Here is a 72,089-nt window from a genome sequence, read left to right as displayed (position 1 = left end):
AAACCCAATCGAGAAACTGAAAGGTCACCTCGATCGAGTAGTTTGTGCCACGGATCCTCAATCGATAGAATTCTATCGCAGCATGACAAGTACTGGGGTAGGAATGGCTTCTTATGACTGTCGTTACATCATTGACTCTATTCCTGTACGTCTCGTGCTGCAGAAGGTGTTTATTAGGTATTTTAACACGTGGTCAGATTACTGTGACTGGACAGTGTAATAATAATAAATTTCGCGTATTTCAGTGCCCTCGTTTAAGTCTTTCAATTGGACGGCACTTTGAAGACATGCTTATCATTAACGTACTCCAGTTGTCCAACCGGGGAAAGGGAATCGGCAGTTTAACGTGGAATCCGCACCACATGTTGTTTCTACCGACTCCTCATATCATTGAGAGGTGAAGTCTGTATTAAAAGCAGACAGAAAAATTTATTTGTTCATCTGGGATTCGATCCCGAGATTCTCGATTTGCAGGCACGCGCTGTGCCGGTAGATCACCAGGTCCAACAGTTACGAGACGGTAATCGAACAGTATTGGCAGAGTATTTCGTCATATTTTGCATCAAGTAAATGTGCTGTGGTGCAAGCCAAAGTACATTCACGCTAAGGGCATCAGTTCCGATCCCAGAAAAATGTGCAGCCAGAGCAGTATTGTAAGTAAAAATCAAACTCTTCCATTTTTCTTACCGAATTGCTATACATCTAGAAAACAAACCAAAATTGTGAAAAAATTTCATACAAGATTACTGACAAATTTTTATGAGTAAAAATAAACGGGTATGGTAATTACATGGAGGTGAATGAAAAGTAGTGGCAGTTTGGCTATAATTCATGTCAGTCTTCATTGACTAAAATTCACTTTATCACATTTCCGTCTCGCGTCTCGATCACTTTCCACACCCACATGAAAGATGTCATACACTGTCAGTGCATCCATCTGTGATGATGTCTCGCTAGGACCGCCATATGGTGTCTTATCATTTGCTGTAAGACGTGCCACGAAATACTTCGTTCATTTGGGTGATCAGGCCATAATTGGGGGGACTCTACCGGATGAATACGGTGGATGTCCCAGTATGTCCCGCTGCCACGTATGCGGTGCTCCTGCACAGGGCTCGTCGTTTGGCGTCGTGTAAGTTGGTAGAATGCAGCGCTGGAAGGAAAGATTGTTGCGCGCTCCGACCACGTGCCCTTCCAGTCTGGACCCAAGCACGTTTTTCGTGTTTCCCAAACATACTATTAAGGCACTCGAGCTAGCCTCTCCAACTCTGAGAGAGTACACACTGCAACTGACTCAAACACGACTTGTGCTGCTGACTTTACTACTTCAGCCCACCATCTGTCAGCAACAGAAAGTGTGCGTACCGAATGACTCACATCCGTCATGTTATGGCATTGTGCTACCACTTTTTATCCAACACATGCAAAGACGCATGTGTGACTACTTGTTGTCTCCCATCTTGGTAGTGGCCTAATTATTGGGAGGTTTTGAAGTGCATTATCTATACCTGGTGTATCAAAAACAATCATCCGACCTGGGCCGTCTATATTTCTGGAACTAAGAAACATATACAATGAATACAATGAATTTTGTCCTTTGATGTACGAAAACTAAAAAAGTTATTTTCATCCTTTTCATTGGTGTTCAATATGCATCGTTGAGATGCACTGAACATGTCAATGCGGTGTTCAAATTGTACCAACACTGCAGCAAGCATGTCTGGAGTTACAATTTCCACAGGTGCTGTTACGCGATGTCTCAGTTCATTTATTGCTGTTGGCAATGTAGGTACATAAAGAGTCTCTTACAAAACCATACATATATAATCACATATAGTCGGGTGCGGTGACCTTGGAGTCTAGTAGTCTAAGGGTGAGTGATTTAGTCCAGTGTGAACGATCCATCGTTCAGCAATCGTTTGATTTAGAAATTCCCACACTTCCAGATGCCACTGTCGCGGTGCCCCATCGCATTGGAAAATGAAGTCGTTCGAATCAAACTGTGGGAAGAGAAAGTTTTCAGGCATATCGAGATATATGCTTACTGTAACAGTGTTTCCGGCAAAGAAATATGAATCATACACATTTTCCCTCTAAACTGTACAAAATACATTAAATTTAGGAGAGTCTATTTTATGTTGTACACCTTCATGTGGTTGTCCCGTACCTCATATTGTCACATTATGACAGTTCACCTCTCTGTGTAAATGGAGTGTTGCCTCGTCACTAAACACTAACTGTGGGAGAAAACGGCCATCCTCCACCTTGACAAGAGTGAAATTATGGAACTTCACACGATGTTATCGCCCTCACGAACAGCTCGCATTAGCTGAATTTAACATTATTTGATGCATAAACGTCGACACAGAGACGCCAGACGGACATCGGGGACGTGCTGAGCTGTCGAGCTGCACGGCGAACGGTTTTCTGCGGACCCCTCGTGAAACTGTGGCGGATGCGTTTGACGTCTGTGTCAGGCATTCGGGGACGGCCCGGCGATTCGCCTTTCCGCAAACTTTCTCTTTTTCTTAATCGTTGATGCCATCATCTAATGCTCTGTGCTGTAGGAGGATCATCATCGTACCTTGTACGAAAGTCACGTCGAACACTTATTACTGCCCACACTGCGCAAAATGCAGAACACAAAACGCTTCCTGTCGCCGCGACACCATTTTTACTAGGACTGAAATGGTCGGACAGTGCTGCTGCCAAGCGGTAACCATGTAAAGCCGTAGGGTTTGCTCTTTCCAGCAGTACGCTATTCACGCACATATGTCGAATAACATAATAGTTACTTTTTTTAAAAAAATCGGTTGATCCTTTTTGATACACCCTGCATATTTACACTCTAAACAGTACCACCAATAAATTATCCCAGTATGAAGGAAATCGTTAGATGTGATGTACGTGTAAAGGCAAACAAATGATAACAATTGCTATTAAATTGGGTGACTCATTCAGGAGAAAGTCATAACGCGTTGGTCCACCTCTGGCCCTTAAGGAAGCAGCTATTCGACTTGATCTTCATTGATAAAGTTGGTGGATGTCCTCCTGACGGATGTCGTACCATATTCAGTTCAATTGATTTGTTACATCGTCAAAATCTCGACCTGGTTGCAAGGAGAATCTCATATAGCTCCAAAATTGGGGAGAGAGGTGGAGATCTTGTTGGCCAGTGTATTGTCACGTACGTACATACAGATGAAACTCTCAACATGTGTGATGCATAAAATATCGTCTACATTGAAAGCGTTCCCAGCAGAGGTTAACCCCTCGTAATGGCAAAAGGTGGTCATACCGCATATTGAAGTCCACTACCAGGTGTCTGGATACTTTTGATCAGATAGTGTATTTCAGAATGTTAGCAGTGGCCAGAATTTGGGACATTCGGCTTTGAGCTTAAAGCTGGTGCGAGGCGGTTCAAGATACCTCTAAAAATAGTCACATCTGGCAGCATTAGAGTGAAAAGTCCATCAAAGAAGCCGTGTTGCGCTCTCTACCTACAGTTGTTCTCGTGGGCGTCAGAGCCCCCGTACGCAAGACGCCCCCTGGGTTTTATACTGCGGACACGGTAGTCGCGCCTGATGAGCTCTCAGAAATTATGAAATGTATTCGAAATTTCTATTATGGTGGAACAACAACTGTACAATATACCGGAAACATGCACGATGTTCCAAAATTCCCGTTACAAACTCCTAGTGTAGATGGGGAATGAGTACACAATACTCGTATTCTGAATTGGAACCCATCTCCTGTAACGCACCGTTTCCTCGCTACAGCCGTCGGAAAACATGTTAGTAACGCGACCACTTGTACAAGTAAGTCATTAGCTGTGACCCAGTACATCGATAGTTCCACAATTCCACTCATTGAAAGGAAACTTGATAAGTTTTTAGAAACACTCTTCTTTACAATACGGCCTTTTGAAACTTAGGTGCGCTGCGTCTCTTTGTAGCACTGCAGTCACCCGTGCTGACGGTGAACGCACCATTATCTCAAAGTCGTTGCGCAGTTGTGGCGAAAAGCGTATGCCGTGAAGTTGGACGCTGCTGAGAACGAGCTTGATAAAGGCGACGAACTTCGCCATACAGTAGGATCATATCGGTGTATTCGGCAAAAGTGCACTCCGCAATATTTCTCTAATACTGAGAGACACTTGAGTGACGCACGAACCTTGTCAGAGTGGCAGGGCTGACGGTGAATGACATCCGACGTAAGCATCTTCCCCCACCCCTTCCGCCATCCCACGATGGCTACCCTGTTGCCTACCCACGTAGCAAACATGTATTCAAACGGCTGTAGCACGGAAAGTATACGTTTCCGTACGGGGGTTCAAATTAAAAATATTGTCGCTTAGTTCCCTCTAAAAGTGCTAGAATTTCGGAAAACTCTGTATCTGTCCAGTAAACTGTACAGCTGGTGTCGTACCACATTCGAAATATCCGATTATATTTCAGGATTTGGGTGTTATGGCATTTTGCAGAAACATTACAAAATTTGGCTGTATATTGTTATCATTAAAGTGAACTACCGTTTCTGTCTCCATACCATAAATCATAAGTACCATTTATATCGTTTCAAGCACTATTCAGCTGCTAGGTTTTAGGAAAAAATAATTGTATCATTCTCAAAATATCGGACAGAAGCGATATAGTTCCTACAAAGAACGCTAGCGAAGATGAACAAGTGCTCATGGTTCCTGATGTATGCATGTAACAGCCTATGTGTACTGCACATTGTTTTCTTCTCTCGTTCCGTACCACCACACCTGAAAGTTTCCTGTCCTACATCTTAGCAACAACGATAACGGTACATATTGAGGTAACAGAAAGGTTCTCTGTTATAATTTTCCGATACAAGGACATAATCTCAAATTTATGCATTTTTCCATCTGCATCATCTTAGAAAGGTTGTAACATCTTCGTGGGATCCCTCTATTTTTGTAGGCACCGGTATCTATAACTTTGACGCTCTGTAGCGTCGCTGGATGACGTTTTCAGAAGTAGATACCTATGTAAAACTTCATCAGTTACGTCCCCTGAACAGCCCTGAGTAGTGTGAAGCATGATTTGTGAAACACCCTGTATAAAGAATGAATAACATCAGGGAATGGACTAGAATCCTGTCTCACTCACTTGTCACGTATTTCCTTTCTTTCATGTCCTTCAACTCGTACAGCTGCTGTCTCGTTTCTGGTGGAGTTCTAAGTAATGCTTCGCTCGCTATATTTTATTCCTGGTTGCATCTTAAATTCAAACTGTATATTCTGGTCAACATCGTCAAAAGTTTTTTCTGTATCGAAAGATGTTATAAATATGGGTGCTGTACCCTCCAAATTGATTTTCCTCTAAATCAGCTTCTGTAAGGTGCTCCATTCCTCTGCAAATAGTTTGTATCAGTATTTTCAGCTAGGAGTTATCATAGTGGTGGTTTGAAAATATTCGCACTGACCACGAGTTGCCTTATTTGGTATTGGTGCTATTACGCTTCTCGTTTAGTGTGAGGATTTAGCGGGTATTTCAGCCGGCGTACTCGTTCAGGAATGAAGCAGCAAATCCCGGCAGAGTGAGTCCACTGGTAGCGAAGCCCTGCGCTACAGACAACTGACTGTGTGAGGGACCAGTAGCGACACCTAGCAGCGATGTGGTGAAAAGGAAATAGTATTGCTAAAAGTTTTATCCACGATTTTTAGCATTTAGAATGGAGATATGGCACGGAATTTAATAGAAAAAGAAAACAGCTATAGTAGCAGTCTCTCTCTCGCAATGTAACAATAGTACAACAACAATAGACCAACTGAATCTGTAGAGGTAGTCATAAAATTTATTTTCTGACCTGCAAGATACTTTCATATAAAGCTGAGCCTGAGAGGATGTCAGCTAACTACCGTCAGAAATATAATATGAAACATGTAGACCTGTCAGTAAAATCGTCAAGAAATTCGTTTTTTAAATGTTAAATGTTATCTGTTTAATTTAACATTTAGCTCACATAAAACCAGGATAATTATCCTCTTTCATACAAAGAAAGAGAGTACCTCATTAGTGACCTGTGTCATATCATAATCTCATTTTGACTCTTGAATAATTAAAAAAAAATTTGATATAATATTTTGCATTTCTTTTGACATTGAAACAATTTATCCTGTTCCTGCACTGAGAATGTACTAAGTAAATATGTAATATATGTATCAGTATTATAGCCAAATTTATTTTTCTAATTACTGATTATTAAATACCAAAACAGCTTCCAATTTCTTGTAGTTATCTTAGCAGCATTTAGAACAAAAACGAAAATAAAACGTATTAGTTTTTTTTAGTAAGGATATTATTTCATTGTTGTAATCCTACAAATGTTCATGATACTATGCTGTTTCTTTTGACAGTGAGATATAATATGTAGAAAGTACCTGGAAAATATATGCAGATGTGGTCTGGTGAAGAAAGTGTGCGTATTAAAATTTAAAATAAGTGATTGCAGCAGCATAATGAGGTATATTTTGTAGTGTGGGAGTGAGCTCCACGTGGGATCCGAAGCACGGACCCCACGGGGGTGCCCGGCATGCGCCACATGCCAGGGCAGAGGTGGAGGCTAGTGTTCGGAAATCAGAAAATTCCAGCGCCGGCCGGGGATTGAACCCCGGCCCGGCTGGGGCGAATAGCCCCAGCCGAGGCGCTGGAACGTTCCAGACCCCCTTACCACTAGACCACCGGGGACCCCGGCCGTTTCCTGCTCCGAACTCGGTCTGGTAGTCCTGTCACACTTCCTGTTGTCGGCTGTGTTTACATCGGACGCTGAGTGGCATAGTGTAGCCGGCAACATTAGAACGCTGTGAGGGGGAAGTGTTTACCTCCGACTAGTAGCTGTCCCCCCTACCCAGGTGAAGTAGCTTTACAGTTACCAAAGACATTTGAAATCAGCCTTTGCGACTGTATGCAGTCGACGGTTGTTAATCGTTTGTTTCAACCTGTTCCCAAATGCCTCGAGAAAACCGAAGCAACTTCTTCACTAATCGAGGCGACTGTCATATCAAAACGACCCGCAGACATTCTATAATTACAAGTCAACGCCTAGCTTACACCAGATAATTCTGTCTGTTTCATCAGTTGTGTTAACAGTGCACGAAATACCACAGCATATTATTAATCCGTTGCAAATAAATTTCTGTGTGTGCAGTTCAGGTCTGGGCCGTAGAGTTTTCGTGAAAACGTCGGGATAAAATCGTAACATGTTTCATATTAATATGAAATTTAGTTAACAATATCTTTATTACAGTGGTCACACTCACAATTTTGGACTTTTCAGTGGCTGGGGTACGATATAGCCTTTGAGTACGTTATCGCGTTGCGCAATTTCTTCCTACTCTGAGGGAGCTGTCACCTTCTCTCAGCGCTGCCCTATTTAGGCTTCTGGGAGGGCTTTTCTCACGTTTTCTGTAATTTAGAGCATATTTACAAGTCCTGAGACGAACTCTTCCTATGTGTCGTAGGTTTAAACTCAATATAGATTTTCGTTTATATTCCAGCGAATATTTTTATTTTCTGTTACTCCTAGCGGCGCTCCCTAAGCTGTTCATCGCAATGACCCACAAATGAGAATCCTAGCTAACAGCTTCACCAGTTTATAATTTTACATAAAGATGATTCCTAACAATGACCCGCATATGCCAATACAGGCAATAAGTGACAACCACGTGGACTTAACCTTTGTTTGCGCACTGTCAGTCTCGTAATTAATAGTGATTCAAATCTGACGCCATTTTGTCACACAAGGAACTTCGACCACGGAGAAAGTAGACGTTTTTCACTTTAGGATATTTTCCAGGAAGTTTCCGACATTCGTAAAACAGAAACGAGTTTCGACGCTGTGGAATGCAACGAGAAGTAGCAGGTAACGAATTGTTTCGGGATTCCACCATCCAAGCTGCAATCGATCATCGAGCGGAAAGATAATGTTGCTCATAAGTATTAAAAAGCGGGAGCAAGCACACCGGGCGAGGCGAAAGTTTATAGTATTGCCTTACTCAATGCAGGGTACAAAAGGTATTTGTCGGAGATTATAGCTTAACGGAACGCTAAATCATTAACGGTTAGTCTGGGAACCGAAGTCTCAGATACAAATAAGAAGTGACACGCTAAATCCAAAGGCATAAGGTGGTTTATAAGAAATTTAGTTCACAAAATGCATCCATTCGTAACAGTTTGTTCAGTATTGAAAAATGAATGAAGCTGAATGTACGTATTTTCGAACATTTGTGTGTACCTTACATTTGAAATACTAAAGCAAATAACATGTAAGAAAACTGGAAATACGTTAGTAAAAAGAAAATAAAAATTTTATTTCGATTTTTCCTGATTTCATCTAAAGTCGAGTTAAATAGAATTAATTATTCGAACTTCGAATTGTGCAGACTCGATTGTAACGGTCCCTTGCGCTTCGAATTTTCTAGTCAGGAGTAATGTCTAAAAAGTAAAAACAAATCTTTTCGTACTACTATCCACGTTGCAGTGGATGCTGGTTTGGTTGTCCTTTTTAGTATATCAGTATGATCATAGAGTCATAATCAACGTACACAACGCTGTTACGGTATAAAAGTACTTTGGTAAAAATAAAAGTCGCGTAAGAATGCGCTTTTGCCATGCATCCCAACTCCCTAAATCCGCCATCAGGCAAAAGAAAGGGAATACTCTTTCCTTTGTTTTCACCCTTCATCGATGACAATTGATAATGACTTGGCAGCAGAGACCTGTTTAGCTTGAGTGAGTGGTTAAACGAAAGGCATGGACGAATAAAAATACAAAACAGATATATACGTAACGTCACGTAACCATGAAGAAAAGCAGACTTGGTTTATTTTACCATATAAGTTAATTCTTTTAAAACATCGTAAGTAGAATTAAGAATTTCGGTCGCTTTCAACATCTAGGAATGTTCTTTATAATAGATAAGTTTCTGATATTTACTTATAGCATTCTTGTGTCTTTTCCCCTTGCATTTGGAGTTGTCTTCTCTGACTGCAGATTTTTGAGCAGCAGTGATGTCATTATCCTACATTTATGTTGGTCTGCAGCGCTGAGGTTGATCCCTCACCTGTGGTCGAGTGAGAGATCATTCCAAAGTATGTCAGGCAGCGAAAGACTTTGCGAGGGGCCGATCGTAGGGCCTCCAGAGGAACCTTCTTGGAACGCAAATTCGTGGTGTTCACAGAAGGTGAGTTTGCTGGTGGTTCGGAACTCCAATAATAGGCGCGTAATTGGGCCCCCTTAGTAACATGGCTGCCAAGGTGTGGAAGGATGGCAGTGTGCACAAGGTGGGGGAGTCAGTCCTGATTTCTAAAGAGTGCTTCCGGATGCCATGAAGAGTACAGGGTGCACCCAACTGCAGGTGGTGGCCCCAGTCGGTGCCAATGGCTTGTGTCGCTTTGGATTGGAGGAGATTCTCTCTCCTTTTGTTTAGCGGAAATGGTAAAGACTGCCAGTCTTGCTTGCGAGATTAAAGCGGAGCTCACCATCTGCAGCATCATCGACAGAACCGACTGTGGTCCTTCGGTGCAGATCCGAGTGGAAGGTATGAATCATAGGCTCAGGCGGTTATGTGACTGTGTAGGCCTCAGAGTCCTTGACTTGTGCCATAGGGTAGTGGGTTTCTGGATTCCGCTTAATAGGTCAGGAGTCCACTACACGGGTAGTGGGGGCGGCTGGGGTGCATTTTTAGGTTAGAGGGTCTCAGGAAAACATAGAAATGGCGTCTGTCTAAAAGGGGGCAGGTAACACACAGTAAGGAGGTTGTAGAAACGATCGGTGTTGTAAATTATCGTAGCTGTGTTGGTAAAGAACCAGAGCTCCAGGCCCTAATAGAAAGCACTGAAGCTCAAACAGTTATAGGTACGGAAACCTGGCTAAAGCCGGAAATATATTAAGCCGAAATTTTTTCAAACGACCTAACAACGTTCAGAAGGGATAGATTAAACATAGTTGGTGCTGGAGTATTTATTGCTGTCAGAAGTAGTTTACCTTGTAGTGAAACTGAAGTAGATAGTTCCTGCGAAATAGTTTGGGTAGAGGCTGTACTTGTCAATCGGACTAAACTGGATCGTTTTACCGACCCCCGAGTGAGAGGATATAGTTGCTGAACAGTTCAAAGAAAACGTGAGTCTCATTTCAAAAGGTACCCCACTCACAATCATAGTCGGTGGTGATTTCAATGTATCCTCGATATGGTGGAAAATTTACACGTTTAAAGCCGGCGGCAGGCTTAAAACGTCACCTGAAATAGTACTGAATGCTTTCTAAAAAAAGTATTTTGAACTATTAGTTCGTGAGCCCACTCGAAGCATAAATGGTTACGAAAGCGTACTTGACCTCATAGCAGCAAATATTCCTGGATGAATAGGTAGTATCATGACGAATACAGGGATTAGCGACCACAAGTCAGTTGCCTGTACACTGAATAGTGTAACACCTACAACCATCAAAAAGAAACTTAAAGTACATCTGTTTAAAAAAAGCTGACAATGCTCTTAACGATTTTAAGGAAACAGCCTCCACTCCTTCCGATCTGATCATGTAAGCGTAGAAAAGATGTGGAATGATTTCAGAGAAATAGTATCGATTGCAATTGAGAGATATATATACCACATAGATTAATAAGTGATGGTACTGATCCCCCATGGACAAAACGGGTGAAATCGCTGTTGCAGAAGTAACGGAAAAAGCATGCCAAATCTAAAAGAATCCAAAATCCGGAAGACTGGCAATGTTTTGAAGAAGTTCTAAATATAGCGGTTACTACAGTGCGAGATGCTCTTGATAATTTCCGCAACAAAACTCTGTTTCGAAATCTGGCGAGAAACCCAGAGATTCTGTTCATGCATAGAGTACACCAGTGTCAAGACGCAATCAGTACCTTCACTGGGCGAAAGTAACAGTGGAGTCACTGATGACAGTGCCACTAAAGTAGAGTTAAGAAACGTGGTTTTCCGAAACTCCTTCAGCAAAGAATATGAAGCCCAGTCAACAGAAAGTGCCAAAATGAGAAGCATAGAAGTGTATATCCTCGGTGTAGCAAAGCAGCTTAAATCACTTATTAAAGGCAAGGTTTCCGTTCCAGATTGTATACCAGTCAAGTTCCTCTGAGTGTGCTGATACAATAGCTCCATGTTTAGTAATTATATACAACCGCTCACAGAAAGATCCGTACCTAAAGACTGGAAAATTGCTCAGGTCACACCAATTTCTTAAAGTACTGCCTTTTATGATGTTTAACAATACTGTTGGCAAGCGTACTTGTTATACAAATGGGCACGGCAAAGGCTTAAGGTCGTAAAAAAAATTTCAGCGTTAAACTGGAAATAGTTGTAGGAGAGTATCAGAAGTAATAACCTAATGACATCTTTAATTTCTTGTACATTAGGTTTTTGTGTTGGAGAAGATTCTCATCAGTAATTTTAATAGTCTCAAAAATGTGAATGTTAGCAAGTAAATTAACTACGTTAAAGGATACGGAATTACCATCATCAGAAATGGAAAAGTTTTTAATTTTAGCTGTTAGTTAAAGGGAATTTTTGACAGTGTAGTTTTCTGCAAAGACATAATACTCTTTAAATGGTGTACGAGATTTTTTGCCGATTTCGTAGAAGCGCCGTCTGTATAGTTAACACTGTGGACAGGAAGCGAAGGCGGCGTGCAGTCGGAGGCGATGCTGGGTTCGTAGCGGTGGGCACCAATTGTCAGCTACGACGGGGCTGCCCGGGAGGCACACTCACACTCCAGTGGCCGCACGTGTCACGGTGAATGCAGCAGTGACTCTGTCGCGGATGCGTGCACCACCTGTTCTAGTGTCTCGTGTACACGAAGGACCTCTGCGGACCGAGCTGCAACTTTCTTAGCTCGCTGGACTGTGCAGTTACTGATTTACAGGGGCTATGCTCTATGCAGCCTGCCTGGCAGAGGTATGTTGCAGGGTGGCATCAGAGCCTGACGGCTTCCGCGACTGGACAAATGAACTGGCGATAAAAAAAAAATCACAGCAACAAACGAACAAAAAATCATGTAGAGTAATGAAATTTCGGGAATACGTCGGTCTATGTAGGATATTTAAGTAATTAACATTGCAGCATCACAGGGCAACGTAAGCGCGAAATAAGCCGTTGCAAAAGTGACATGCTGATAAGTTAATAACAGATGTAACGATCAGAATATTGAATGCAAACATTGAAACGGGCATGCATTGTGTTGTAATGGTGTGCGATGTCAGTTTTGTGTCGCAAATGCCGGTGGTTTGGGGGTCAGTGAAATGCATGCTACTGGGCGCCTTGGCTCGGGGCTGTCCCTGAAGTAATCGATTATTATTTCGTTATGTCGTCGACTGCTGTTCGAATTGCTACTGCAGAAGAAATGTGATGTGCCAGAGACGTACGCCAGACACGACTGCCTTCCCTCTTGGTAGCGCCACGTGACCGGTCGGAGCCCGAGCTTTTTGCAACCGTACATTCTCGCGGTCACCGCTGCCAGGATACAGTGCTACATTTTTGCCAAGTCTCCTGCGAAATCGCTGGAGGAACATCCAGCTTCTCGTGTCCCTATTACACGACCTCGTTCAAACTCGTTAAGATGATCGTAATGGCGTCTCTGTCTCCTCAAAGGCATTCTTGGCTAAGATCAAACCACCACGTCCAATCTAGAAGGTAACTAACGCTCACAACCGCCACGGCGTGTATTTACAGCAGACCTGATCTGCACCCTCACAGTGCCCCCCCCCCCCCCTACTAACACCATTCTTATGCGACTGGCGCGAAATTTAAATCGACACTATTTTTCAATTGTAGAAACACGCCTACCAACTTTCGTTTATCTCTCACAACTGCTTGTGGTGTTGCGATTTTTTCCGTCGTAGCACATCTGCAATGTAACGTCCACTGTTCAAAGTGCCGCCAATGCGGACAAGAGGTGACCGAGACCTGTAACCAATTGCTCCCCATACCATCACGCGGGGTGATACAGCAGTATGGCGATGACGAATACACGCTTTCGTGATGCTGTAAACAGAACCTGCATTCATCCGAAAAAATGACGTTTTGCCATTCGTGCAGCCAGGTTCGTCGTTGAGTACACCATCGCAGGCGCTCTTGTCTGTGATGCAGCGTCAAGAGTAACAAAGCTCATAGTCCATGCTGCTGCAAACGTCGTCAAACTGTTCGTGCAGATGGTTGTTGTCTTGGAAACGTCCCCACCTGTTGACTCAGGGATCGAGACGTGGCTGCACGGTCCGTTACAGCCATGCGGATAAGATGTCTGTCACCTAGACTGCTAGTGATACGAGGTCGCTGGGATCCTGCACGGCATTCCGTATTACGCTCCTGAACCCACCGATTCCATATTCTGCTAACAGTCATTGGATCTCGACCAAGCAGCAGTGTCGCGCTCCGATAAACCGCAATCGCGATAGGCTAGAATCCGACATTTATCAAAGTCGGAAACGTGATGGCACGCATTTCTCCTCCTTACACGAGGCATGACAACAACGTTTCACCAGACAACGCCGGTCAACTGCTGTTTGTGTATGAGAAATCGGTTGAAAACTTTCCTCATGCCAGCACGTTGTAGGTGTCGCCAATGTTGTGTGAATGCTCTGGAAAGCTAATTATTTGCATATCACAGCATCTTCTTCCTGTCGGTTATATTTCGCGCGTGTAGCAGGTCATCTTCGTAGTATAGCAATCTTAATGGCCATTAGTGTACATAGGAGTCACTTTTTTCCAGTCACTTGGGACTTTGCGTTATGCGAGAGATTCGCGATAAATGCAATCTAAGTAAGGGGCCAATGCCGTAGAGTACTGTTGGTGAAACCGAATCGGTATTCGGTCAGGACCTGGCGACTTATTTGCTACCAAATGTTCCAGCTGCTTCTCTAGGCTAGGAATGTCCATTACCGTGGTGTCGACACGAGAGTGTAACGACTGCATGTTTCTACGATTCTGCTGCGTGAAATATTCCTTAAACATGAAATTTAAAACTTGAGCATTCCTTTTGTTGTTTTCTACTAGCACACCAGGCTGAAGCTTCGCCCCCCACTCAGCGGTTTTACGCAGGACCAGAATAGTCTCGCGATCTCTTCAAGATAATTTGTTGAGGTATGACGGCGGCAGCTTTATGCTCGAGCTTCGATCTTTCCACAGACGCACGAATCTCTACTAACCTTGAATTGTTGTTAGCGTGCTCTCTGTTGAACTGAGTGTGCAACAGTCTCTGCTTCATCATCATTTTCCGCAATGTATATTCTCCATCCTTCATTCGCTTACTAGGCACATACTTTTCCACAGCACGATTTAGGATCTGTTCAAACTTGGCTTATAATTACTCTACACCCATCATACTGGAACTAAATAATGTCCATTCACTGTTTGAAATTCTAACAACCGCTTTTCTGCTCAACTACTCTCCTAGCTTTCTTGATTGATTTAATAACTTAAGTAACCATCGTCGCTACGGCAACGTCATTATCACTAACGCCTGTCTCTGTAGTGACACCCTCGGTGAGTCCAGGCATCTTTGTAGCTACATGCTCTAAAATACTTACATCAAAAAAAGTTTAGCATCACTTCGGTTGGTTCCGGAAACTATTCCAATTTTTTGTACAGAGATCGATATAAACATCGTTTCCGCCCTTATTATTGCTCATAAAAATGGCACATGGCATGTTGTACCACCGTATAGCGAGACCTTCAGAGTCGGTTGCCCAGATTGGTGTACACACCGGAACCTGTAATACCCACTACCACGTCCTCTTGAGTTAATGCACGCCTGTATTCGTCGTGGAATACGATCCACAAGTTCATCAAGGGAGATTGTCCCATTCCTAACGGTGATTCGGCGTAGATCACTCAGTGTGGTTGGAGGGTCACGTCGGCCATAAACAGCCCTCTTCAGTCTGTCCCAGGTATGTTCGATAGGGTACATGTCTGGAGAAAAATGGTTCAAATGGCTCTGAGCACTATGCAAATTGACTTACGAGGTCATGAGTCGCCTAGAACTTAGAACTAATTAAACCTAACTAGCCTAAGGACATCACACACATCCATGCCCATGGCAGCATTCGAACCTGAGACCGTAGCTGTCGCCCGGCTCCAGACTGTAGCGCCTAGAACCGCTCTGCCACTCCGGCCGGCACATGTCTGGAGAATATGCTGGCCACACTAGTCGGGCGATGTCGTTATCCTGAAGGAAGTCAGCCACAAGATGTGCACGATGGGGCCGCGAATTGTCGTCCATGAAGACGAATGCCTCGGCCATATACTGTATACTGCCGATCTCGTTGCACTAAAAACGAAATTAAAAAATCGGTCAGAGGATGGCATTCACGTATTGCACAGCCGTTGCGGCGCCTTCCATGACCACGAGAGAGTACATCGGCCCCACATAATGCCACACCAAAACAGCAGGGAACCTCTATGTTGCTGCACTCGCTGGACAGTGTATTTAAAGCTTTCAGCCTGACTGGGTTGCCTCCAAGCACGTCTCCGACGATTGTCTGGTTGAAGGTATATATGAGACTCATCGGTGCAGAGAACGTGATGCCAATGCTGAGAGGTCCATCCGGCATGTTGTTGGGCCCATCGGTACCGCGCTGCACTGTGTCGTAGTTGCGAAGATGGACCTCGCCACGGACGTCGGGAGTGAAGACGTGCATCGTGCAGGTTACTGTGCACTGTTTGAGTCTTAACACGACGTCCTGTGGCTGCACGAAAGGCATTATTCAACATGTTGGCTTTGCTGTCGGGGTACCTCCGAGCCATAATCCGCAAGCAGCGGTCATCGATTGCCGTAGTCGCCCCCGGGCATCCTGAGCGAGACATGTCATCGACATCGCTTTCGTTTACTCCGACTCGCCTTGACAATTCACTTGTTGAGAGCCCTTCCTGGCACAAACGAACAATGCGGACCGCTGTAGGCACGGTTGAACTACAGACAACACGAGCCGTGTACCTCCTTCGTGGTGGAATGACTGGAACGGATCGGCTGTCGGACCCCGTCTGTCTAATAGGCGCTGCTCATACGCGGTTGCTCACATCTGTGGTCGGGCTTAGTGACATCTTTAAAAAGTCAAAGGGACTGTGTATCTGATACGATATCCACAGCCAACGTTTATCTTCCCGAGTTCTGGTAACCGGGGTCACGCAATTTTTTTTTATGTGTGTATTTCCATTGTATGTGCTCTCTCGAACTAGGTGCTCAAGACAGTTTTCGAAAAAACATGTTCAACAGTACTCTGCAAGGCTACTTATGTGGAAACCTTGTAATGAATCCATCGGTGTCCTTGTCTATGCTCGGAACTAATACTGCACGATTTGGGTACTTCCGCACTACTGAGCGTAGACTTTCTTTGAATAACTCTGTCTCGACGGAATCGGGAGGCCGTTAATAACATCCAACAACTACCTTCTTTTCACCTAGACCTGTTGTGCGTTACCAGATAACTTCACAGCCACACTGAAATCCGACTTGCGTAGAAACAACATTTTTGTCGCCCTCGGTAAACGCTTCCCCATCAGTGGCGTTTAACATGTCTTTTCGTTACACGTTTCACGAATCGCTAAACATTTCAGAGCTTTATACAGCTCTCGGTCCCGAGAATAATTTGTGTGTGACGAATTTCAGAGAGGGCAGTAAAGGCGAAATATTAGGGATACGCAATGTCTGTTCTTTGTGACATGTTTGAATAAACGGACAGCACGCTTTCATATAACTGATTCGCCTCTACGAGCAATGAATCATGTAGCAGCGGACCCCGGGTTCGAGTTCCAGGGTTGCATATATTTTTTCTCATTGCCGCTGATTCCGCGCAAGGTCTCAGTGCAGCTTACCTTAATAGTTCCTTCCGTTTCCTTTCTCCTCGCTTCAGTCTACATAAAAAGGAAAAATAGCCGGCGGTGAAGATGAGCCGGAAGACACAGCTGACCTGATTATACAGGTTGCACGAGAAATATTAGGCATTGACATAGGTAAGGTAGACACTGGATGGTACGTGGATTATAAGGTGCTTCGAAATCTCATCCAATAATTGTCAAATTTGTCTCACACCGAAAAAGGACGCAGATCTTCAGCCACGAGAAAAAATAGTTAGCAAGGGCAGGGCTTACAATAAGACAAGATCTTACACTCCTGGAAATTGAAATAAGAACACCGTGAATTCATTGTCCCAGGAAGGGGAAACTTTATTGACACATTCCTGGGGTCAGATACATCACATGATCACACTGACAGAACCACAGGCACATAGACACAGGCAACAGAGCATGCACAATGTCGGCACTAGTACAGTGTATATCCACCTTTCGCAGCAATGCAGGCTGCTATTCTCCCATGGAGACGATCGTAGAGATGCTGGATGTAGTCCTGTGGAACGGCTTGCCATGCCATTTCCACCTGGCGCCTCAGTTGGACCAGCGTTCGTGCTGGACGTGCAGACTGCGTGAGACGACGCTTCATCCAGTCCCAAACATGCTCAATGGGGGACAGATCCAGAGATCTTGCTGGCCAGGGTAGTTGACTTACACCTTCTAGAGCACGTTGGGTGGCACGGGATACATGAAGACGTGCATTCTCCTGTTGGAACAGCAAGTCTCCTTGCCGGTCTAGGAATGGTAGAACGATGGGTTCGATGACGGTTTGGATGTACCGTGCGCTATTCAGTGTCCCCTCGACGATCACCAGAGGTGTACGGCCAGTGTAGGGGATCGCTCCCACACCATGATGCCGGGTGTTGGCCCTGTGTGCCTCGGTCGTATGCAGTCCTGATTGTGGCGCTCACCTGCACGGCGCCAAACACGCATACGACCATCATTGGCACCAAGGCAGAAGCGACTCTCATCGCTGAAGACGACACGTCTCCATTCGTCCCTCCATTCACGCCTGTCGCGACACCACTGGAGGCGGGCTGCACGATGTTGGGGCGTGAGCGGAAGACGGCCTAACGGTGTGCGGGACCGTAGCCCAGCTTCATGGAGACGGTTGCGAATGGTCCTCGCCGATACCCCAGGAGCAACAGTGTCCCTAATTTGCTGGGAAGTGGCGGTGCGGTCCCCTACGGCACTGCGTAGGATCCTACGGTCTTGGCGTGCATCTGTGCGTCGCTGCGGTCCGGTCCCAGGTCGACGGGCACGTGCACCTTCCGCCGACCACTGGCGACAACATCGATGTACTGTGGAGACCTCACGCCCCACGTGTTGAGCAATTCGGCGGTACGTCCACCCGGCCTCCCGCATGCCCACTATACGCCCTCGCTCAAAGTCCGTCAACTGCACATACGGTTCACGTCCACGCTGTCGCGGCATGCTACCAGTGTTAAAGACTGCGATGGAGCTCCGTATCCCACGGCAAACTGACTGACACTGAGGGCGGCGGTGCACAAATGCTGCGCAGCTAGCGCCATTCGATGGCCAACACCGCGGTTGCTGGTGTGTCCACTGTGCCGTGCGTGTCATCATTGCTTGTACAGCCCTCTCGCTGTGTCCGGAGCAAGTATGGTGGGTCTGACACACCGGTGTCAATGTGTTTTTTTTTTCCATTTCCAGGAGTGTACAAAGGACCATCTAAGGATTTAAAACAACGCCACACCCCATTTCGGCCTTCAGAATGTATGTACTCTGGGCGGCAGCATAATTAAGACCGCCCCCCCCCCCCCCTGAAAAGAATGCGTTTAGAAACGTGTCAGAACTGAACAGCATCAAGAGAAACTATGCGAGCCAAAGCGAAAACCTAGCACCTCTCACCTAAATTTAATACTAATCTTTTGCAACATCTCTCCTTCTCTGAATGCTATCTTGAAATTGCATCTACTCTCCAACTATCTCTGTTTCTGTGCCTTTACCTATTGTTCTTGTAACTGTAATTCCGTAATTATCTTCCTGCTAGTGTCTTCGACTGTTACCGTTAACTGTAGTATTACCTGATCTGAAACTATTTGCCTGAAATTCTTTACATTGTATGCTATAGCATACAACTGTAGCTATTGTTATTTTCCTGGTTACCTTACTCGCTCACCTACTCGGTTTAAACTGCCGAGAGAAATATCGCAATCACTATTATTGTAGTAATTCCTAACTTGTTGGCATTCTTCGTTAATTTTATAGCGAACTGCTTTTCGTCCCCTGACACATCGTTTCTATTCTCGACGGCACCCCTTCACAACGAATACTCTCCGCTCCTCTCTACTCCGTACTGTAACTGGGTTTTCTCTGTTTGTGATGGTCATCTGTCAGGATGAGCACTACTGCAAAGGGCATTTGATTCTAAAGCATTATGTCAGGGTGAAAAACACTAAATAAATTACTTTTTCTCTCTTAACAACATTTTTGCAGGGTGGGTTCATCCTTGGCTCAGGTATGAGGTAGAATGAAACAGCAGTTTTACATAAGATAACTTTTATTGAAAGTTTTGTACAAGGGTTTCTGGCTGGGATACTGGCAACTGTGTCGTTTGCGAAGCCTTCTGCTTGCGTGAGCGGCGGCGTCTGATTACGCACGGCGGTGTGTATCTCGTGTCGCCGTTTCGCCCAGTTGACTGGAGACGCGCATCGCGAGGTGGTCCGTTTAATTATTGAGGAAGAAGTCGTGAATCGGACGGTGACGACTCGGATGTGCGCTGTCTCCTTCCCGTCCTCACGAGTCACTCGGGTACATAAAATCTGGCCTCAAATACCTTCTGTCTTCTGGCGCCGAGGCTGCTGCTTGCTATTCCATTACAGCGGCGGACTCGGTGCTTCTGTGTACGATGTAGTATCTTCCTGCATGACGGTCTTGAGCACCGACTGTACCGGAACTGAACTGAAAGCTACTCCTGTCGGGCCCACTGCGTCTCGCGTACTTATTCACTTCACTTCACTGGAGGTGAACAACATCGCTGTCGTTGCCTCTTTTGTCACGTCGAAAAGCTTCGCGAAGAATCTTCTTAACGTCGGTCATTGGCTCTCGGAATGTAGGCGAGAGCCTTTGATCACGTGTGACAATTGAGAAACACGTGAGCCGGACGGGCGATGCCCTCACGACTGAATCGACAGCTTCTGCTTACGTGGGGGAGGACGATAGCTTCTCCTGAATGTGCTGACTTCGCGGTCATTGCCTCTTCTGCTCTGCCCGTTGTTTGCCAGAGTGTAACTCTTCTAAGCTAAACGAAGTTTCTCATTAATTTTAAATTTCTACTTCACTTCACCTTGATTTCACTAATTTATTTCCCTATCTTAAGTACCACTCAACAGTATTTACGCCGATATCCGTGCACTGTTTTAGGAAAGTGTAATGCCGTCACTACACGGACGGTGTTGTGAACGTCAGTCTTGAGCGTGCCAAGTTGAAAGTGCTGCCGAACGCTCTGACTTGTGCATACAGCATGTGCGTGTCAACGTGGTACACGCGACCGCAGCGGCAGCATCTGGGTCACACATCACCCGGTTGTCCGCCCCGGTAGCTGAGTGGTCAGCGTGACAGACGGGTTCGATTCCTGGCTGGGTTGGAGATTTTCTCTGCTCAGGGACTGGGTGTCGTGTTGTCCTAATCGTCATCATTTCATCTCCAAGGACGCGCAAGTGGCGTCAAGTCGAAAGACCTGCACCAGGCGAGCGGTCGGGAGGCCCTCGTCACACGTTTCTCTCTATCACCCACTTTACAAAATGCATGGGCGTAAAATTCTTAAGCTAGCGCTATTAAAACGCGCCTTTCCTCTCTTGTCCACGTGAGAGTCACGTTGTTCTGCGTGTAGTGTCCACGGACATGTTATAAGGCAGAAAGAGAAGCTCCGTAACAAATAGCGCGATTCAAAGTCTTACTTTATATTTGTTCCTATTCAGCAGCAGAATCTTCACAACATGTGAAATAAAAAAGAATTGTTTTACACTTTCTTGTTATATCTTACTGCATGTAGTGCAATCTGTCTTGTAGATTAAACCATTCGAACAAACTCCATCCTCAGATGGAACGTACATATGTAACATCGAATATTAGAGAATATACTTTCTTTTCGGTGCAATAAAAGTATCAGATCCTAACAGAAAAAGCGAAGACTAGTAATAAAAATATTCGGATCCACTGAGGCGCAAACAAGAATCACATTACCAGCTACCTCATCATTTCGCTCTACCGACTGTGACTTTCGAATGGCCATACATTGAATCTGACCTACTGAAAGTTTTAATGGTAGATACGTTATTAACTGACACTGAAATATGACAGATTGTATCAACGACAATGCGTTTCTTATGGATCCTCACTGTGCCCGTTTACAGTCTGTCCCCACTCTGGCTACCCAGCCACGTCACGGGGCGCCTCCACAGGCTGTCTCACGACGCAGTACCGCCCTGCCGCGGCGACGCCGTCTGCATACACGGCCCGGCAGCGTTAATTTTTAGACGAGTGTTTTAGTACCGTAAAGAATACAAAAGACGATAACTTCTTCCGAAACATAACGCTATAGAGTAAATAATATTAACATATGAACGTAAGTCGGGATTTTACTACAAACATGGAACCGAATGCCTGTTCATGTGAATGTACGTTCCTCTACTTCTACCCCATAAAGCGCAATGAAACTGTAGAATTTAAGAATTATTCTCACTTTGTGTTTCTACTAAAGGATAGAAGTTTTCTTTGAAGGATTGCGTTGAAACTTAACAGGTCTTGCAACACGATGAGTGTTTAAAAAGTAACAAGAAATTTACAATTTCTTGTGTTGTACTAGTCCGATTTGCACTACATTTTTTGTCACTGCCTTCGTAAACGTACGTGAAAAGTATGTGGACAATGTTATATCCATTGGCTATTTGCTCTATTGTCAGCTGTCAAAAAGGATACATGTGTTTTGGTAGCATCAACGATTATTTGTTTTGTGTAAAAACAGATTAGAGAATCTTTCTTACATAAAGAGTATGGAATTTTAGAAAAGTTAAATATTCCTTTTGGCGAGCCTGTTACGAGTAGAACTGGAGTTTTTTGTTTCACGGCAATTTGTAGTTTCCGTAATGTCGGCACTATTTTTAGATTGATGTAAAAGCCCTCCATCGTTTGTGGAAGGATCGATTTTATGAAATTGTCTACGACGACGGGTTTCCTCCCAAAATTACTAGTTTTCCTTCGTGGCGATCCCTGTAAACCACGTGGTTTATTTTTGCGTTCCTTCCTTAGGCGTGACAGACGTTTGCATAAATCGGAGCCCTTTTCTTGGAACGGGTAACAGTTCTTTTCGTGTCACCTCCTTAACACACGCTGTAACATAGCAGACGATCGAACGCTCGTTACATCTACATCTACATCCATTCTCTGCAAGCTACCTGACGGTGTGTGGCGGAGGGTACCTTGAGTATCTCTATCAGTTGTCCCTTCTATTCCAGCCTCGTATTGTTCGTGGAAAGAAGGATTGTCGGTATGCCTCTGTGTGACCTCTAATCTCTCTGATTTTATCCTCATGTCTCTTCGCGAGACCTACGTAGGAGGGAGCAATATACTGCTTGACTCCTCGGTGAAGGTATGTTCTAGAAACTTCAACAGAAGCCCATACAGAGCTACTGAGCGTCTCCGTGCAGAGTCTTCGAGTTTATCTGTCATCTCTGTAACGCTTTCGCGATTACTAAATCGTCCTGTAACGAAGCGCGCGGCTCTCCGTTGGATCTTCTCTATCTCTTCTATCAACCCTATCTGGTGCGGATCCCACACTGCTGAGCAGTATTGAAGCAGTGGGCGAACAAGGGTACTGTAACCTACTTCCTTTGTTGTCGGATTGCATTTCCTTAGGATTCTTCCAATGAATTTCAGTCTGGCATCTGCTTTACCGACGATCAACTTCATATGATCATTCCATTTTAAATCACTCCTAATGCGTTCTCCCAGTTGCTGACCTGCTATATTGTAGCTAAATGATAAGGGATTTATCTTTCTATGTATTCGCAGCACATTACACTTGTCCACATTGAGATTCAATTCCCATTCCCTGCAACATGCGTCAATTCGTTGCAGATCCTTCTTCATTTCGGTACAATTTTCCATTGTTACAACCTCTGGATATACTACAGCGTCATCCGCAAAAAGCCTCAGTGATCTTCCGATGATATCCTCAAGGTCATTTATGTATATTGTGAATAGCAACGGTCCTATGACACTCCCCTGCGGCACACCTGAAATCACTCTTACTTCGGAAGACTTCTCTCCATTGAGAATAACATGCTGCGTTCTGTCATGTAGGAACTCTTCAATCCAATCACACAATTGGTCTGCTAGTCCGTATGCCCTTACTTTGTTCATTAAACGATTGTGGGGAACTGTATCGAAAGCCTTGCGGAAGTCAAGAAACACGGCATCTACCTGTGAACCCGTGTCTATGCCCTTCTGAGTCTCATGGACGAATAGCGAGAGCTGGGTATCACACGACCGTCTTTTCCGAAACCCGTGCTGATTCCTACAGAGTAGATTTCTAGTCTCCAGAAAAGTCATTATACTCGAACATAATACGTGTTCCAAAATTCTACAACTGATTGACGTTAGAGATATAGGTCTATAGTTCTGCACATTTGTTTGAAGTCCCTTCTTGAAAACGTGGATGACCTGTGCCCTTTTCCAATCTTTCGGAACGCTACACCGCTGCAAGAAGGGGGGCAAGTTCCTTCGCGTACTCTGTGTAAAATCGAACTGGTATCCCATAAGGTCCAGCGGCCTTTCCTCTTTTGAGCGATTTTAATTGTTTCTCTATCCCTCTGCCATCTCTTTCGACATCTACTATTTTGTCATATGTGCGACAGTGTAGAGAAGGAACTACAGTGCAGTCTTCCTCTGTGAATTAGCCATTTAGTAGTTCGGCCTTCAGTCTGTTTCAGTACCATTTTGGTCTCAGAGTGTCTGAACATTTCGTTTTGCTCCACCTACTGCTTTGACATAAGACCAAAATTTCTTAGGGTTTTCTGCCAATCAGTACATAGAGCTTTACTTTTGAATTCATTGAATGCCTCTCGCATAGCCCTCCTCACATTACATTTCGCTTCGCGTAATTTTTGTTTGTCTGCAAGGCTTTGGCTATGTTCATGTTTGCTGTGAAGTTCCCTTTGCTTCCGCAGCAGTTTTCAAACTCGGTTGTTGTACCACGGTGGCTCTTTTCCATTTCTTACGATCTTGCTTGGCACGTACTCATCTAACGCATATTGTACGATGGTTTTGAACTTTGTCCACTGATCCTCAACACTATCTGTACTTGAGACAAAACTTTTGTGTTGAGCCGTCAGGTACACTGTAATCTGCTTTTTGTCACTTTTGCTAAACAGAAAAATCTTCCTACCTTCTTTAATATTTCTACTTATGGCTGAAATCAGTGATGCAGTAACCGCTTTATGATCGCTGATTCCGTGTTCTGCGTTAACTGTTTCGGGTCTGTTTGTCGCCAGAATGTCCAATATGTTATCGCCACGAGTCGGTTCTCTGTTTAACTGCTCAAGGTAGTTTTTCAGATAAAGCACTTTAAAAAAATTTCACTGGATTCTTTGTCCCTGCCACCCGTTATAAACGTTTGAGTCTCCCAGTCTAACGGGTGATCAAAAAGTCAGTATAAATTGGAAAAAGTGATAAACCATGGAATAATGTAGATAGAGAGTTAAAAATTGAGACACATGCTTGGAATGACATGGGGATTTATTAGAAAAAACAAATTCACAAAATGTCTGACAGATCTCTTACGCGCGTCGTTTGGTGATGATCGTGTGCTGAGCCGCCACTTTCGTCACACTTGGCCTCCTAGGTCCCCAGACCTCAGTCCGTGCTATTATTGGCCTTGGGGTTACCTGAAGTCGCAAGTGTATCGTGATCGAGCGACATCTCTAGGGATGCTGAAAGACAACATCCAACGCCAATGCCTCACCACATACTCCGGACATGCTTTACAGTGCTTTTCACAACATTATTCCTCGATTACAATTACTGTTGAGGAATGATGGTGGACATATTGAGCATTTCCTGTAAAGAACATCATTTTTGCTTTGTCATGCTATTCTGATCTGATGAAGCGCCACCTGTCGGACATTTTTTGAGCTTTTGTATTATTTTTTTTTTTTTTTTTTTTTTTTTGTTCTAATCAAATCCCATGTCATTCCAAGCATGTGTGTCAATTTGTACCTCCCTATCTACATTATTCCGTGATTTATTCAGTTTTCAAATTTATACTGACTTCTTGGTCACCTGGTGTATCTGGCAAATTAAAATCTCTACCCAGAACTAGAACATGATGGGGAAATGTACTCCGCAAATAGCTCCTCTTCGTCTTCTGCAATTTTCTTGCAATGCAACGCTGTTATCCAGCACTTCCAGATACCGAAGTATGTCAGTGACTGATGCTGGCAACAAGGATCTCACGAACAGAAACGACGTATTGTACACCACTGCACGCCGATCTACGCCGCTAGACAAGTAACAGGCAACTGACTTTGGGTGCCCCTGTAGGCCAGTGGCAGGGTTCTCCCGGAAAAGGCCGCTTCCCCCACCAAAAGCGCTGCTCGCTCTTGAGTTTACAGACAGACAATACCTTGAAACCAACACCAACTGAAAGCCAGTATGGTGTATGGTGAGTCTGTACTGAAGAAAGATGGCGTGCATATGGCGTACAAGGCGTTCTTCCATCTCTTTGGTCAATGTTCGAACACACTTTCAGAATATCTGTCTTGCTTGATATTGCGCTGCACGTTTGGAAAGACTCCCCAGCGTGCGTTTTCCATGCTATGACGATATAAACTCGGCCTTCTCAAAGCTCTACGTTCGAATGAACAGTCCGGGTGCCGATGGCATAACCGACACGTGCCCTTAGCGGCAGGATGTCACCCAGAACAAGTCCGGCCCAAAGGGCCTCCCCTAAACAGCCGCCAGTTCCGCAAACTGGAAGCTGTATCAAAGTTGTTACCGTATCGTCACAGTCCAACACATGTTAGACTGTGTTGAAATTCAAGTTTTTCTGGATATTAATATAATATGAATGTGCTTGAAGGTCTCTCGGGCATGCAGCTGTAGGCAGTATCTATCTTACCCCTGGTGAGACAAGACTCTACATCCTTACATTTGTCCTCTATCCATCCCTGCTTAGCCATTTTGTACTTCCTGTCGATTTCATTTTTGAGACGTTTGTATTCCTTTTTGCCTGCTTCACTTACTGTATTTTCATATTTTCTCCTTTCTTCAGTTAGATTCAATATCTCTTCTGTTACCCAAGGATTTCTACTAGCCCTCGTCTTTTTACCTACTTGATCCTCTGCTGCCTTCACTATTTCATCTCTGAAAGCTACCCATTCTTCTTCTACTGTATTTCTTTCCCCCATTACTGTCAATTGTTCCTTTATGCTCTCACTGAAACTCTGTGCAACCTCTTGTTCTTTCTCTTTATCCAGGTCCCATCTCCTTAAATTCCCACCTGTTTGCAATTTTAATCTACTGGTCATAACCAATAGATTGTGGTCAGAGTCCACATTTGCCCCTGGAAATGTCTTACAATTTAAAACCTGGTTCCTTAATCTCTGCCTTACCATTATATAATCTATCTGATACCTTTTAGTATCTCCAGGGTTCTTCCATGTATACAACCTCCTTTCATGATTCTGAAACCAAGTGTTAGCTACGATTAAGTTGTGCTGTGTGCAAAATTCTACCAGGCAGCTTCCTCTTTCATTTCTTAACCCCAATCCATATTCACCTACTACGTTTCCTTCTCTTCCTTTTCCCACTATCGTGTTCCAGTCACGGCGTAGCGTGCCATCATCATCAGATTACTCCTGTTGACTGACGTCCAATGCCGGCGGGCGGTGTGGTATATATACCTGTCGCCTCTCCCCTCCGTATGGACTCCGCGTATGGACCGAGGGATGTGCAGGCCGCGGTGGTCTTTCAAATTTCAACGCTTTTTTCATCAAAAGTGCAACAATGCTATTTGCTATTAAAGGTTTGAAAGCTACTGGAGTATGGCCCACGGACCAGTCCGTATTCACCGATGCAGATTTCCTCCCGGAAGACAAAACTGACATCGGACTTCAGAGGCCGTCAGATAAAGAGGTTATTGTATCTGGAGCTGAACGATTGGAGTTGCCTTCACCTAGCACACCAGGTAAAAAAGACGACGCCAACAGGTTGGGTGATCAAGCTGGCAGGTTTCAGCGAATTGTAACTATGAACTGCCGCCCAAGAATGACGAAGTTATTGAGGCTAATTGTTCTAGTCCTGCAACTGCTAGATCGTACATTTATGGGTGCACTTAAGACTCACTACAGCGAGAATATTTGGCAGTGGATGCTCCATGAAAGCAAACTTGTTGGATCCTATGATATAGTGTGTTTCTTTGGCAAGGGAAGGAAATACAGTAGAAGGATGAAGTAGTGAAGGCAGCAGAGGATCAAATAGGTAAAAAGACGAGGGCTATTAGAAATCCTTGGATAACAGAAGAGATATTGAATTTAATTGATGAAAGGAGAAAATATAAAAATGCAATAAATGAAGCAGCCAACAAGGTACACAGACGTCTCAAAAATGAGATCGACAGGAAGCGCAAAATGGCTAAGCAGACACGGATGGCTAGAGGACAAATGTAAGGATGTAGAAGCTTATCTCACTAGGGGGTCTTTGGCAAAGTTCTTTTCCTCTCTTTTCTTTAATAATGACTTCTAACTCTTTTTTGTACAGCAAATCAGTTGAAACAATGGTCTTTCCCCTCATCCATTCTCGGGAATACGAACATCAGGGCAACATAAGAACCTCCTGCACTCAGCAAACAGATGACCATTACTAGAGACCCACACTCAGCAGCAGTCAGAGAACAAATTTGGCGTTTACCTCTGCTTGCAGTATCAGTCTGAACTACCCTAAGGCCTGTTTCCTCAACGTTCCATACACGATCTTCTGGATATTTATGTTTCCAGAATTCAGCTTATAGCAAGTCGTAGAATGAGTTAACTCTCTCATGCGAAAAGCGTTTTGCTCGAGCATATGATGTTCCAGTTGGCTTTCTAATTGAAAGCTTATCTTGATGATATCGAAGAAAATGGTCAAGACAAGGCCTTCCAGCAATTTCATTTCTGAAGTTTGTTGCAATTCCATTCCCAACTGCAAGTTGGTAGGCCATTTTTCTAACATCCATACTAGTAAAAGCATAGAATTTGGCCTCCATATAGTGTATGTAAACCACTAGTTCTCTTCCAAACTTTTTAGTTTCAACATCTGTCAGGTATTAGCCTCATACACATACTGGCACAGAGTTGTTTTTGGGACAGCGCAATGTTTGCTTTTTTAACTCCCATGATTTTTACTACAACAGCAGACACTGCCTCTCGCATTTTGTTTTTATCCCACACCTGCCTTTTACGGGTTCATTTAGGTGCCAGATTAGTCCTAGGCATCTGAAAACAGAAATAAAAACATTTTACGGTCTGCTTATAATATGGACCCTGAGGTCCACATTACAGTCACTTACACCTTGTAAACTAGTGTAGACAGCTTAAAAATGCAATAATACCATACTTTTAATCTACTTGAAACTGTTGCCAATACTTAGATGCAACCTACTAAGTATTAACCAATAATGGTATGTTAATACACTACTAGAGTTCAGCTAAATATTATTAAGGTATTAAGGGGGGGGGGGGGGGGTGCATATTACCACCACTTACTCTACATAGTAATGCAAAGCAGGTGAAACATTTGGATAAAGGTGTACTTGCATTCACGTTGCTTGTAACAGCAAATCTGTTTGACAGGCTCATTGTCATTGTGAAAGAAAAACTAACAAGCAAAATGAAAACATCCACCATAAGCACGAATCCAGTATTTTGATGAATAAGGACTCAACTAGAAAGGTAGGCAGAGGTTGGAAAGTACCAGCCACAAAATCACTTGAAGTTTACCTTGTGGAAGAAAATATTATCCACTGTAACTCCAAATTAGTGTGCACTGACTGTAAAGTAAGAATTTATAGATATTACTATGCATGTATTGATTATAGCATTAAGTTAAATACGTGCAAGCATATACATAATGTTTATGAAGTAGAGAGTATAGAAGAAAAACCGTTTGAAATTTCTGAATTACCAGATGTACTACTTATGAATGTTGGAGAGGAAAATTCTGAAGCCAGTTTGTTCCTGTGACACAGAGGTACTGGCAGAAATTGTTTCTTGTATTTCAGTTACTGAAGTTTAGCTGGCCAACAAAATGGTAACTTCACTGAAGGCTAGTGTAGGTGCTGTTCATGCCAGTAGTGGCGTCTCTTTCAATAGCCCACAAAGGAGTCACGAGAGAAAACTTGCAGTACAGAGGAGACTGTTTTGAGCAAAGAAAACAAATTCCTCAAGCTGCATACTCATGGCAGTTCCTGATACAGAAGAAACTGTGAACACTTCTGGATGAAGGTTTACACCACATTAGCTAGTGTGTTGATCTCACATTCAGGAACATGATGGCTTTATTCCGTGTCCTGCCATCCAGTTATAGGTTTTCCATTATTTCCCTAGATCAATCAAGGCAAATTCTGGGATGGTTCCTTTGAAAGGCCAAGGCCAATTTTCTCCCCCATCCTTGAAACAGTCAGAGCTTATGCTCTGTCTCTGACGGCCTCACTGTTGACAGAATGTCAGATGTCGATATTCCTTCCTTCTTCACTGGCCTCTGGTGCGGCAGTTCTGCTGACACGTGGGACCACCAGAAACTGCTGCGGCTTGTGCCAGCAGCCTAGAATGCTGGCATCACTGGGTCAGCCCCCTCCCAAGCCGTGCTGGGCAGTGATGACTGTGACTGAGGCTCAGCGCACTGCTGGTGATGGCCACACATTTGACAACTGTCCCAACGTGACAACAGAGTGAGTTGCAATCGTCAACTTGTAATATATATTTATTTTTGATCTAGCTAGATGGGTAACACTAGTGCAACTGTTAAACAGATTAAATATTTTCATATTCTAGCAAGGAATACACTAACATCTGATTGTTCACAATCAATTTTCCTGATAATGTAACTCATTTACCAAAAAATAAATTTGGTGAATAAATAATAATTTCAATATCAGTACAAACACATGCAGTTGGAATTAGGAATGAGTAATTATGAATTAGCAATATAACCTAACTGAAAGCCTTTCACGTTCCAATTTGCAGTATAATTTTACTTTTTAAAAAAATCCCCCTTTTTGAAAAGTTATCTGTAACCAAATAACTCATATTCCAGAATTTTCTGTTTTTAGCGGGCCATTATTTCCTAAATTTAAGCATATAATTTTGTAGTTCTAATTTACCAGGGCACAAAAGTGGCTGTTTTTATTTGGAAACAAGTAATAAACTTGTCATTAATGCTAGTAACACCCTGACACAGATGCTAAGAGAGCAGATACCAAGTCTCACTGCTTGCCTGCTGGCTGCAGATGTTGATTGATTGTCTGAATGAGGAGAGGAACGAAACAGTGACATCATTTGTCCCAAGATCCAAAGTGGCAGAGACTGTGGGAGCAGCAAACCAACAGCACAATCTATTTGATGGCGAAGCAAAACAGGCAAATGAAGATGGAACACTGGGGTGGCAGGAAGAGTAAAGAACTGGAGGGAGGAAGGGGGAGATCATAAGACACCCCAATGGTGCTATGTGTGACATGGTGCTGGAATCACTGCTAACCCACCCCAGTTCGCACTTCATACCATGAGTGCGACACAGTGGGGAAAACACCGTGGCGGCGGAGGGGGGGGGGGTGATGAAACAGCACAAAATGGAGAGGAAAACCTGACCAGCATGAAAGCAATGATGCAGGCCTTCCAAACTGACGGCCTCCAATTGTGGAAGACAATTCAGGTACTTAAATCCATGGAACAAACCACTTTTATGATGAAAACCAAGGACAGATGTAACTATGTAAGGTTGTATGCTACCATCGGTGATAATGGAGAATGGAAGAGTGTGTTTAGTGCAAAAGGCCAAATGGTAGGGGAGTCTCATAAAATGTGGGGGTTACAGATCATTATGGAGTAAGAGGCTTAGATTCAACCTTGTATGACCAATACGAAGTTCGCAGAGGATGGTAGATCCCCAGTGGGCCATGTGGCAAGAGTCCCCTTATCGCAATAAGTTTATTAGGCAGGGGGTTGGCCTCCAAGTGTCAGCTCAAGGCTGAGCAAAAAGGAATTGGACATGAGGCTGCAAACCCAGCACCAGAGAGGTCACACAAAAGGGGCACACCCTCCAGCCACAGGATCAGCAGTTCATTACCTGGGATACCCACATGAGTGGGAACCCAAAGAAAGTCAACTGAACAACCAGCATGGTCAAGATTGGTAAGGTGGTCTTAGATGTCATAGACCAAGAAGAGGGAGGGAAAACCACTGTCTGATAGCCTCAAGGGCAGTTATCGAGACTGCACATAACGTGGGTGGGAGAGGACTGTTAAACATACTAAAGAACCTGGTAAATGGCCATTAGCTATGCAGTACACATGCTACATGGGGCAGGTAAGAGATGGTGTTACTTGCCAGCAGAAGGCACATTCCTTGAAATTAGCAGATTTAGAGCCTAGAGCCATTCCATTAAAACACGCTGGCAGAACAAACAATGAAACACAGACCCCTCTGAATCTGGGATCAAGGAACTAACCAAGGAGGAGGAGGTTTTTGGAGGGAATGGGGAACAGGACAAAGAGGGAAGATAAAAATCATGGCAAAGGACTGCAAGCTGGAGCCCAACTGTTAAACTCACCTGAAGAGCGAGCAATTTCCTGCTGCTAAAGTATAAAATATAAGGGATGTGTGGGGAAAGAGAAGATGGTGATGGCATAGGAAACAGGAAGCTTAGACTGTTGTACCAAAAGGGCAGTGAGTGGGGGACAACCCCAGCCTCAACCAGGAAACAATACGGCTAGTGCAAAAGGTACTGATGATCAGATAGATACCACAATGGTGGACCTGCTCCAAGAGGATCAGTATGGAAGGAGCAACTGAGCCCTAAATTTGGCTACCATGCCCCCCTCCCCCTCCCCACACACACACACACACGCACACACAAGTAAATGTCATAAGACGACCCAAGAAATGGAAGTGGTGGACCACAATCAGAAATTGGGTCTCGAGATAGAGCTCCAGTAGGTATCGTACACAATATGGTGACAGAAATGCACCACCCACAATTTAAGAGGAGAAAACTGAAAACTGTGTGAGAAGGTCCATGCAGAAGCATACCACATGGCACCCTGGAACTGTCACTTCACAAAAGCCACCAAGTGTTAAATAACTCAGACACAGAAGTCATCCACATGCAGAGCAGGGGTGACCAACAACAGTTTGACGGAGGTCACAAGTCCTTTAATAGTGATGAGGAAAAGGATACTTCACTGAACCCTATGGAATGCCATCCTCCTCAGCAATGGAGTGTCCTCATCCCAGGACTTATGTCCCTTCTTCTCTTTCATAAGTAGAGGAGGACACACGCTAGATGCCAGAGAGGTAAGGGGGGAGAGAGGCTTCTGCTAGTTCTATAGAGAGAGACCAGGCAACCTTGGGGATGCTAGAGCTGACGGTTCCATGGCCAATGTGTACCAGCAGACTCTTGGACTGAGAGGAGGCCCTAATGGCAGCAGACACCAGAGAAGAGGCACTTCTCTGGTGGATGAAAGGAGCAACAGTTGGAGGGGAGGAAGATGTAAGTTCAGGGGAGAGGGAGAGAAGAGTGAGGCATCACTGGGATAAGGTGGGGGAAAGGATGTAACAGAGTCAATAGTAGATTTTCGTAGACACAAGGAGAAGCTGATCGTAAACCCCAATATATTGTTTCCTTCTTACAAACCAGCGACAGTTGTGACAATGAATACATGTGGTCAGTAGAACAAAGGCACACCTGGGCATCCTCATTCATTGCATACAGGATTAATACATGTGTACAAATCATAAACACCAAAAACATTTTAGCAGTGGCAGGACATACATCACAGTGCACAGTGATAAGCCACAACCTTGACCTTGTCTTGGGGGTATCCACTTCAAAGACCAGAATAAAGTGGTCATTATCAGTGTGGTTGTCCTTAGTGCCTTTCTGAATATGATGAACAAAATGAATGCCTTGCCACTCCAGACTGGCCCACGCTTCACCAGTTTGGAAGATGAGGTCTCTATGAAAAAGACACCCTGAAGCATATTCAAAGGCTAGTGAGGAGTAATGGTTTGCCAAACTTGTCTTTGATAGTTTCTACCAAAATAATGGGTTCATGGTGGGAAGGTGTCCTTGTCAGTCTTGATGCAGACCAGGTAATGGGGAAAAGATTTGACCCCAAGCAAGCGAGTCTGACCCTCCTCCCATGAGGGGATAGTTGTAAGTTGAAAAGTCGTTCCTGACTAAAGGTCCGCCAAAGACTGCCGGTTTTTTAAGTCTGATACGTTTGATACACAAAGTGTAGACCCTAATAACACCAAAACCAATCAGGGGCTCTCCCCTTGTGCACTACTCAGCCACACCAAGGGCCAGTTGCTGGGAGTTCCAATGCTTCAGAATGACAAGCCACTACTCCTAGGCATACACAGGGAGGTAGCAGCTCATGTATCAGAACTGTCATCCCTGTTTTCAGAGGACTCCATCAAAAGAGTACATAACACCCCAAGCACACGAAATGACTACTGTGCTAGCTGTACAGCACAAAAAGGGCAATGGCTTCCGGTAAAAAATGGAAGAGATGGTAAGCCCACATGCCAAAGACTTCATGTATGGTGTTGTTCCACAGCTGGCTCACACCATGGAGACTAAATTTAGAGTAGTTCAATCCACAAAGAGGGACCAAAATTTCCAAAAAGGGAATTGTAAAGCAAGAGGAATAATACTGTAAGGGATATCAACAAAAAAAAGATAGCCAGGCCAATGTAAGCAAGGGAAAGGATTGAGGACAGGGATGGATGAGCACGGGAAAGTTAATGCAATTTTGAAAAGTAGAAAGGATCCAATTGCTAGCAGCCTCATGTGCACAAAATAATTGTGACCCCCTTCCACTGGGGAATGGGGATGGAGCAGATATAGAAACATGATTCTGTGATGTTAAAGATAAACGAATCTTCATATGTGAGTATTACTGGATTTGCTCCAAGTATCCACTGGCCAACATGCAAACATGTAGTACTGAGGTCAGACTGGCCATCGTGACAGCTCTATTTCTCATGCAGTGAAGTAGACAACACTACCCAGTGCTGTTGGCACTGTTGCAGTCACATGTTGTATTGCCATGCTAGGTGACACGACAACTCACCATAGTGCACACAACTACACACTGCTTACTCTAGAGCCCTTCAAATTAATATTAAACCGACTGAGCATATACAAATTAAGAGATGACTCACAATTCAATAATGTGCATATCAGAGAATCAGTTTCATACGTAGCGTGAAATGAAATGACAGTATGGCATTTCTGGCCGGGAGATCGTATGCAGGAGAAATCGGCTGCCTACTGCAAGTCTACATCAGTTGATACTGCTTATTTTTGCATCTAAAGAAATGGTAAAATGGTGATAAGCACAACACAACACCCAAACTCTGAGAGGATAAATTCTCAAATTGGCCAGGAATTTCACCTGGAGCCCCTGCATAGCTGTTGGTCTCTCTATCTGACAGCCACAGTGATGGACAGAGCTGGCCTCCAACACACTCATTTACTGACAGTCCTGTAAGGCATTGTGTATCGGAAGAGGAAAGCAACATTGGGCATATGAATATAGGGATGACTCACAAGGCATTTCAGTATTGTGCTTACACACAATCAGTTGCATATATGGTGTGCTGTTTGGATGCTCTTGCTGCCATGGTATGCCAAAAGCTTATCCCTCACACCCAATGACAGGTCCTGTAAGCAAATAAGTAAACACTAAATCAGAATGCAGGCATTGTGTATTGAAACAGGAAAGTATAAATTCAAATATTCTCAATGTTAGACGTCTCACAAGGCATTTCAGTATAGTGCATATTACATAATTAATCTCATACCTGGTGTGCTGTGTGGAATCTCCAGCTACCTTTTTTAAGCCAAAAGCTTACCCTTCACGCCCAGTAAGTAAACAAACAGGAAGACAATATGTCCAGCGAGTGAGATCACAGGTGTTTTCTTCGTCCACTAAAAGAACTTATTTGAGAGGAAATAGTGTCAAATTTAAATTTCCTTTGTTTTGTATATTTGCTGTAGTGTCCATTCTTGTCACAAAACTGAATATTTGCGTCCCCATAGAGATTATTCTTGAAAAAAAAAATAAATAAATAAAAAAACTTTGTGTAATCTGAAGTCACGATAATTGTGACATAATGCGAAATTTTGCATTCCAAAACACAAAAAATTGCATTAAAATTTTCTTGATAGCGGAAAATTCGTTTAAGAAAGGCAGCTACTAGTTTCATCAGTGCCTATTGTTACAATAAAAGTATAATTAAAAGTTTTTTAAATTGTATTTAACTAACACATTTCATATTGTTCACTAGTTAGAGGTGATCTAGGTATAAATTTAAAACCTGACCAAACACTAAAGTAAATTCTCTAAAAGCAAAGTAATTACTAATTCACTCTCCTGTCATTGTATCTCTAAATCAGTACAAAAACAACAACAATGGCATGTAAGACCTCCATGTCATTTTTGCATACATATAGCCAATCTCGTGTCCTGGACAAATTTAAAACTTAATTATTCTTTTGAAACTGATCATGAGTGGGAAATGTGGAAGCTGTTATAGCATTGTGAGTAGAGGGATTTGTTGCTAACCTTGTAGGAAATATTTTCACTGGGGGAGGGAGAATCTTGGGAGAACAGAAGAGGCTCTCTCCTGGAACTGCAGAGTATGCAGTAGGAACATTTTGGTTGGGGTACAGGAAAGGAAAATCTGTGCCCTTGTGGCACAGTTGAAGGAAGCAAGGAAGGAACTGATAAGGATCAAGAGAGATAGGAAGGAGGAGGGTGGTTGTGAACTGGCAGCTTGTAGGAGGGTAGGAAGAAAGAGAACATGATGTGATGTTTTTGGCGTTGATGATAAAACTGTGTGTCTACCACTGCCAGAGCCTCTGGTAGAACACGGAGCAAGAAATGTGCAGCACACTTCAACTGAGGCCAAGAAGCTTAGAAATATACAAAATGTTAGGAAGAAGAAAGTGCTGCTGCTAGGTATTAGGCATGGGTGAGTTGTAGGCCCCGAGTTACAGGAATGTTTAGGGGCAACATACCAGGCCACCAGTATGTTCCAGCCAAATGCAGGGCAAAGTCATGTGATAGAGGACTTAAGGTCTTTACAAAAGAAGACCATGTAGTGATAGTGGGTGGGGCAGGAAACAGTTTGCACAGGGATAGGGCACATGACATAGGTGGTGACCTGGGCAAGATAGCTTCCCTGACTTGTGGCAGTACACTTTGTTGAGCTGTTCCGGTGTCACGATTGGCCAAACCTTGATGGAGATGTGAGGCGAATCAATTTGGGGTTAGGGAAGCCAACTTTGCTCACATGCCCGTCGGGACTATCGACAGATGGGGTTTCACTGGGTGTGGCCTATACCTAAACAGGACTGGCAAAGGAAGATTGGTACAGCTGATTCGTGAAAGTATAGGGGGTGGATCTCTGGCCACACATGGTCAAATACCTGTTGTCATCAGTATGAGAAGTAGGTCTTTTTTAGGATAAATCCAGACAACAGGTTCCCCTGCCTAAAGAGTGTCTCCAGCAGTTTGAATTAACAGGGCTTGATATCACCAAGATATTAATAATTTTGTGTTTGTATGGATCTCCCAGAGATAGTGTGGACACTGTTTTTCAAAAAATTAACAGAATTTCTATATAAAGTCTCAAGTACAAAGCTCAGCACAATTCTGTGTGGGGACATTAAAATCAACATGAATATCATAAATGAATCCAGCAGCACCTTCATAAATATACTTCAAAGTTTTGGCCTCTCCCTATTGGTCAATAGTGCAACAAGGGTTGCTACAATGACTTCATCAGTAATTGACCATGTTGCCACAAATATGGGCAGGGAAAAATGTGATGTAGCTGTAAAAGATCTCGGATTATCAGACCATCTCTGTCAAACAACAACAGTAATATGAGACATGAAATCATCCCATAAACTACAAGCCTACAAATGACATCCATTGGAAATGAAAATAAAAGATTTTTCAAAGGAACTAGCAAAAAAAAACGCTGGGATGAAGTGTATAGGGAAACCAATGTGAATAAGAATCCACATTATTTAAATTGAACTTTGAAAAGGCATTTCCAAAAGTATGCATGTCTGTATCAACGTCACACAAAAGTAGATGGATAACAGCAGGTACTAAGAAGTCCTCCCAAACAATTAAATACCTCACTTCCATGGAAAACAGTCACAATGATCCATAGGAAGGTGCTGATAGCTGCAACAAAATCGTTTAATGACACAGTAATATATAATGCAGGGAATAAAAGCAAAGCAGTCTGGGATGTTATAAAAACGGGAACGGGAACAGGGAGAGGCAAAGAAAGACAGACAGAATAACATATTCCTAAGGGAGGAGGATAAGGTAATAAATAAGCCACAACACTTATCAAAGTATGTAAATGAGCATTTTTCAAGTATTTTAGGGAAGTTACGGCAAGAATTCCCCAGAACAAATATAACCCCTGTAAAAAATGTTGCACTAAATACAATGATGTTACTTCAAATCACAGATAATGAAGCCAGTAAAACTGTTGAAAAACTAAAAAGCCAGTAGGCTTATATGAAGTATCAATGTGTGTACTAAAACAATGCATAGAGGTTGTACAAGGTCCCTTAACACACATAATAAATGAATCCTGTACACCAGGGACATTTCCACAGCAGTTAAAACAGGCAAGAGTTGTGCCTTTGTTTAAGAAAGGTAATGCAGAAAATTACAAGCTGTCACCATTCTCAAAAATAATAAAAGCAATTATGAAAAACAGATTAATGAATTACCTGAATAAATACAATCTTTTAAGTGAATCACAGCTTTGTTTGTGATGTGGCAAAAATACGGAGTCAGCTGTCGTAGAATGCACAAAAGTTGTACTTGATGCTCTTGATAAAGAAGAGTCTGTCAGAGGGTTCCTTTATGATCTTTCTAAGCCCTTTGATGCAGTCGACCACAAGATTCAATTAAATCAATTAGAAGCATTAGGAGAAAGAGTGGTAGCTAAGGACTGGTTTTGATCATACCTAGCAGATAGGGTACAAAGAATAGTGATAACACATACTTCAAATAGAGCTTAACATTTAGTAAAACACTTACCCGAACAAATGTAAGCACATTACACACATCCATGCCCGAGGCAGGATTTCAACCTGCGACCGTAGCAGTCGTGCGGTTCTGGACTGAACTGCTCGGCCACCACGGCCGGCGAAAAATACATTAATATGGGGTTTCCGCAAGGTATCAAATGAGGACCAATAGTATTCCTAATGTACATCAATGACTTTCCCAGTAGTGTTACTCATGGTGAAAAAATTCTTTTCACTGATGACAGCAATATTATAGTCAGTGAGAAAACAAGAGAACTCCTCTAAGAGAAAGCAAATGAAACTCTCAAGGAAGTCTACAATTGATTGATTTTTATTGTTGTAGACACCTCAGAGGCATTACAAAACAGAGAAACTTCTGGTACAAATTGATATTGCATAGTAATTTTAGCCAATTACAGACGTACTCATATATAGAAGCATGTAAAAACTGATCACAAAGTGTGGTCATACCATATTCTTTGCCTCCCTTCAAAATTCATCCGTTTCATAAATGTTGAGTTCAAGAAGAAATTCTTTTACTTTTTTTTTTATTGGAAGATCTGTGATATGTTGGGGTATGGCATTAAAAAATTTTATGGGCTTGTATAAAGAGCACTTTTGTGTTTTTTTTATAGTTACATCAGAAAGAAACTAGGTCTTGCTTGTTTCTTGTGTTATAATTATGCCGCATGTCATACTGTTGATACTTCGGATAGATTTCCTTGGTATGCATTACACACTATGGTATAAATATTGACAGCAGGGTCATAATCTGTAATTTTCTAAAGCTTGGTCTACAGTGAGCTCTGGGTGCCAAGCTACATATCTGTCTTATTGCCTTATTTTGTAGTTTGAAGACATTAGCTGCCTTGCTTTGATGTCCCCACAGTAAATGTGACTGTGGTTTCTTTTGCTTTAAGTACTGGCACATTTAGACAAAGACACAGCTTCCTTGGAGAAAATATTCCTTTGCTAATGCTGCTTCCCACCTTTTTGAATCAATTGAGATTCCTAGGAAATCAACAGCATTTGAGCTCTGCTCAAGTTCAGTGTTATTATTCCACGATACATACAGGTCTTGATTTTTTTTTTTTTTTTTTTGACACAAAGGGAATTAGCTTTACACCAGTTTTCAACTTTGACAGTGCACTGGTCTGCTTAATATTTGACCTTCTGTGCTGTTTCTGCAGCTATACAGACTGCAAGATCATCTGCAAATAAGTAACTCCTAGCTGATGGCCCAACTATGTTACATGATAAGTCATTTATATAAATAATAAATAGAATTGGGCCAAGTACAGAACATGCCCACAAGTAAGTAATCTGATTCTGTACCATTAAAAACCACCTTCTGCACTCTATTACTTAGATAGGATTTTATCAATTCCCGAGCACTTCGTGTAAAGCCATAGAATTGCATTTTGTTCAATAAGATTTCATGAGACACAGTGTCAAAAGCTTTTCATAAATCACAGAGTTTATTATGAACCATGAGCTTGCTTTCTAGTTGCTTCACACACTGTGTTAAAAGTGATAAGGCAGATTTAACAGTTCCTAACCCTGATCTGAAGCCAAATTGTCTATCACTGAAGATATAGTTTCCTTCAAAGTATTTTACTATTTAATATAGCTTCTATCACTTTAGACAAGACTGGCACAATTGAAACAGGCCTAAAATTATCACAACTTTGGAGGCTGCCTTTTTTGTGTTTTCGAGTGACTTTACTGCCCTGGGGAACTGAGACTCCCAAATACATGTATTTACTACATGTGTTATCAATTCTGGCAGCTGAACTGAATCACATTTAACATGGCTGAACTTAAACCATAAACGTCATCAGTAAAACTGTTCTTCATTTTCCTCAGTATATAGGTAACATCCTGTACCTTGACAAATTTAAAGCTAAATGTACTTCCAGGTTTTGTGGTATTTCTCAGGCAGTATTTATGGTCAGTGACTATATTGTAAGTGCCAATCACCTTCTCAGTGAAGGATGTATTTAACTGTGCAGCATTCAGATTGCTGCCTTCAGCCTGTGAAGTCATTTTCCTGTTGCATTGACTGTTAATGATATTATTTTCTGATGTTAGTATTATATCTTCATTTTTTCATACACCTAGCTTCCTTTAAGGCCTGTCTTAATCTTTCCTTTTTCACTGTGAGCATGTCTTTAAATACTTGAGAACCTGTACTTTGGTACAGGCATAATATTGATCACACTCCCTCTTGATCTCCAACACCTTTTCACCCTTGACCTTATTTACTCTTAGTGCCTTTTTATTATTTGGTACGTTAATGGGAAATGACATCTTAGCATATACAGAAAGAGTAGATATGAGTTCTTCCACCTTTCTACCTATTGCATGTTCTCGATAAACTTGCAACCAATAACTTTTATCAATATTAGACTTAAACATATTTAGATTATCATAATTGACCACACATACACTCTTTCCTGCCATGTGCACTGAGTCAGTGGCCAGATACCCAGGTCTTAATTACGTCTGACTTCAGATGCACTAACTCATTTGATACAAATATATTGTCAATACATGTACCAGTAGCTTTATAATGAAGCCTTGTTATTTCAGTGGTTGTAATATAAAGACCAAATGAATTTAATAAATTATTTGCATATGAGTTACAGATAGTGGACAACTGAAAATTCAAATTGAAATCTCCACAGACTGTCAGTATTGCCTCACGTGTTCCAATATTTCTACGGAATCCAAACTGACCTTCCCCAAGGTCGGCTTCAACTAGTTTTTCCATTTGTCTGTAAAGAATTCACATTAGTATTTTGCAGCAGTGACTTATTAAACTGATAGTTTGGTAATTTTCTCATCTGTCAACGCTTGCTCTCTTTGGGATTGGAATTATTATACTTTTCTTGAGGTCTGTGGGTATTCCGCCTGTCTCATACACCTTGCTCACCAGATGGTAGAGTTTTGTCAGGACTGGCTCTCCCAAGGCCGTCAGTAGTTCTAATGTAATGTTGTCTACTCCTGGGGCCCTGGTTCGACTCAGGTCTTTCAGTGCTCTGTCAAACTCTTCACATAGTATCATATCTCCCACTTCATTTTCATCTACATTCTCTTCCATTTCCATAATATTGGCCTTGTATAGACCCTCTATATACTCCTTCCACCTTTCTGCTTTCCCTTCTTTGCTTAGAACTGGGTTTCCATCTGAGCTCTTGATGTTCATACAAGTGGTTCTCTTTTCTTCAAAGGTCTCTCAAATTTTCCTGTAGGCAGTATCTATCTTACCCCTAGTGAGATCAGCCCCTAAAGCCTTACATTTGTCCTCTAGCCATCTTGCACTTCCTGTCAATCACATTTTTGAGACGTTTGTATTCCTTTTTGCCTGCATTTTTATGTTTTTTCCTTTCATCAATTAAATTCAATATTTCTTCTGTTACCCAACGGTTTCTACTAGACCTCTTCTTTTTACATATTTGATCTTCTGCTGCCTTTACTGTTTCATCCCTCAATGCTACCCATTCTTCTTCTACTGTATTTCCTTCCCCCATTGGTTCCCTTATGCTCTCCCTGAAACTCTGTACCACCTCTGGTTCTTTCAGTTTATCCAGGTCCCATCTCCTTAAATTCCCACCTTTTTGCAGTTTCTTCAGTTTTAATCTACAGGTCCTAACCAATAGATTGTGGTCAGAGTCCACATCTGCCCCTGGAAATGTCTTACAATGTTTCCTTTCCTCCCTACCGAATTCCATTCACCCATGACTATTAAATTTTCGTCTCCCTTCACTACCTGAATAATTTCTTTTACCTCATCATACATTTTATCAATTTCTTCATCATGTGCAGAGCTAGTTGGCATATAAACTTGTACTACTGTAGTAGCGTTCACTATGCTGTTTGTAGTAGCTTACCCGCATTCCTATTTTCCTATTCATTATTAAACCTACTCCTGCATTACCCCTATTTGATTTTGTGTTTATAACCCTGTATTCAACTCACCAAAAGTCTTGTTCCTTTTGCCACCGAACTTTACTAATTCTCACTATATCTAACTTTAGCCTATCCATTTCTCTTTTTAAATTTTCTTACATATCTGCCCGATTAAGGGATCTGACATTACACGCTGCGATCCGTAGAATGCCAGTTTTCTTTCTCCTGATAATGACATCCTCGAGTAGGCCCCTCCTGGAGATTATAATGGGGGACTATTTTACCCAAGAAGACACCATCATTTAACCATACAGTAAAGCTGCATGCCCTCAGGAAAAATTATGGCTGTAGTTTCCCCTTGCTTTCAACTGTTTGCAGTACCAAGACAGCAGGGCCATTTTGATTAGTGTTTCAAGGCCAGATCATTCCATCATCCAGACTGTTGCTCCTGCAACTACTGAAAAGGCTGCTGCCCCTCTTCAGGAACCACACATTTGTCGGGCCTCTCAACAGATACCCCTCCGTTGTGGTTGCTCCTACAGTACGGCTATCTGTATAGCTGAGGCACGCAAGCCTCCACACCAATGGCAAGGTCCATGTTTCTTGGGGTGGGGGTGGGGGTGTACTTTTCATTAATAATCCAAATTATTAGCATTGATATTGTTGTGTCTTAACGTATTATTATAATACATTATTAATGTTAGTGTTATTATTATTTTGTTTTCTGTGTAATATTGTTCCTGGTCATGTGTAAGTTAGCGCCTGAAGCATCTAATCTAGTCAGGGTAAATAAGTTTGGGAATTTTGTTGCAAAAACTACAACAGTTAACTGATAAAATTTGTCAAAGTTTCTTCACTCTGAATGCTGTCTGATTTTGTTATCTGTATGTCAACTGCTTTGTGTTCATCAGAGTATCTCAGACTACCATGTAGGCTAAAAACCACCATGTGCACCCCGCAAGTACTTACCTAACTGAGTAGCTGCTTCCTTTGTGTAGTGTACCCTGACGTGTCTAGGAGAGTCCTACAATTATCCACCCAATAATGGAGGTCCAGCCAAGACTGTCAGACTCAACAAAGCCTCTGGCCGAGATTGTCCACTCGGCTCCAGACCTTAGGACCCCAGTCAACTCTGGAAACTGTGCTGCAAATCGTGAGCTGTTCTTGCACTCCATATGAGAGGCCAGCAGCCTCCACCAGTCATCTGAATGAACTGAGGATGACCTCGGAACCCTCGCAAAAGGCACTGTCAGAACTGATGCCCCTCCTCGGAGATGACTGCACCCTGCAAGCTCGATAGCCACAGGCAAAGGTGCCCCATCTCGGATGAGGCTCCCTGACAGACCTACTGAGTGCATATTGGCTATCTTTCTGGCTCTGAACAATATTTCCCTAATGTGTCCAACACTTGTGAACCCCTCCTCCAGTGAGCTCGCTCAGATGCCGTCGGAGGAGTGACTCACAGACGAGTGGGCGTGGCCGGACAGCCAGCCTCCACATGCCTAACCTAGTAGTGTAGTTAGTCGTTCAAGAGAAATGACGACTGTGCTACACACTACTTGAATTTCCACTTTAAAGTTACAAAAATGTGAGACTACACCTCTTAAATACAAGAAAACTCATGGAATTTAAGAATTAATCTATGAAGAAAACAGAAAAATCTAAAGACATAACTAGCTGTTGTCCACATCTGGAACCAGTGTGTAACTCAGCTTTACTTGTTTCTTGTCAAGACAAGATTTAAAAAAGATTGTGCTCTGGGTTGATCTATATTTATTTTTGTCGTTATGAAATTTTGAACTTTATTTATAAGCCAGTCAGTGCCCCATTGTGAATTTACGGAAAAGCTGAATAATGCAGCAATACTGAGCATTAGCTGAAGTTTAGATATATTAGGAACCTGTGCATACTGTCAGTCTTTTAGCCTCCTTCTTTTATAGAGTCTTTGTACATATGATGGACTACAAGCACACTTTTATAACAACAGCTTAATAATCATATATTTTACTCTTCCATAAAAAAAAATTTAAATAACAATCAGTACTTTTCAGCCATGACTAGAACCCCCAAAAAAAAGATCTATGCAAAGAGGCATCGGACGTCTCAACAGTGATGACTGACAACTGTGTCATCCTCAGCTAACCAAATTAATTGGAGGGGCATGTGGTCAGCACACCTCTGTCCCGGACCTTGCCAGTTTTTGGCAATGGCGATGCTACTTCTCAGTCGAGTAGCTCCTCAGTTGGCCTTACAAGGGCTGCGTGCACCCTTATTGAACCTTGCCCACACAGCACAGTACAGAGAGCTTCACTCACAATGTTTCATCGAGATGTGCGTCGGTTAAAATCACACGTGGTTTCTTACAGGGCTCAGAATTTTGCTGCCAAGCTGGATAACAGACATGTCTAATCCCACAACCATAGTTTTTTATTACAGTCCCAATGTATTTGACTACATTGCTCGCTAACAAATGAATACTTCACTTACAGGCTTTGTGAAAATTGGCTACATCTTTCAACAGAACTTTGCCCACTTCATCATAGCTTGATGTGAGGAGTAAGAATATCGTGGTCAAAATTTTGTGTTTGCTTCCAATAACAGTATGCTATTAATCACTTAACTTAAACCATATGCTAGTACATTTGTATGTCATCCTGATACCAGGTTCCCACCATATATTTCATTCCCTTGAGAATCAGCTAGCAAATCTCCTTACACTCTATTCGTGCATGGTACGACGTATGACCAGCTGTCTGCTATCCTGAATGGACTCTTCCAAACTGTGACCAACAACCACCTAAACTGACTTGTGTGATGGAATGGGGCATTTACACAACATTTTAAAATATTTCACATTCCAAGCAAATATTTCAATTGAAACAGGAACTTTCTTTCTGTGGCCATAAAATGATGTAGAACTAACTATGAAGCTATTATAATCGTTACAGGACAACTTTTCAACACTGTCATACAACATACACAAGTTCTTGTGAGTTCATAGTAGAGGTCCACCTTGAGCCGTGCAATTAATTACGAATGAAGCACGGTATTGATATTAAATGTCTGAGTGATAGTCAGTTTAGAGAGTAATTTAAAACAGATTTGTACAATAGCTGGGAATAAGGGGATCTGGCTGAGCTCGTCTGGAAAGCGGCGGTGAGGGGAAACTTTCACTGTGGCAGCCTGGCCCAGTGTCTTTGTGATCCCTAATGGCACCACCGTGTGGATGGACAAGAGTCAAGACATTCTGCATTGTTCACTCACACAAATATTTTACGTGTTGGAGTGAGAAGTAATGTTTGTGAAAGATGCAATTGACTGCCAAATGCAGAAAATCTGGCTTTGGGATGTGTGCCAGAGATTGCTGTCTTACAGGTGAACTCCCAGCTAGGCCTTTTAAATGCCACCAAACACATAACTCTTACAAAAATTTTGTTTAGGGATTTAAGACCTTTGGACAGTGGTTCATCTTGATGTTTTTCAGAGTGACAGAGAGCTAAAAGGAAGCTGCCTCACTGACACGGGAGAGAGATATGAATAGTGAGGCATGACTTTTTCCAAGGGGTATAGCAGAAATGGAAGCAATGGTTGCCCGAGTAAAACATAGCCCAGGGAAGGGGAGTTGTGCTCTCTGAGGAGCATTTTTCCCAGTCAGAGCTTGGAAGATCCAGAGCACAGCCAGTAAAATTAAGCACATATAGAAAAATTTGGCAATTTGAGGTTTCTCTCCTCACAGTTGCTACACTGATGTGTAAGGAGACTTGTCAAATATTTGGCCCGCCACAGAAGTGGTCTGCTGCTACTGAATGGTATCAAGGGAACTTCAAGTCATCTTGTAAATACAATCTCAGAGATTCATTCGGAATATTTGTATTGCAAAGTCGTTAACACTCTGCTTCTAAAATCCACAAAAAGTGTGACAAATTACCTCCAATAACTTATTAGTTTCAGTAGTTCTATTCTGTGCTCATAAACCAACTAATCACAATACATGTTCCACAGTCGTAAAACACTCCTTCCCACCCAAACACACAACCTCTCAAAGCTTCCAGAATGAAATTTTCTCTCTGCAGCAAAGTGTACACTGATTTAAAACTGTGTGCTGTACTGAGACTCTAGCTCAGTACCTTTGCCTTCTGTGGGAAAGTGCTCTACCAACTGAGCCACCTAAGCATGACTCATGACCCATCCTCACAGCTTTACTTCCTCCAGTACCTCATCTCCTACCATCCAAACTTCAGAGAAGCTGTCCTGCAATGCTGGAAGAAAGGATATAGCAAAGACATGGCTTGTCACAGCGTGGGGGATGTTTACAGAATGAAATTTTCACTCTGCAGTGGAATGTGTGCTGATGTGAAACTTCCTGGCTGATTAAAACTGAGACTCAAACTCAGATCCTTTGCCTTTAGCAGGCAAGTGCTCTCAAAGCTTGTCACAGTTTGGAGCTACCATGTACACAAAGCCATTGCTGCTAATTTTGGCTAACAATAAAAGACAATCTGCTCCATTACACTCAGTCCAATACATTATTGATAGAGTAGTTTGTATTAGGAAACCTGCAATAAGGTTCTATGCATGCACACGGATTAGCATTTTACTTAAGTGTCAGTGTACACCATTTTCCCAAAACTGCGAAAAAGAGAATAATGTATCATGTAATAAAATGTACTGTAGCCTGTTTGATGCATCAGCCCATTTGTCACAAGCAACTGGAGTTGAGTAAAATAGTGTTAAAAGCAGAATAAGTGCTAAGTGTGAAACGGTATATTGAAACTTACTTAACATACTTGTAGACAGAGTGTCAGGGACACAGATTATTAATAACAACTTTTTCATTTATGGTCTTGTGCTGGTATGAACTACCAATTTTCTTTTGGTTCCAGCTGTATGGAATTGAATTCTCACAAGCTTTTTGTTGAGTACTCGTAAACCGATGTCAGATGGTAGCTGACTCTCATACCAAACACGACCTCATCCACAGCCATGTTGCCAGCACTGTCATGAAGATGGCTGCAGTATAATTGGATAAATAAGATGATCTACTCACCACACTGGTGGCAGCAGAAACTATATGCAAAGGATATAGAAATGTGGAAGCTTTCAGAGCCAATGGCTCTTCCTTCTAGCAGAAGATTTGAAGGGAAAGAAAGAAGACTGGCAAGACTTAAGAAAGGGAGAGAGTTATGGAAAAGTTGCCCAAAACCATAGGTCAGAGGAGACTTACCAGACAGGATGAGAAGGAAAGACTGATCCTTGGTGCCTGCGCTGGATGAGATTTGAAAACCTGAGAGCTTAACGATGGAAGATGCGGTAATCAGCAAGACACAATTTACTGGAAAAAAAAGGTCATTTGGAGTCAATATGAGCTGAAAGCTAACTGCATTGTACATGATAGGCATATATGGGGAGGGGGAAGATGGTGGAGGTGTGTGTGTGTGTGTGGGGGGGGGGGGGGGGGGGGGGGGGGGATAGACGGACTGCAAAATGAAAGGGGAGCAAAGAAAAGGAATAGTTACTGAGAATAAATTGTGACAACACTATGATGCAATTTTACTTTTTTAAGCTGATGTTTCTCATTGATTGTGTAAACAAAACAAACGGATCACATACTTTTGGACATATAAATACAGACTGATTATTCGCTCCAGTGTCCAAGGTTGTTGAATAAGTCAGTTTGCAGTCTGCTTGTTTCTATTAAATCATTGTCCACCCACGTTAGCTGAGTGGTGAGTGTGACATACTGTCGATCTTAAGGGCCTGCATTTGATCCCCAGCTGGATAAGAGATTTTCTCCACTCAGGGACTGGGTGTTGTGTTGTCCAGATAATCACCTATTCATCCCCATCCAAGCACAATTCGCCAAAGTGGTGTGAAATTAATTAGTTTGTTTATTTTCATTCATTTTAGAAAAACATCTGTCTGTCTCTGATTTGATTGTCTTGGCCATGGTTTCTAAATCTGCCTCTACTTGTGTGACACGCCTCGTGATGTCATCATGAGGGGTAACGCACTTTCCTACTTTTGTCATTATGTGCTACTTAAAGGTTTGACATTGATTTCATTATGTTTTGCTAAAACTGTTAGTTTTGAAAACTAGGTGGCCATTTGAGTGATCCTTTTGTTCAAGTCAGTACCAATTTTGGTTAATTTAGCGTCATTACTGTCAAGTTTTTTCTTTATTTCCTGAAATTTTTCCGTAAACAGTTTCTCATTGTTCTGTAAACTTGTATTCATCTGCTGAAATTGTTGCATGACTGCACTGATAAATTGTGAGAAATTTACTGTTTGAACATTATCTGCTCCCGGTAAATCGTGAGAATTTACTGCTTGTGATCCACTTTCCATATCTTGCAACTCTATGTTGCTGTCGGTTCCTACGGCTAGCTTATTTAGTTTCTGTATTTCATTTACTGTTTCACTTGTTTGAGCAAGTGTAATTTAATTCTATGCTGCTTCATTGGATATGGAACTTGCAGTAGGCAAACTGTTTATGTTATCCATTCTGTGAGTCATGACCGTATCAATAGTAATAAGATTTTTTTTTTTTAAACTCGTCTCTACAATGTTTAGCTTGTATGTAATGTTATTCAAACAATGCATAGAGTTGATCTATTATTGACAATGTCTCTACACGCCATGTTGTCTCGACTGAGCTGTGTATCGGCCATTTTGCAGTAATTGTTGTCGTACTTTGAAAAAAAACAAAAAATATACACTCAGCAGTAAAAATCACTTTTTAACTTTAGCAAAACTTCGCTATATATCGTGAGTTAATGAAAGATTGTGCCAACAAACAGCCCAAGATGCTATGGGGCAATGTATCACAGGATGGCATTTGGCACCTTTATGTGTCAGAATATACACCTGCATTGCCATCAGAGAGTGGTATGCATTGTAGTGATGTGACAGGACACCCTTCACTGTGACACATGTTCCATTTGACCTGAATTACAGCGACGTCACATCGTATGACAAAAATGACCATTTCCTTGAGGGTGTTGCAGTTTCTTCTTTCAGCAGAGTAAATGGTATGCATTTCATTGTAACCTTTCTAGTTTAGTAAATAAATCACCTTCCTTGACAAGGATCTCAATATCTGTTTATTGTTGTTACTAAGTATATACTACAGGTCAAAATTATTCGATCACCTATGAAAAAAGCTGTGCACTTTATTTTAATAGACAACTACACTCTTCAAACTAAATAGGCTAACAATACAAATATTTTCTCTCTCTCTGTCATTAAGTACCCTTCGTGCTAAGAACAGCTGCGCAGACTGTTGGCATTATGGAGATAATATTTTTGCAGAGATTACAGTCCCATGCATCTGTAATCCATAGATTTTCAACATTAGATGATGCCAGTTCTCTGATCTCTCTGCCATGTTCATCCCAGTGGGTGAGGTGGAGCAGTGGTTAGCACACTGGACTTGCATTCGGGAGGACAACGGTTCAAACCCATGTCCAGCCATCTTGATTTAGGTTTTCTGTGATATCCCTAAATCACTTCAGGCCAATGCCGTGATGGTTCTTGTGAAAGGGCAGAGTAGACTTCCCTCCCCATCCTTCCCTAATCCAAGCTTGTGCTCCGTCTCTAATAACCTTGTTTTCAATGGGACATTAGTGTTTAATCTCCCTTCCTCAAGTTCATCCCGTAAGTATTCGATGGGATTTAAGTGAGGCGGCTGACTTCACCAGACCATATTCTTCAGTTTCCCAAATTTCTTTCCTCTGTTGACTTACTATTGGCACAATTTAGAAGTCTGTCTGAGATCATTGTCTTGCTGCAGATCAACCCACAACTAATATGCCTCTTGGCAGATTGAACTGAATTGTTGATCAGTACTGACTTCATACGTTCTCCACGATGTCAATGAGTAAACATTCAGTGAAGGCTTACAAATTTAAAACTCGATTAATCCTTGGACCATTGCAATCAATTCAACTTCTCTCTATCCATCCATGTAAGTCATGGTCACACAAATGGCATTGCTCTGCTGAGACAAAGGTTGGAGCTTCTCACATATTGTTTACTTTATTATTAATTATAGGTGCAGGAGGATTCTTCACATTTACTCTGTACACATAGGAACTAATCTTTGCTTTACCGTGTTACTCAGGGTCTTCCAGATTGTCAAACACTTGAGCTGGCACCAGAGCAATGTATACACTACTGTAGGCTTGGTTAGGCCAAAGTTTGTTACTATTGCCTTGCTGGAATAGCCTTTGTGAAGCAGAGCTACAATTACAGCACTTTTTTCAATTCCGACCTCCTCCTTCCATCTTATTAGGATGCAATACAGCATGAACTTGAACAAGTATAGAAACTCACTTCTAGGTACACACAGTGTACAAAGGCAGCAAAAGAAATGAGACCTATTTAAATGGAACCCTCTTAGGTAAAGTCCACCAGTGTTGTGGAGACTCACCAGCACCTCTCTGGGTGAAGAATGAGCTTAGTTTTTGCATGTTTTACTATCAAAACAGGTTTATGGTGCAATACTCAAAGTTAAATCCCTGTGTTAACGCAAATCAATAGCTGTGACTGAAAACTTTTCTTCACTTTAGCATCTAAAATTCGCAGACAATGTGTGTGATCATCTGGACCACAGCCCTTGGACACCCAAAAAGATCAAAATGCATCTGACAGCAAGCCATCCGAGTCATTGGCACATCTCAAGGGCCCAAGTAGCATGTACGTGGTTTTATAGTGATCCCAACATAAACTGCTTCCAAACCTCAGAAATGGAATTCTGTGATTGAAATTCAACCTTTGTAAGAGATTAGAATGTATGCCACTTACTACTAGCACAGACATACTGCTATTTTAAGTGTTCTCTCTGTCAAGGTAACTGTAACTGAATTGGCAGAGAAGTGACTAAACACAGGAATGATATTGAGTTGCTACAACAAAATCAGGGATCTTCTCTTTATAACAGTATCTAATTTTGTAATATGTTTCTGCTGTTGAATCGTGTTCCATCTGTGTATTACAGTGCCTATGTAGCACCAAAATGTTCCATCTTCAAAATTTGAATTCAGAATATTTTCATGTGCTTTTGGAAGGTGTGAAATGTCACAACTCGTATCCCTAGAAGTGTTGGTATTATAATTGCCAGCTCAGAGACATGGTTATTCATTACAAATGATGGGGGAAAAAGCCTCCAATTGAATACAAAGCTGATATATAAATGAGTGAGTGAACGTACAATTGCTCATTGGATTACACTGTGTCTGTTATTGTTATATTTCCAATTCTTAATTTTCTGCATTCAGTTACAGTTATCATTGTACAGCTTGCTACATTGAAGCATGGAAATCACCCCAAGACAGTGAAGATCACATGGAACATGGAATGAGTGTCTGAACTGAAATGATTCCAAGCAAGCTACCCTGGGAATTGATTAATACAAAAAGTGTGTACTGCTTGGAGTATCTGACAAATTGTGCAGGGTCAGAAACACATACATTTTACAGAAAAAGTACAAGATGTGGTGAACATTCTGTCTGCAGTCTGGTATAGTGAACTGCTATGGGTGAAACAGAGTACAGTACTGCTCAAAGTAGAGGTGCTAGTTCTTGGAGTGCATTTACAGTAACCAGGATGAAATGTTTGTGGCTTTGCTTGCCTGTGTGAGAAGGACTGTTGCTAAAGAAAAAATCCATTTTATTTTGCCAAATGTGTTTAAAAGTAAAAAATAATACATATATTGACTGAATTATAAAGGTAACTAATGATAATGGTGTTTCAGACATTCCAGACTACATCTTGGGTACAGTTACAAGAATTATCAGGTGCTGTGAAAAATGGTATTGGCTGCTAAACATTTAAATGTAATGCTGTGGTAATTTAGGATCAAGAAAGTGCCTTGAAAAAAATGTTTATGTCTCCTTTTTCGTATATTTTTTAAGTTGAAGTGACTGTACATCATGTGGCAACAAATTTAAATGAAATGTATACAATTTTTACGGTTCATATAGAAGATAACATGTTTAATAAACAATGCTGTTTTTAACAATAGTATAATGAATACTATGCCTTATCTTACGATAACATTAGAATAATATTTAAATACCTAAATTTGGGAGTTGTTACAGCCAGTAGTGTCTGCAACACATCAAACAGAGCTTTTCGTTAGCTACCATTGTATGTTTCAGCACCATGTTAACAAGCCTGCCACTCCTATCATACTTTATGTACACCCTATATAAAGTCCAGGAACACTTTCAAGTAATTACTGCACAAGAACTAAACATTGTACAGATATCATACATATTGCAATTTGAAGCGAAACTGTAAAAAAACTTCCAAACAAACGGGGCACTGCTTCATCATGTGGTAGAGGCAGTACATACACCAGATCTTTAATGCGTCCCCACAGAAAAAAGTCACATGGAGTGAGATGTGGTGATTGGGGAACCATTTAGTGAAACACCTGTCCTCTTCTGTAGCAAGGCCGATCCATCGATGCAGCAGCTCTGTGTTCAGACACCCACAAACTTCACGATGAAAATGGGTTGGAGCTCCATCCTGCTGAAAAATGAATGAAGGGTCCAGTTGCATTTGAGGTATCAGCCATTGCTGCAACACATCCAAGTAGGAATATCCAGTAACAGTGCTCTCAGTGAAGAAGAATTGCCTGTACTGTTTTTGGTACGACAAGGCACAAAAAACATTTACTTTTGGGGACTCATGCTCAAATTCAATGCATTCGTGTGGATGCTTTGTACCCCCAGATATGACAATTATGCCTGTTCACTTTCCCATTAGTGTGAAAAGTGGCTTCCCTGCTAAATATTATGTAATCAAAGCCATTACCATCCCCATTCAGTTTTTGCAACTCTGAATGCTTCTCTTTGTCATCATCATTGAGTTCCTGCACTAGCTCCAGTTTGAATGATTTCATTGACACCTTCTGTAGCAGGACTTTTCACTATGTCATTGGAGCTATTTTGAGATCATGGGATGCACGACGCACAGATTTTCTTGGACTCCTTATAGATGACTCTCGTATGCACTCCTCATTCACTTCACTCACACTGGGACGTCTGCTTCTCTTTCCCGGGCACAAGCAACCCATCATAACAAATTTGTTGTGCCAGTGGTAAATGGCCTTCCTTGTTGGTGGCTCCTTACCACACTAGTTTTTGTTGGACACCAACACACCACGTTTGTGACTATCCTCAAGTTACGAAACTACACTGTGGTGGTATACATTAAAAAAAAAACTTTCAGTGTCTCTTTGAAATGACACATGTATGATAGGTGCACAGTGTTTGGTTCTTGTGCAATAAATAATTGAAAGTGTTTGTGGTCTTTATGTACGCCTCATATTTTTTTATACATGGCAAAATCATGATATTCTCAACATTAGAAATGTTCATAATGTAACCATATGCATAAATTAATTTGCAAATGAATGTAAAATGACTCATTCCTCCTCATTATGATCCATAGAACATGTATCCTACTAACTAAATTGGATTAGATGATGATGCATCACTATTAAATCATTTGCCTGTATTCTCTCTGTCGCCAAAAAGTGTATTATTAAGGGAGATAAGACTATTAGTTTGTCCTTTCAGTTGTCACTTGAAACTGAAAATAACATTGATATGAATGATCATCAAAAAGAAAAGAAACTTTATGGTTCCATGGACCTTTACAAGTCTCAACCAACTATGCAGTATACATGTAGACTGAGGAGATGAATGAAAATTTGAACCCAGATCCTCTGCTCACTGGGCAGATGCACGAACCACTACACCACCCTGGCACAGTGGCTCTGCACTGTTTGCCCCAGCATGCCTCCCTCCTCAGTCCAAAATCCTGTTCACAACTCAGTCCACTTATTTCCCCAAAACACAAAGAGCACCACAGAGGATGTCAAACTGTCATGGAATAGCACCTCAGTTTTGAATGAAATGGGGATTCCTCTCTGGAACCATATAGTTTCATTTAATGAAAGCAGCTATACCTGGGTCTCAGGCAGGACCTTCTGTTTCGTTTGATTCTGAGTTACTATTCCAATACTGTTGGACATGTTCCACACCCAGGAGGATACCCTCTTTTGTGGGTCTGTGGAATAAATAATTAATGTAATCTAGTCTGAGAGCCCCTCCTCTTGTGGCAGTTTATTGTATATCACTGGAGCAACAAGGCATTGTGACTAAAAAGGACACACCATTCCCATTTTCTGGAATGGTTGCAAGGCAAATGCACTTAATTGCAGGCCTATATTATGGATAACAATCTGTTGAAGCATTAAAGAACACAGTTAACATTTCTGAATTGTGACACTCTTTGTAGACCAGAATTGTCTTCTCTAGGTCTCAACATGAATTTGATGAAGGGTAATTGCCTGAAACTTTACTGATAAAGGCAAAATAGTTCTCTTAATTCACCTCAAAAGCACAATAACCGACCTCGATATCAGATGGAGCAATAAATGAAATATTCGAAAGTGTCATTCATTGGTTCTCAATAAATGGTCTAGCACATCATTTACAAACAAAAGGCATCTTATTCAGTTTTGTACAAGGAAAGACAAATCATCACTAATAATGAAGCATTACGGGAAAGAAATATGTGAAGACTGATTGTTAAAAATACTTGGGGGTACATAGTGATGAGAACAAGAATTATAAAACTGAGTGCAGCAACATTTGCTCTAAATTTGATTGCCATAAGTGGCAATGACATCACTAGAAAATTTAACTTCCTTCTTTCATTGATGTCATATTTAGAATGGGGGCCTCTGACCCCTCCCCCTCCCCATCCCCCTACACACACACACAGTGCCTATCCTCAAACTTCACATAGATAAAGAAATTAGGTAGCCTCACAACACATACACTCTTACAAAGTTTGTTTTGAAGGATCAGCACAATTTGAAAATAATACTAGCATTCATAAATACAATACTAGGAGGAAAACAGTGGGACTTAATCTTGTTGTAGCACAGAAAGAAGCATATCATGCAGCCATAAAAGTATTTGACAACCTCCCTTTAATTAACAAGGTGCTGGCTGATAATGAAAGTTGACAAGTGCTATTCCATAGATGAATTTCTGAGAAGGAAACAACAGGTTACCCACTAGCACTGATGTGCTGCTTCCTGGACTTGGGTAGGCGCGCCGGCCCCGGACTGAATCAGCCCAGCAGGTTAACAATGAGGGACGGCATGCCTGAATGTGGTTTTTAGGCAGTTTTCCACATCCCACATGGTAAATACTGGGCTGGTCCCCATGTACCACCTCAGTTACACAACTTACAGACATCTGAAAAACATTCGCACTATTTCATGGCTTACACTAGACGCAGACAGCTAGGGTACATTACTTCTGTCCTGGGGGGTACATGATGGTGACAAGAAGGGCATCTGGCAACAACACTCTGTGACACTAACATTGCCAACTCTATTGTAACAGGGTCAACCCCGTGTTGAAGCGGGGCAAAGGCCCAAGCAAATTATGAGAAGGTGACATCCAAAAATGAACATATCTACTAAATGCAATTTATCACAGTCAACATGAAACTTATTTTGGGCATACATAAGAAGGAAAATAGCATACTGCAGTGTGAATGCCTTTTACTTTTAGGCCAAAAGGCAGTTCATATCTGTAAATCAAATCAAGAATGAAAATATTCCTTTAAAAAGAGCATTTAAATATTCATTACATGAACCATGAGCGGTTTTCAAAACCAAAAATCTTCTTCTTTCTTTCAAAATAACTTACCTCTTACTGAATAATGCTTGTTATACCATATCATTTCACATATTTTTATAGTGTAGTATGTGATACCATAGAAAAAACTGTACTTCACAATAATTTGAAATGTTTCAGATCACCATGCCAGAATAAAATGACGTAACTGTGGCATTAACTATCTTTAGAAGTATTCTTTGACGTAAGTGTTACATGCAAAAAAGAATAATTTTCTTAACAGTCACAAGCAACATGGAAATATCATCGGTGATGGTTGTGTTCCAACTTAAGTACTAGTGATTTTGGCAGGCTTCTTAAAAAATAGTTTACTGTAAACCATCAACATCTTTTTTCCTATTATCTTAGACTGGATGGCTGAAAAGTACTTGGGCTTTTGTTCAAGGAAAGGGTTTTGTAGTGGTTCATCTGCTCTTTTACATCTAGTTGGGACTTCTAGAATGCATTTGTCTCAACATCAGTATGAGTGTTTCCCATAGCTTTGTACTTGTGTATGGAAATGCATTTTATTTCACATTTTTAATGTGAAATCCCTATCTAAGGACCTACAAGATGTACATCGGCGAGCAAGGTTTCTTAGCTGAGTCACTGATTGTAGATCTCATTGTATTCCTCTTTTGTTGGCCTTTTTCTTAGAAGTTTTCCTATTCTATCAAAAGTGGAGTCAGTGCATAAGTAACTGTGTCCTTTTAATAATAATAAAAAGTAGTGCTATGCAACACATTATGAGGGAGCACGGAAGCACAAACAGTTGCTCTGCATTAGAGAAACAGTGTGACTGGAATGGAAATCACTCGACTGGATGTAATGGATTAGTTATCCTTCACACAAAATGTGTATGTGGACACACATTTATTTTCCTAGGCTTGTATCTTGGCAAATGTTTGATTTCACTTAAATTGTATGATTATCTAGGTTCTGCCTATCCTGTTTGTTTTGTTCCATTCTGTGTCTCATTTATTTTAAATTCCTGACATGCTTGCTTTTGCATGTAAGCTCCTCATATAAAATTTTGTTGAGGATTAAGACAGCAACAAAGTTCAGTACATAGTCAGCATGAACTAATGCTGTGCAATGGGAACCCCAGAAAAGCAGACGATAAAAGCTCTCAGGTTACAATTGCCTTCCTCAACTTCCAGAAAACACTTGGTGGGGGGGGGGGGGGGGGGGGAGGGGGGCGGCAGGGTGCATGGTAAATGCTTGCTATGCCCTCATAATTCTTTATGCTACTTTTGATTTTTGGGTCATGACAAATGTTGACCATCTTGATGAGATCAGTCTCATTGACTGGGTGCACATTTGTCAAACATGGATTTCATGAGCTGGGGACTTGTTAACACGAACAGTGGATTACTACTCTAAGCTCTGGACATGCTTTTGCCTGCCATCCAGTGACACAGTAATGGAACATTGTACGCCATAGTGCATGGGGTTAACACGAACAGTGGATTACTACTCTAAGCTCAGGACATGCTTTTGCCTGCCATCCAATGACACAGTAATGGAACATTGTACGCCATAGTGCATGGGATTTTGATCTTATTGGCTGAACTGTGAACATTGTAGGAGAAAAATAATTTTGAAAATGCACCATTTGTCAATAAGGGTTGAGGGGAGTGAAACAATCATTACTGAGTAAGTGCTATGGAATATGCTGTACTGGGGCAAGCAGGGTTCTGTTTGGGTGGGCCTCAAATAGGCTTGTGATTATCTCACTGTATAAATTTCCAGAGGGTTATTGGTTGACCCTACCACCCCATCAGCAAACAAACGTTTAACAGTAAAAATGTGATAGTAACACAGTATCAGGAGAATTATTAAATAATGTTGCACTAGTTACAGAACACAGATTTGAACCGTTGCCTCATGACTCACACACATGAATGTATCTTCTTCTGCTTCTACACAATGAGCACTGATCCAAAGGAATTGCTGAAGAAATGGTCTTGGATGGTTATTGATTCATTCAAGAGACATACTTGAGGTATAGGGACTTCTGAAATTAAGTTACGCAACAGGCACGGCACCCTTTCAGAAGACTGGGCATGTTACCAATTTCCTGAGAGACAATTCTGCTGCAGCTCGGACAACAGGTTCATCACATTATGGGAGTGAAATGGCACTCCAAAGTTGAGGTACAAGGAACAGTAAGTTTCTTGTTAGCCAAACATATAAATTGCACACAAATTCGCCATGAAATTCTTGCAGTGTATGGTGCAATGCAATGTAGCATCCAGTCGTAGTGAAACAGTGCCAACAATTTGATGAAGACCATTCAGTCTTTCCAGCAAGCTCAGTGCATATTTGACAGGAAAGAGATTTTCCATCAAAGAGGAAATTCACACAGCAGTCCTCAAATTGTTCCATGACTGAGGCGCACGTTTATATTTTCAAGAAACTGAACAGTTTGTGGGATGTTACAATTGTTGTTTACAGGTTTTAGTGACTGTAGTGAAAAGTAGTATCTGCATCACTTTGAATTGTATTGCAGCATACAGTAAAAGTTACTCAGTCTGCCATAGTAACAGGTAACTTTCTTTCTGAAGTCTCATAGTTTCCTGCTGCTTTCACACCTTTCTTTGACAATCATCAGATGTCAGGTTACTCCTGGATGCATCAGTGAATGGAATCCTACTCTGCTGACTGAGTACCCATTCTGTGTTTTCCCATACCCAACTCCACAGACCAATGCTTTGGGGGAGGGATGCTAGTGCTATCTGAGGCCACATTGATAATGTGGAGACTTGGATTCTGTCTTGACCATAGTTGCCTGATATCCCAGATATCTGGTTGGAAACCCAACTCCCAACTGTACTTTGTTGGGATAGATAAAATTCCTGGTTACATAAAAATGGACAACATTATATAAAATGATGTGGTCTTCACTTCAAATTGCTCATTACCAATTTCTAATGAGGGGCAGTCTTGTATGAGTTACTGACTTAAACTCCTCCTTTTATTAACAGCACTAAGTGGCCATACTTGACTAAATAGCCATTGTTTTCGAGTAGTGCACCAGAGGTCAATCGTGACAGTTCTTTGTAATTCTCTGCTGAAAAAATTGAATAGGGTTGTGCAGTTTCCTTCCCCTGTGGCAGCCTTAGTCGTCATGATGATCTTATCAAAACATTCGAAAGAGAAATTGTGACGAAGGAAGCTGGGATAATTTTTTAATTTTTACTTCCCCCTTGTTTTGCAATATGCCTCCTTCAAATTTGTTTCTTCACTTTCAACTAATTACCATTAACATATGTGAATTGTAATCTGCATTTTCATAAAAGAGAAAGGCAGCCCCCTCAGGTTGAATTTTGTCTGTGTAATTCATTTTCTAATTTATATTGAGTATTCCTAGCTAGTATCTTTTATTATAGGGCAAAATCAGTCATTTTTATGTAACTTTAATTCCGATGTTGACTTATAAACAAATATAAATGGGAAGTTGTGCACTGGCCATACATAACTGTGTATTATTGGGAGGATGTGAAAAGTGAAAGTAGAAGACTGTGAAACGCAAGTGTGCATCTGTCGGCTACATCATTTACAGTAGACAGTACTGCACACCCCTATGTTTTCAGCCAGTATGTAGACACCGAGGACAACAAAGTAGGCAAACCACAACAAAATGGCAGTTTACTTGCAGCACAGTCTAAACTATGTTGAAAAATGATTTGACTTTGAAGAAAGTGTCTACAGGACTTTCAAACCATTTTCACTGACAGTGAAACAGAGCTGAGTTTCAGAATATCTAGAAGTTATTTCTTGCAGATGGGGATTTGATGTTTGAAGAATGTGTGCAGTTAAAGAACTTTCTCAAGGATGAAGAGAAGAACTTTTCAAGCTGAAATCTGATTAGTGGAAGGAATTTTTTTTCATTGTTATGAAAACTATGACAACTTCTTAAAACTTTTCCGTTTTGTTTCAGATGATGGTGAACACTTGGTGAGCTGAGAGGAACCTTTTCCCAGCAGCAACATTAGAAGCTGAAATAATAATAATAATAATAATAATAATGAAGATGGTTTAGTGATTTACATGTCTCCAGTTTTATTGAGGAAGAAGAGAAGATTCTATGAAGGAGATTGAAAAGTGAGCAAAAATCTCAATAAGGTAAAAAAAAAAAAACATTGAATTGTAGACTGTGTGTGTTTAGTCTTGGTTTTTAAAAAATATCCCGATTTAGTTCAGAAAAAACTTGGTGTCTGGTCTGTACTAATACAGCTGCCTTCTAAATGGGCAGTGCACAGCTCTTTTGCAATTTCTTGTGGGTGCCTATGAGCCACAACTCTTATGCTCTAAACAGGTTGTCGACTCCAGGCTACCACTGGAAGATGGTTTGTCTCACAGTAGTGGTTCTCTGTTTGAATGATGTCACTGTGGTGTATGACAAATTGACAGGCAACTTATCATGCTGCTATACACTCACAATGTAGATAAGCCTGAAATGATCCTTCAGAGCATGTTTACAGACAACACAGTTGAAGATTTTAATGAATCTGTCTCACAGAGACTTCTGTTCAATAGTAGATTATGATAAATATTCTGGCCAACAAAGTATCTGATTCCATTAAATTTTCAGCTATGTTTTTTCAATAATTGCAAATCTGCTGTTCAAAAATGGAAGCCTTTTGGATTGATATTTTGTTTGAAATTTCTTTCTGTTTCTTTGATGTTTGAGATTATAAATTTCATGTGTTTCAAATTATTTGGTTATGAAAATGCCTCATAGCACTTCTGTATCAAATAGAAACTGTTATAATTTTTCATAACCACTAGAACAGTTCCTGAAGTTAATATTGTAAAAATGTACCTTTGATGCTTTGCACCCGTGAGTTGAGTTGTGCTATCGTTGTTAACTTTCTCAATAGTTTTAGTGAGGTTACTGAATGAGAGTAGTTGTCTTGGACTTGGTTCCATGTGACATCAAGTGCAGTTTTATCTGTTGGACTGAGTAATGTGAACTCAGTGTATATCATGAATTGTAATTTGCTTTTATACTTCTGCAACTTTGAAATCAGTGACTCTTTTTTAGCCAGTTGCCAAAGCTTTAGAAATGTGGTTTAGCTGTTGATTACATTTGGAGAATTGGGCTTATCAAAAGCTACAATGTTGTTTCATCAGCAAGTCAAGATATTAACTGAAACTATATGACTTAGAGCCCACATGAATTGTACTTCTAAATATATTTGGATGGTGAGCTGAGCCACAAAATACTTCAAATCATGTCGATGATTGTTGATACTGTTTTCTAGGTTATGCAACAAATGTCATTGGAACTCTATCCTACAGTGTCATATCCCAACATTACACTTCAGACAGTTCTGACAAACAAGTGTTACATCGTTTCAATATTTTCTTGTTGTTTGGAGTGAGTAACGGGACTCTTATAATACACAGGAAGAGAGAAGAAATAAAGCTCTTGATATCAGAGGCAGGAAGGGTCTTGGAAGATAAGTTGAATGGAATGGAAGGGATAAAAATCAGAAATTTTTGACATTCCTACCTGGAATTTCCGTTGGTTGTTTTAAAAATGCTAAAATTCCACCAACCGACATATTGCCCCCTGCCAGTGGTGTGGTGTGATGTGATGCAACATGGAGGGGCAGCTGGTCAGCACACCTCTGTTCTAGGATTTTTTTTACTGTGAAACCACTACTACTCGGTCAAGCAGCTCCTCACAAGACTGACTGCATTTTGTACCAGTCCCCCCCCCCTCCCCCCGAGGAAAAATCGCTGGCAGTTAGTCGAATGGCACAGCTAAGGAGGCAGACAGTGGAATGGGTAGTGTGTTAAAGAGCAGTTCTAAGATGAACATAAGACGAGAATAATGGAATGTAGTCAAGTTGAATCATTAGATGCGGAATGAATAACGAGGGATGATCAGCGAGTTTGCATTTGAAAGCTGTACGAGGAGGGGTGAAAAAGCTTCTACCCTAACAAATAAAGAGTGAAAGAAATTTCATAATATAAATTTATTTGTATATATAATACCTGTGTACACCAATACACTTGGAGGCATGCTCAGATAACTTCTACAAACCATCAGTCACTGCATCATCATCATCCTTTGAGGTATTTTTTTTCGGTTTGCGACAAGGAAAAAGTCTGACCCAGTCATATCTGGAGAATATGGCAGGTGACACGTTCCACATCATTACAAAAGAATCGTGTTCATGATCCCTGGAACAACTAATATAACTAACTAGAATTGGAAGTTTTTCATTGTCCATTATACGAGGTTTGTCCGGAAAATACGTATAAAGGTTGAATAATGTCTTTATGTTACAGGTTGCAGTCACCATCAGGTGAGGCTACTGCTGTAATCAATCAAATCAATGCTCAGAGTCAGAGCACTCTGCGTGAAGGTGGGAGTGTGCAGCAGCTTGTGTTCTTAAAGACCGTGGATTGACAGAATGATTGCTGACGAGCTGTCAACCCTCAAAACAATTGTTCACAAAAACTTGAAATGAAGAAATTGTACCGAAGCTCTTGACACCAGAACAGAAAGCAAAGAGGGTTGAGTGCTGTAAGGATTGGTTGGAAGCAGAGGAACGAGGGGACTTTCTCAACCGAGTCATCACTGGAGACGTGTCCTGGTTTTAGAAATTTGATGTGGAGCTCGAAGCAAGGTATGGAAACTAGCAGGAGAACCGAGAACAAAAGAGTCGCGAAAATCAAGGTCCAATGTGATGACAGTGTTGATTCTTGGAGCATTGTTCACAAGGAATTTGTCCCTCCCAGCAAGAGAGTGAATGGAAATTTTTACGTTGAAGTTCTGACACGTCTCGGAGCTCTTGTGGCAAGAGTTTGACCCTTCATCACAAGAATGCACCCGCACACATGTCGCTCATTGTGTTTTTGGCCCGAAGCTCAATCACCACTGGATTTAGTCCTGTGTGAGTTCTTCATGTTCCCAAAAATGCGTAATGGTGTGGCAACGACATGGCAACTAAACAACATCACAACTGAAGACTTTCAGCAATGTTATCAACAGTGGAAATGGCGTTGGCAGAAGTGTATCACGTCTCAGGGTGAGCACTTTGAAGGAGACCATATTGTAATACCTGAATAATTGTAAAATAAAGTTATTATGCAACTTTTATATGTATTTTTCGGACAAACCTCGCAGATTAGGAAATGAGGCACTGAAGATAATAGAAGTGTTTTGTTATTTGGGTAACAAAATAATTGATTTTGGCTGACACAGAGAGGATATAAAATGCAGGCTTCACTGTATATCTGAGAAAGAGGAATATGTTAGGAGTGGATGTAAATGTTACGGAGTCTTTTCTGGAGGTATCTGCGTGAAGTGTAGCCTTGCTCCGAAACGAGATGTGAACAACAAGCAGTTGAAGCTAGAAAAGGATGGTATCTTTAAAAATGTGTTTCTAGGAAGAAATTTTGATGATTTCGTGGATAAAACATAAGGTAAACTCTGTCCATCGGTACTGGCCGACCACCGTGTCATCGTTTACCAATGACGTCCAGCACACCACTATCCTGCCTGTGTCAGTTTTCTTGTCCTCGAGTTCCTCAGTTGGCATCACAAGGGTGAATGTACACTTTCCCAATCCTCTCACCCAGAAAAATCCCTGGCAGTACAGGGAATCTAAACCTGCGTCCTCGCCATGATAGGCAGCAGCAGTGAACACTAAGTTACAGAGGTAGTCAATAAGTGGATAGATGACTACTACTGGCACTCGACACCCTCTGCACTGCACCTAGAGGTGGCTAATGGAATAATTATGCAGTTGCAAATCAAATTACCAGGGACATAGTATTGAAAGAAATTTTCAGCACAACATGAGTAAAAGAAGGAACTGGTTGATAAGACATACGCTGATGCATCGAGGAATCATCAATTTGGTGTTGGTGGGATTTGAGTGAGAGGAGGAAAAACTGTTGAAGGGGAAATACAGTAAGCAGGTTCAAATAGATGTAGGCTTGCATAGAGAGCTGCATCAAACCAGTCTTTGGACTGAAGACCACAACAACAAAAACAGTTGGCTGTGTGTAGGAATTTTCTGTGGTCAGGAAAGCAATGAGAAATGATTTTCTGATTAAGAAAAGTGCAAACACTATACATTAATGTGGTGTAAAATGTTTCTTGAGCTGTTTATGAAGCCAGAGAAATCTTATATTAGATCTTTTGGCATGATAAACCTGTACACGATGATTAAACTACACCTACCCATGGGTTTTATGCAACTTGCAATGCCTACAAATGTCATGGGCAAGATTTTCATTTCTCTCACCCACTACATGCAAATTACTAGTCCTACTTAAAAAAATGAACAGGATCTTTTTGTGGGAAATTTAATGTAGTCATTTCTTTTTGGGAGGGGAGGGGATACATTTTTACTAGAAGCCATAGTTTTTGAATTATTTAACAAAAAGTACAAGACAGGCATTCAAATGCCTTTTTTCTTGAATGCCACAGAAAGTGTGGTGTCCAACAAAGTACAAAATGTAATGTAGTTAATTTTGATACAAAAAGGTTCTGTTCATTGTTTTTGCAGGACTAACAGTGAGCATGTAGGGAGGAGAGAAGATTAAAATCATGGGTGTGGTTCTTGAAGATGTTGCAGTTTCCATAAAACTTTATGGCAGGGGCAGCTGAATAACCCTGTGTATGATCCACAAGATTCAACAACATGCTGATCAAACCTCATGGTCAAACATGGCTGCTGATAGAAAATAGGTGGTTCATATTGGCTTGAGTATCCCCATTATGTGACTGCTGTAAAGAAGAGGATGTGGGGTGTTCTCCGTCAGCTTTTACACCCACACTGGTATGGCAAAAGGCATTAAAATATACAAGGCATGCCAGAAAAGTAAGTACCATTGTGGGAAAGGACTCATGAAAACATTTCTTCAGACCGTAACAGCCACCACTGTTCAGACATTTGTCATAGCAGTAATCCAACTTTTCTATGCCCTTTTCATAGAAAGATAATACCAGTTAAGACCTCCAATACTGATCACACTTGCTTACATCATCATAGGTGTTCAAGCACCTTCATCCTGACTGATGATGAAGTAAAAGTGGTAGTCCGAAGATGTGAGATCAGCACTGATTGGCAGGTGGTCTCACTGTTCCCAAGTGAATTGTTTAGTAAGGATTTCAGTGCCACCAGCAGAAATGAAGCATCATAATGATTCGATTGAGAGTTTTGCATCTTTTGTTTTGAATAGTGTGATGGAGTTCTCTCGGTGTTTTGCAGTATCATACCGCTTTCATGGTTTCAGCTCTGAGAAGGAACTCAACAAGCAGAATGCCTTGTTGGTCGTAGAATCCATTTCACCTGACTTTTTGCACTTGCAACTTCATTATGATTTCTTTTTTGGGGGTGGTGGAGGATCGTCGGACTGTCAGTTCCTTCACTCCATAGATTGTTGATTTTATTTTGGAGTGTCATGAAGACCCCAAGTTTCATCACCAGTCACGATTCTATTTAAGAACTCATCTTCCTTATCACTGTATTCAGTGCTGAAATGTCAAAACTCTGCCAAGGTACATAATTTTGTAAGCATTTTTCAAACGCAATTCACAAAAATTTAAGCAATTTATGACTGAGTCATGCAAACAGTTTTTGAAATACATTCTTATTGTGAACCATGTGTTTTCTCACCCATACCATCAGTGACAACAGAAGGCTGTCCAACACATGCTTCGTCATGAGTGTTTCTTCAACTGTCTCATCCACTTTCTCACCGTAAATGTCTACAAGTTGATGAATTTCAGCTGGCTTAATGTTCTGTGTGTTGGAACTAAACATAACAGAGCACACTTCACAGTCACTGGGCTCAGAGGTTGTCCTAAAGATTTTGACTGATCACTAACAAATATAAATACCACAAAATTGAGCTGCAGTGTCAAGACAATGAACCAGAGAAATGTGTGAACCTACAACACAAGTGCTGCAGTGGCAGTAGAATGATTTGGCAATTACTTTCAGGATGCACCTCATACTTAGGACTTCAAGGGAAGTGCCTGTCACCTTTTAATGTAAATTTTTGCTTATGATGGAAACTATGTTTAAGCTGTGTGTGTGGCAAGGGGGGTTATTAACAGTTGAACTATCTTTGTTTTGTTTATCTCTCTCTAGTCATGACAGGTAATGTGAATCAAGGACAAAGGTACTTTCTGAGTTACCTTAGTCAAGCTCCAACCCTTCTGTCCTGTACAGCTACTTGCTTTTATCCTGAGGTTGTTACTCTCTGGCCAGCAGGTGCTCCTAAAAAAAATTGCATACATTGTGTACAAAAATCTACATTTACAAAGAATTTGCGGGGTCAGAGATGTTAGTAATGCTCAATATATGGTGTGACTATTGGTATAGGGGCAATTCAGATAATATCACCTGTCTACATTATGGCACAACTGGAATATGCTTGCTCAAATAGTGACAATGCATTCAGCTGAACTGGTAACCAGTGCTTCATATACCAACATCATCTCCCCCTATAAAAAAAGAAATTTAGAGGCAGTCACATAAAAAAAGCTTCTTTTCCTCTCCTAAACACTCGAAAATTGTGTGTATGTAGTTTGTTTTCATATACAGGGTGTATTAAAAGAGCTGTCACCATTACCTACACTGCTTGCATGGTGTTAATTTGCATACAGATTTCTGGTTGTTCCACTGGAAAGCTTACCAAGACATTTACAGCATAAAACCAATACCTGCTTGTATTTTAAAAATGTACACAGCTCAAAGGTAGTGCAACTGCAGCTCTGTAGAATTACCATGCCTTTCATGCAGTACAACATTTTTAACCTCTGGGATAAGCTACGAAGTAATTACTCAATGCCATACGAAAAAACAAAACAGCCTCACTGCTAATATTTCTCACATACGTAATAGGTGATGGGAACAATGGAACCAACAAAATTAAGAAGACCATTAGCATTTTTTTTTAAATTCATCTATCTTTTACAGTAAATTTCAACCATAAATGTTTTGTAGACACATTACAACATTAAGAAACACTGCATTATAAATATAATTTGGGACTTCAGTGTGCAACTATATACATGACTATTTTTATTACTTATGGGTTAATTTTATCAACTTACAGAAACAGTTAGTTTAAGAAACATTTAATCATGCCGATGGTCACCTGTTATCTCACTGCTACATAGTGTTAAACCATAAGCTAGGTGGAAGACTCACTGGACGAAAAATTGTTAGAACTACCTACATACATTGGTGAAAAGCAGTTCTGCTGGTCTCAAAATACTTTATTGTGCACTTCTGTTCCAAATGACAACTTCACAGCTACAGTAATTTCACCAATAAGGTGGGCTACAAATAGGTTGTAATATTCTGACCTGAGTAGCTCTTCAGCAAATAGAGCTACATAATATGTGCTACTGTTTTTACATGACAACTAATGCTAGTCATGTTTACAATAGAAACAATAATTAGGCCCAATACATTTAAAATTGTATGCCTACAGCCAGAATGTACTACTTGTTGGAAATGAAAATTCATCAAAATACTTGTAGTACACACTGAAATACCTTGCATCCATTCTCTCTTGCTGCAATAAAGCTAAATCTCATAGCCAAAGGCAGTTGTACATTGTTGAGGGGAACTAGAACAGCTAGTAAATGTAACTAAATAATATTTGTATTCATTTGAGTTTGTTTCACCAAGATCGAGATTATGTTGTCACTTATGTCCCCTTGTTCTCACATTAACCGATCAGTTTTCAATTTTGGCCAGTTGATACAAGACAGACTTATAACTCCTTCATGTTCATTGTTATTGGCAATAACTTTATTAGCTCTGATGACAATACAAAACTTGATAAACAAGTCAATGCAATCTGTGCCAGCACTTACCTCTTTCAAATTTTGTTTACATTCAGTGCTATTCACTTTGTTCTAAGGCTTGTGTTTAGTATAAATAACCAATGGTGCATCTGTAGGCCATACCAGGTCCAATATTAAAACTGCCTCAATTTGATCCCATAGATTGCCACTTTACTGATGTGGCATTTAATAAATTAAAAAGAGCATCTCTCTTGAAATATTTACAAACTGAATACTGCTGAACAAGACGTACGTACATTTTGACACAGTTATACAATTGAAAACGTTGACAGATGCTCCAAAAATTTCTTTTGCAACCTGAATACTGAAACATGTTCTAGGAACTACTTTAAAATGTTAAAATTCTACACTGGAAGACACTCTGTTTCATTTTTATATTACTGCAGAAGGGCAGGAGCAAGATAAGGTACTTTCAGGTTCCAGTACTGACCATGGTCTTACTGTCATCCAGTTAGAAACATTCACACAATGTTAGTCATAGCAGAAGCACTTCCACTACAATGGTTGTGACAAGTATGCTCCTAAACCCTATTGTTCTCATTTACTTTTTTGTGGTTTACATTGTTCACTGATAAACAATGGCATCCTAGCAGACACTGTAGAAATAAACTTCTTTGGACCAAATACATGTTAAATGTTTATTTGTATTTCTGTCACAACAATAGAAGTTAAGTAAGGTTGCTCCACACCAAAATTTTTTTACTGCCAACACCAGTTGTTCTGCTCCAAAATCAAACTAAATTTTCAGGTCTTCTGTGTGGTCTGATAGTTCCTTTATGTTGGGAGCATACGTTTTACTAAATAGACAAGTTTTCTAGAACTTGTGATTTAGTAGAAAGCAAAGAAAAAACTAAAAGGCCATGAAATGAGAAATTAGAATGTGTGAGAATCACTCCAATTAGGCCAGTGGCTATATAATCTTGGTGGTGCACGGAACTGGGTTCTCAAGGCTGAGAAGAGACAGAAAAATGAAGTGAGCTGTTTATGTTCCTTTGAAAGATCTAGAGACACTAGGAAGGATTATGTATGCCAATCAAGGACTATTTAACACCATGACAGTTGGTCCTCTTGACTAGGGGTGTGAGAGAACAAACCACCACAGAAGAAAGGGAAAAATATTGTGAACTGCTATGCCAGATAGACAAATGTGTAAATTCATCAACTGAACACATAACAGGTATTGACTAGTAATAAGTTTCGCCAAAGCCAGTTGTCATTGGTTAGGTCAATACATGCCTAAGATGTCATTTTTCATGAGTAACACTGTGTGAACAAAGAACAGCTCTCAAGCATACTAAACATCAATGACCTGCTGCCTACTGGAATAACAAAGTTTCTTTATGGACCACATTTTGATCACTTGGGAGAAGCAATCTCTAGTTTATAGTGGGCTGTAATGATATCAAGCATAATATCTCACATCACCTCATAACTTTGGCATTCTGCTGTTTTTAGGGCAGTGCTTAACAAATCAAAGAAGTTAGCCGAGATAAGGCACCATTTTTTATAATACCTGCCACTCTGCTTGTGTCATGTTAATGGAAACTGACAATCATAGCACCCACAATGGTTCAATTTTCACTTTCACAAAAAGAAAACCAGACTGTCTGTGGGTTTGGTGTTCAGCAGGGGGCAAAACCTTGTTAGTGGTCTCGCTGTGAGATTCTAATGCCCGTGCTTACATCACCGGGTTTTGAGAGAACTGTCGGAAGGCAGCAGTGTTATTCTTGGCAGGTCCTGAAACACACACAGTGTGGCAAAAATTACTATTTGGACAGCAAATGCATTAAATCACTAGAAACTGCTGTCAGGTAGAACCACTGTACTCAATAACAACCAGAATCATTTCTATAAGTATCGCATATGAGTGCAGCTTATGGAAACTATATGGACATGAGTTCAAAATCCCTTTCTTATCTGCAGGAATTTACACTAGATTATCACACAACAGCTGTAGGGACCTAGAATAAGTTTATTCATTGAGAATACAGAAAATTGCGACACTCTCATTTCGTTATTTTCAACAGAACAACCAAAGGAAATGGAAAATCTAGCTGAAGAAATTAATAAATTACACCACAAAATTCAATTCATTTCATGTCACTGTAGGAATGAAACATTAACAAAACTTTTTATATAAAATTCTGAAATTTCCAGGAAGCCAACAATTACCAGGGTTACCATCCATATCAATATAAAAATGTGTTCTTCAGAAGAATGTTTAATCACATGCGTAATGATCCAATGGATACAAGTGAAATATAAAAAGAAACACAAATTGTAAAATCAGCTGCCTCCAGCTATGAATACATTCCCGCTGTAATACATAAATTAAACCAACCACCCACAAACAGGAAGACCATCTTTGTAATAAGCTGACCTTCCTCAAGGAAGATTTCATGCCAACCTCTTCAAGTTGTATGACATAAAAATAAGCTTCTTCACAAGCAACACAGTACTGAAAGCACTAAGCAAGAATATCACAAGTCAGGTATGTCCAAACTTCTGCAATAAACAAACTGGTAGAAGCACAGGGATGCACTCTGTCTTAACATCCAAAACAAATCTGACTTTGCAGAATGAGTTACTGGGCAAGAATTGTGGCAATCAGTGTAGAAAAGAACCAGGCAAGAAATCTGACTTTCTTGAAGGAACTGAAATATCTTTCAACAGAGATACAGCACCAGTCTACTTGCTCAATGACAAATCTTGCCTTCACAACTATGAAGGCTTTATATTTCAAAAATAATTAAATAAAAAAAACCCTGCCCCCTATCTCTCTTTACATCTTACCTACATTGATATCACTATAAATAATCTTGCATGATATGTCTAAGCCTTCTACTCTTGTTTTTAAAAGTAAACTTCATCTACATAGCAAGAGCTGCAAATATTGGAACTTAACTCTATTATTGGGCATTCATGTTCAGTTTTGATTAAACTATTTACCCACACACTTTTATTGTCTCTGAGCAAAGTATGTTATATCTTCATAACACGCATCAGTTGTACAGTGCTGGCTAAGTTTAGTATCGATTGTGCCTCATGGGCATGACTATTGTCTGAAGTAGTGATGGAAGGAATTGACACTTTGAATGCTGCATAGAGGGCTATGTGAGTATCTTTTCTGAGCAGCACATTGCAAATCATACCAGATAAGCTCAATGTTCAAATCTGGGGAGTTTAGTGGCCAGTGGAAGTGTTTAAATTTAGAAGAGTGTTCCAGGAACCACTTTGTAGCAATTCTGGACCTGCCAACTGTATCATTGTCCTGCTGGAATTGACCGAGTCCATCGGAATTCCCAATGGACAGGATGCTTATGTATGTGTCACCTTTCAGGGTCATACCTAGCCATATAATCCAACTGCATGCCTCCTACATCATTACAGAGCCTCCACCAGCTACAACTGTCCCCTACTGACATGCAGTGTCCATAGATTCAAGAGGTTGTCTCCATGCCTGTACATGTCCAACTGCACGACACAGTTTGAAATGAGACTTGTCCGACCAGGCAATGCGTTTCCACTCATCAACAGTCAAATATCGGTGTTGATGGACCCAGGTGAGGCATAAAGCTTTGTGTCGTTCAGTCATCAAGGGTACACAAGTGGACCTTCCGCTACAAAAGTTCATATCGGTGATGGTTCACACTCTGACCCTTGTCCATGGCCCAACATTGAAATATGCAGAAGGGTTGCACTTCTGTCACTTTGAATGATTCTCTTCAGTTGTTGGTCCTGTTTTTGCAGGATCTTTCTTCGGCTGCAACGATGTCGGAGATCTTATGTTTTACTAGATTCCGGATATTCACTGAATGCTCATGAAAATAACCACTTCATTCTTACGTTGGAGATGCTTTGTCCCATTGCTCATATGCCAACTATAACACCACATTCAAATTCACGTAAATCTTGATAAGCTGCAATTGTAGCAGCACTAAGCAATCTAGCATCTGTGCCAGTTAAATGTTGTCTTATATAGGCATTGCCGACTGCAGTGCCATAATCTGTATGTTTACAAATCCCTGTATTTGAATACGCATGCCTAAGCCAGTTTTGTTGGCAATTCAGAGTATATACATATCCAGTGAGAAGATAATGATATGTTACCAATCCACATACTGTGATGGAAGAGGTACATGGCAGGGAATGTGTTCTGTTGTTTGGTGGTTGATGGTATTCTGGGACCATTTTATCCTCAGAAAAAAAAACCTCTTACCTTGATATGCTCAGGCTGTTACTATGACTGGCTGACTCCCGAGACACAGTCTTTTTCCAGCAATATGGTGCACTGTGGCAGATGTTGCGGACCAGGTGTTACGAGGTATGCTGAAATGGCAGGGGTGGTCCTATTCCGTGGTGTTCT

The sequence above is a fragment of the Schistocerca gregaria genome, unplaced genomic scaffold (assembly GCF_023897955.1).
Source record: "Schistocerca gregaria isolate iqSchGreg1 unplaced genomic scaffold, iqSchGreg1.2 ptg000335l, whole genome shotgun sequence".
NCBI classification, from domain to species: domain Eukaryota; kingdom Metazoa; phylum Arthropoda; class Insecta; order Orthoptera; family Acrididae; genus Schistocerca; species Schistocerca gregaria.
This window is presented reverse-complemented; position numbering follows the sequence as displayed.